The sequence below is a fragment of the Hemitrygon akajei genome, unplaced genomic scaffold (genome assembly GCF_048418815.1).
Source record: "Hemitrygon akajei unplaced genomic scaffold, sHemAka1.3 Scf000089, whole genome shotgun sequence".
Taxonomy (NCBI): Eukaryota; Metazoa; Chordata; class Chondrichthyes; order Myliobatiformes; family Dasyatidae; genus Hemitrygon; species Hemitrygon akajei.
In genome coordinates, this window is record NW_027331975.1 from 1799580 (window position 1) to 1871668 (window position 72089).

At 44.9% G+C, this 72089-nt stretch overlaps 1 protein-coding gene across 1 annotated transcript; it reads left to right on the plus strand.

Moving 5' to 3' along the window:
- Window positions 1-21901: 21901 nt before the first annotated feature.
- On the plus strand, window positions 21902-56543 carry LOC140722783 (NACHT, LRR and PYD domains-containing protein 3-like). The gene is made up of 11 exons (XM_073037452.1): window positions 21902-22062; window positions 36179-36284; window positions 36990-36993; window positions 42906-42971; window positions 43736-43755; window positions 49108-49712; window positions 50788-50874; window positions 51030-51200; window positions 55393-55563; window positions 55719-55886; window positions 56024-56543. Exons 1-11 carry the CDS (start codon window positions 21902-21904, stop codon window positions 56109-56111), a joined length of 1647 nt encoding a protein of 548 aa, XP_072893553.1. The 3' UTR covers window positions 56112-56543.
- Window positions 56544-72089: the final 15546 nt, after the last annotated feature.

Consider the following 72089-nt stretch of genomic DNA (forward strand, 5'->3'; position numbering starts at 1 on the left):
GAGGGATCAGTGGGCTGTCATGGTACAAAGTGTGTTGAAGGGGAAGGCTCAGCAGGCGTATTCTGCCCTGACCCTTCAACAGTCAGACAGTTATGCCACCGTGAAAGGTGCAGTTCTTAAGGTTTACGAGTTGCTTCCGGAGGTGTTTAGACAAAAGTTCAGAGATTGAGGAAGTCTTGGAATCAAGCCTATGTGGAGTTTGCCCATTAAATACGGGTGTACTTCGATCGTTGAACTACCTCAAAAAGGGCGAAAGAGAATATTGACAATTTAATAGAGTTGATATTGATCGCAGAATTTAAACCGATGGAATGCTGTCGGAGTGTTTAACCCTGGACTGGGTTGATAGCTTTACCGCGTGAAGACGGTACGCATTTGTGTAGTCACAATCGGTAAATTTAACAGGACTTCGGAGGACAACGGAACGATCGACGGCATCGGCCTACTTGGGAAACAAATCACTTCTCTCTCTCTCCTCAATTCTACTCAAGTTAACACCACGAACTGAGCTGACGTCATTCCTATACCATTTACCACCTAAGCTTGAAGAAGTTTGAGGTTTTATCTTTACACACTTAAAAATGCATAAACTCTGCTAACCTCTTTGATTTATCTGGTTTTATATTACTATATTACGTGGATACTAATAAATAGAGTTTTGTTTGTAGCAATACCAGACTCCAGGTGTGTTCCATTTATGCTGGTTCTTTTAACCTATTACGGGGTGCGTAATAAAACCGTTCCAACCCCTACATCACACCACATTTCTGTAAACCCCTTCGACCCCTACAGCACTCGGCATCTCTGCAAAACCTCCATCATCCACCCTGGTGCATTCAGACACAACAGACCCGAGAAAGATAGCGTCGTGTCAGATTGAATAGTTCATAAAACACCATTGGCCAGAAGACCTTACAGTCTGATCAAGGACTGGGGAAGCAGACAAACCAGCTCTCTCTGTTTCCCCCCATTTTGTGGATAATGAACTGATTCTTGTACTGGAATAATTTAATCAGAGAAACTGAATGTGGACACAGAAAGCTTCAGGTAGTGATCTGCTAAACCTGAGACCATTCTCAAACAAATCGCCATTTGTTATGTGAAGGGCGTGGACACCGAACTGATTCTTGACTCTGGGACAATCTAATCAGAGCAATAAACCTGAGACCATGCTCAGAGGAGCAGCTACTTGTTATGTAAAATGCCAGACATATCAAAGAAGCAATCTGTAGTCTCGTCAGACTCTGTCTGGGTTGCCTCATTTAACCGGTTTGGACCAGTCAGGGTGTAGATATACGAATACACAAGGCTAGGGTGGGCAGAGCCACGTAAAATATGTTGGTTGTAGCTCTGTACAATGATCAGTAACCAGGTGACCCAGGTAGGTAAGGTGACCTTGAGCCAATGGTTTGGACATCCAATGGTTCAATTGATGAGGAACAATATAAGATTCCGCAGCTTCAGATATGCAGGGGTGATAACTCTCCAGCGGCCAGAGACCAACCATTGCCGAAAAGTAGGACCAGACGGATACGTGGAGATCGGGAACCTGGGGATCGGAAGATGATGAGAGGCATTGATCGCGTGGATAGTCAGAGGCTTTTTCCCAGGGCTGAAATGGTTGCCACAAGAGGACACAGGTTGAAGGTGCTGGGGAGTCGCTACAGAGGAGATGTGGGGTAAGTTTTTTTTTACTCAGATAGTGGTGAGTGCGTGGAATGGGCTGAGGGCAACAGTGGTGGAGGCGGGTACGATTGGGTCTTTTTAAGAGACTTTTGGATAGGTACATGGAGCTTAGTAAAATAGAGGGCTATATGTAAGCTTAGTCATTTCTAAGGTAGGGACATGTTCGGCACAACATTGTGGGCCGAAGGCCCTGTATTGTGCTGCAGATTTTCTATGTTTTCTATGTTTCTATGGAATGCCTTGCCAGTGTAGACTCTTTTTTTCTCCCGGATAATACCTTTTCACTTCATTGACTGTTCATGGAGTGTCAGGGTTTACAGTTGGGTGCACACAGGAAGATAGTGTGTAACTCTACGTGCGTTTAGTAGAAATAATAACAGATACTTGTTGGTAAATACAGATTCTCTGTATCTCATTGATCATTGTTACAAGGGATGATTCTTGTCACAGTGGCGTCCATCATTAACATTGCCCACTAACAGGACGTGCCTTCTACACAGTGTTATCACCGGGAAGGAGATACAGAAGCCTGAAACCTCAGGTTCAGCGATTCAGGAACAGCTTCTCTCCCCGCTGCCACCTGTTTCTCAGTTTTGTTTTCTGTATATTTATTTATCCTGTATTTCATTGTACTGTTACGGTAAACTTAACAATTTCGCGACCTATGTCTGTGATATTAAATCTGGTTCTGATTCTTTAAATGTAGCTTTGAAACCTTTGATTCTGATTCTGATGCAGTGGGATTTGTCAGATCGAACTTACATTAGTTGAAAGCCTATCAGAAACTCGTGTACTGTGCTGTAATATTCTATGTTCTGTGCTCGATCGAGCGTACCGTATCTTGCTATAGTTAAGCAAGTCGATTAATTATTTAAAGCTATGACGCCTTATTTTTCCAAACTACTCTCAATGCGTCGGATAATAAAGAGCAGGAAATAAAAAAAATAGGCCATAAATATCAGTACCGACCGCTGCATGATCTCAATAGCTTTATAGACAATAGACAATAGGTGCAGAAGTAGACGATTCGGCCCTTCGAGCCTGCACCGCCATTCTGAGATCATGGCTGATCATCTACTATCAATACCCGGTTCCTGCCTTGTCCCCATTTCCCTTGATTCCCCTATCCATAAGATACCTATCTAGCTTATTCTTGAAAGCATCCAGAGAATTGGCCTCCACTGCCTTCTGAGGCAGTGCATTCCAGACCCCCACAACTCTCTGGGAGAAGAAGTTTTTCCGTAACTCTGTCCTAAATGACCCACCCCTTATTCTAACTCCATGACCTCTGGTACTGGACTCTCCCAGCATCTGGAACATATTTCCTGCCTCTATCTTGTCCAATCCCTTAATAATCTTATATGTTGCAATCAGATCCCCTCTCAATCTCCTTAATTCCAGCGTGTACAAGCCCAGTCTCTCTAACCTCTCTGCGTAAGACAGTCCAGACATCCCAGGAATGAACCTTGTGAAACTATGCTGCACGTCCTCTACAGCCAGGATGTCCATCCTTGTCCCTGGAGACCAAAACTGTACACAACACTCCAGGTGTGGTCTCACCAGGGCCCTGTACAAATGCAAAAGGATTTCCTTGCTCTTGTACTCAATTCCCTTTGTAATAAAGGCCAACATTCCATTAGCCTTCTTCACTGCCTGCTGCACTTGCTCATTCACCTTCAGTGACTGATGAACAGGGACTCCTAGATCTCTTTGTATTTCTCCCTTACCTATCTCTACACCATTCAGGTAATAATCTGCCTTCGCCATTGGCTACGTTGGGGAAATTAGAGTGTGGTAATAAATGGTTGTCTCTCTGATTGGGGACCTGTGACGCGTGGAGTGCCGCACGGATCATTGCTGTCAGCATTGATTGTTGTTTGTCATCTATATTAACGATGTGGATAATGATGTCGTTAACTGGATCAGCAAACTGCCGAGACAGCAGCATTACCTGTGTAGTTGACAGCGAGGAAGAGTACCAGAACATGGTACCTGAAACGAGATCTGGAGCAGCTGGAACAATGGGCTGAAAAAAAAGCGGATCGGATTTAACGCAGACAAGTGTCAGATGTTGCACTTTGGGCGGACCAGCCAGTGTTGGTCTGACACAATGAGAAATAGGGCACTGAGGAGTACGATAGAACAAACGAATCTGGGAATGCAGGTCCATAATACACTGAAATTGCGGCACAGTTATAAAGGGTCGTAAAAACAGCTTTTCGCACTTTGGTCTTCATCGAGCAAGGTGCTGAGTACAGGATTTGGGATGATATGTTGATGCTATTTACGACTTTACTGAGGCCTAATTTGGAAAAAAAAAAGATGCGTACGATTTTGATCAACCACCGGGACTGGACATGTTAAATTAGAAGGAAATATTACAGATGTTAGCACTTTATCCCCGAGCGGTTAGAAGACTGAAGGAGGATTTGATAGAGGTGTACAACAATATGAGGCGGATGGAGACTGTAAATGCAAGCGGGCTTTCTCCACTGATGCCGGGCAAGAATACAACTAGAGATCATGGGTGAATTGTGAAATGTGAAATGTTTAAGGGAAACATGAGGGGAAACTTCTTCACCCAGAGGGTGGTCAGAGTGTAGACAGTGGTGTCAACGCAAGTGCTAATTGAGATTCCGATTTCAACGTTAAAGAGATGATTGGATAAGTACACGGATGAGAGGGATATGTATGGCCACGGTCCGGGTGAGGTCGATGGCAGTAGGCAGTGTAAATAATTTCTCACTGGCCTGACGGGCTGAAGACCCTGTTTCTGTGCACTGCTTTCCTGTGGCTGTCTGACTGTACATCTGGGTTAGATCTTTACTGTCTCAGTGCACCAACCAATCTAGAAAGTCGTAGATACTGTTAGATCCCTTTGTCCTTGCACACACTGAAGCATGAAGACTGAGTTAATGGATGGTTATAGCAGGAGAAGAATGAAGTGCAGATGTGAGATGATAAGGGGAGTATCACACTGCAGGAATATACCTTTACTCATTCAGTAATGCGGTAAAGACAATAGTTCCGGGCTGGAGGTGTGTGTGACAGTGATCCCAGTACAGTGAACAAATCTGTTGCTTCAGCGGTGGTAACGGGGATCATTAGCCTCGATACTATACGACAAGGGGTTCATTTAATCCGAATCCTATCATTAATCAGAAATTGGACGTGGGAAACACTGGAAGTCGTTGGATGTTTCGAGTTGTGAAGACGTCATATTTTAATTGTGTTGAATATTAACACGTGGACGATACGTTACTTTCTGCGTCTCTTTGTCTTGGAGTCGGAAGGCTTCATTAAATGTTTTATTATTGCAATTACAGATGTTTGTTAACGGTTGAACAAATAAGATCATGCCATTTTCTGCCATATTTTTAAAATATGATTGCATTGCGGATTTAAGATATTGTAGGAGGTGTGGACATATGTGATTTCAATTGAAAGAGAAAGAAAAATACGACGGTCATGAATGGCTATATGGAAGTCATGCGTTTCTTTAGTATGTTTTGGGTGGGCGATTGAATTTATCACCTTTTTCATCATACGTGTTGCAGAAAATTTGTGTCTTCTTGCGATAAGTGATATCTAGGAACTGATGCGAAATTCGGAGGCTGCGAATCCTTCCGGAATTCTGTGAAGTGTTAGTGTATGTGAGCTTCAGCTCTCCATATCTCACTATCCTAAATGCTTCAGAATACGTCTTGAGGCGTTTTGCTTTGGAAGTTGTTTATTCTGTATTCTCCAATTGCCTGCGATGGTTTTGAAGGAAGACAAGTGTGAGACCGGGTGTTTGCGTTGCTCTCGCTGTGTTTTTCTTTTGTGACGTTTTGTAGCTTTCAGTTATTATTGATTTCAGGTGGAAACACGGGCTCCACACCGGCCATGTGGATTCAGGGTTAAAGGGATCGAAATTTGAGTGTTTCTATACCCGATACTACACCTGTATGACTACGCCTGTAAAAGGTGCATCCAGCTGCAGATCCTGAAAAAAACGAGTTAGGGAACTGGAGCTGGAGCTAGATGAACTTCGGGTGATTCATGAGGCAGAGGCAGAAATAAACAACAGTTACAGGAAGATAGTCACCACTAAAAGTCAGGAGGCAGGTAGCTGGGTGACTGTCAGGAGAGGGAAGGGGTATAGACAGAATGAGCAGAAAACCACCGTGGCCGTTCCCATCAACAATAAGAATACTGTTTTGGATACTGTTGGTGGGGATGACCTACCGGGAAAAAGATGCAGTGTTAGCGTCTCTGGCACCGAGACTGGACCCTCTGCTCAGAAGGTAAGGAGGGAAAAGAGGAGAGAGGTAGTGATAGGGGATTGGATAGTGAGGGTGACAGATAAGAGGTTCTGTGGAAGAGATCGAGAATTCCGGATGGCCCGTTGCCTCCCTGGAACCAAGGTCCGCATATCTCGGATCGAGTTCTCAGTATTCTCAAGAGGGAAGGGGAGCAGCCGGATGTCGTGGTCCTTGCACGTACCAATGACGTGAGTAGGAAGAGTGAGGAAGTCCTGAAAGGTGAGTTTAGGCAGTTAGGCGCCAAGTTAAAGGACAGGACCTCCAGGATAGCGATCTCAGGATTGCTTCCAGTGCCATGTGCGGGAGGGTTAGGAAGTAGTAAGATAGTGCAGAGCAACACGTGGCTGAAGAGCTGGTGCAGGAGGGAGGGCTTCAGAGTTATAGATAATTGGGTACTTTTCCAGGGATGGTGGGACCTGTTCCGGCGGGACGGCTTAAATCCGAACTGGAGGGGGACAGATATTCTTGCAGGTAGGTTTGCTAGAGAGGCTCCAGTCTATTTAAACTAGATACAATGGGGGCGGGGATCCAGACAGTAGGAACAGAGGCAGTGAAGAAGGAAAAAAAAGAAGATAGTAAAGTTGTTTGCATCATTAGTGACAAACAGAGAGCAAGAGGTGGATAATTTCTTAAATGCTTTTATTTTAATGCCAGGAGCATTGGAATAAAGGTGGATGAGCTTATTGCATGGAGTAATACCTGGAAATATGAAGTTGTAGTGAAACATGGTTGCAGGACGGGTGTGATTGGCAAATACATGTTCCTCTATTTCGTTGCTTCAGATGTGATAGAATCGGAGGGACAAGAGTGGGAGGTGCTACATTGCTTGTTAGAGAAAATATTACAGCGGTGCTCTGGCAGGATAGATTAGAGGGCTCGTCGAGGGAGACTATTTGGGTGCAATTGAGGAATGGGAAAAGTGTAGTCACACTTATAGGAGTGTATTATAGACCACCTAATGGGGAGTGAAAATTGGAGGAGCAAATTTGTAAGGAGACGGCAGATATTTGTAGTAAGCACAAGTTTGTGATTGTGGGAGATTTTAGGTTTCCGCACACAGGCTGAGAAACCCATACTGTTAAAGGGCTGGACGGTTTGAAGTTTGTAAAATGTGGGCAGTATAGGTTTTTCCAGCAATACATAAAGGTACCAACTAGAGAAGGGGCAGTGTGGCATCTCCTGTTAGGGTATGACATAGGTCAAGTGACGGAGGTATGTGCTGGGGTGCACTTCGAGTCCAGTGAGCACAATACCATTAGTTTCAATATAATTATGGAGAAGGATATGTCTGGACCCAGGGTTGAGATTTTTGATTGGAGAAAGGCTAACTTTGAGGAGATGCGAAAGGGTTTAGAAGGAGTGGATTGGGACAATTTTTTTAATGGGAAGGATGTAATGCAAAAATGGAGGTCATTTAAAGGTGAAAATTTGAGGATACAGAATCTTTATGTTCCTGTCAGGTTGAAAGGAAAGGCTAAAAGTTTGAGAGAGCCAATATCAAGGGATATTGGAAACTTGGTTCGGAAAAAGAGAGATATCTACAATATATACAGGCAGCATGGAGTAAATGAGGAGCTCGAGGAATATAAAGAATGTAAAAAGAATCTTAAGAAATAAATTAGAAAAGCTAAAAGAAGAACGAGGTTGCTTTGGCAAGTAAAGTGTAAATCAATCCAAAGAGTTTCTAGTTATATTAATAGCAAAAGGATAGTGAGGGATAAAATTGGTCCCTTAGAGAATCAGAGTGGACAGCTGTGTGTGGGGCCGAATTTGATGGGAGAGATTTTGAACAATTTATTTGCTTCAGTATTCACTGAGGTTATTGAAATGTGTAAGGTAAGGGAAACAAGTAGGGAAGTTATGGAAACTATGACGATTAAAGAGGAGGAATACTGGCGCTTTTAAGGAATATAAAAGTGGATAAATCTCCGGATTCTGACAGGATATTCCCTGGGACCTTGAGGGAGGTCAGTGTAGAAATAGCAGGGGCTCCGACAGAAATATTTCAGATGTCATTAGAAACGGGGATGGTGCCGGAGGATTGGCGCATTGGTCATGTCGGTCCACTGATATAAAGGATAAACCTAGCAATTATCGGCCTGTAAGTTTGACGTCAGTGGTGGGTAAATTAATGGGAAGTATTCTTAGAGATGGTATATATAATTATCTGGATAGACAGTGTCTGATTAGGAACAGTCAACATGGCTTTGTGCGTGAAGGTCATGTTTGACAAAACATTGAATATTTTGAAGAAGTTACCAGGAAAGTTGACGACGGTAATGCAGCGGTTGTTTTTTATATGGACTTCAGTAAGGCCTATGACAAAGTTCCACATGGAAGGTTAGGTCGGAAGTTTCAGTCGTTAGGTATTTCAGATTTGTCAGATTGGAGGCCGGCAACGAGTGGTGTGCCTCAAGGATCTGTACTGGGTCCAATGTTTCTTGTCATATACAGTAATGATCTAGATGTTGGGGTGATAAATTGGATTAGTAAGTACGCAGATTATACTAAGATATGTGGTGTTGTGGATAATGAAGTAGGTTTTCAAAGCTCTCAGAGAGATTTCGGCCAGTTAGAAGAGTGGGCTGAAAGATGGCAGATGGAATTTAATGCTGATATCTGTGAGGTGCTACATTTTGATAAGAATAATCAAAATAGGACATACATGGTAAATAGTAGGGCATTGAAGAATGCAGTAGAACAGAGTGATCCAGGAATAATGGTGCATGGTTCCCCGAAGGTGGAATCTCATGTGGTTAGTGTGGTGAAGAAAGCTTTTGGTATGCTAGCATTTATAAATCAGAGCATTGAGTACAGGAGTTGGGATGTAAGGCTAAAATTGTACACGGCTTTGGTAAGGCCAATTTGGAGAATTGAGTACAGTTCTGGTCATCGAATATAGCAAAGATGTCAACAAAATAGCAGGGGTGTCAAACTCATTTTAGGTCACAGGCCGGATTGAGCAAAATGCAGCTTCATGCGGGCCGGATCAGTCGGACGCCTGCGAACGCAGCTTTCGTTGCCTCCGTTTTTTCAGCCTGCTCTCATGTGTCTCAGTCTCTGCTATAACTACAAAGTGTTTCACTTTACAAATTCCGTTTCTTATGAAGAAGACTGCCGAATAAACACTAAAAACCCTGAAAACCTGGTACCTGAATAAACTCAGCATTAGCCATATCATACGCCATAGGCGCTTCGATTACTGGGGCCAGCTTTGATAGTAATTAGATATTATCTCGCGGGCCAAAGATAATTCCACCGTGGGCCGGATTTGGCCCGCGGGCCTTGAGTTTGACATATATGAAATAGAGCGAGTACAGAGAGGATTTACTCGAATGTTACCTGGGGGGTTTCAGCACCTTAAGTTACAGAGAAAGATTGAACAAGTTAGGTCTTCATTCTTTGGAGCGTAGAAGGTTGAAGGGGGACTTGCTGGAGGTATTTAAAAGTATGGTGGGATAGATAGAGTTGACGTGGATAGGTTTTTTCCATTGAGAGTAGGGGAGATTCAAACAACAGGACATGAGTTGAGAGTTAGGGGCCAAAAGTTGAGGGGTAACACGTGGGGGAACTTCTTTACTCAGAGAGTGGTAGCTGTGCGGAACGAGTTCCAGTAGAATTGGTAGAGGCTAGTTAGATATTGTCATTTAAACTAAAATTGGATAGATATATGGACAGGAAAGGAATGGAGTGTTATGGGCTGAGTGCAGGTCGGTGGTTCTAGGTGAGAGTAAGCGTTCGGCACGGACTAGAAGCGCCGAGATGGCCTGTTTCCGTGCTGTAAGTTTTATATTGTTATCTGGATATACGATAAAGCCACGATTCAGAGGAAAATTGACATTAGGATAAAATGTTGTGTACTTGAATTGGGAATTTGGAATTGGCATTTTGGAAGGTTGACTCTTTTAACGAGCTCCAAAAGCAGCTGCTGAACACTTTGAAATGCTGGTTTTAAGTTGTAGGGTTCCATTGGAAAACACGTTTTGAAATCATTGTAGCATCTGCCCTGTAATATGTAAATTGCAGGTCAGTTCAGAGAAAGTGGCGGTGTAGTCAATATCTCAGCGATTTGCTTACGTCGTCAGCCCGAATTCCATAAATTATCCAGCTGAGGCTCGGTGGTCAGATTAAATCGATTATTTCCCTCTATAACTACAGAGTCCAAATATAGTTATAAATTGTACCAAAATTTTGGCCCTCCCTGCGGAACACGGGTGCCCGCAGTCTTCCAGCCAAAATTCACTCTATCTACTACATCATCCAATTCGGAATCAACGCAGGCTGGTTTCTCTAGATCCCATGCCTCCTGACTTCCTGAGTGATTCTACTATTGGGAACGAATCAAACGCTTATCAAAATTAATACATCCACATCGACTGTTCTGATTCATCTGTTTGTTTTTCACTGTTACAAATAATTCAATCTGGTTCATTAAGGGCAATATGCCTCTCAAAAAGTCATGTTGACTCTCCGTAGCAGGACTACGTTTCTCCAAATGCACATAAATTACATCCACAATAGTCTTCTCCAATAGTTTACCACTACTGACATAATATTCACTGGTCTCTAATTCGAAAGAGTGTACCTATTATCTTTCGTCAACAGCGGGATTACATTTGCCGTCCCCAAATCTTCAAAGTCTACTTCCAGGGCCAGCGAAGACACAAATATCTTGTCAAAAAGTGCACTAATATCTTCGCTGGCCTTCCAGAATTATCTGGACTATATCCCTTCCGGTATCGGGGAATTATCTATCATCATGTTTTCCAAGTTTCCAGCGCATCTTTTTTCTGAGCCTCGGCATGTTCGACCATACCTGCCTTTTTACGCTGTGTTCACATTCATGAATGTATTCGGTGAGGAGCTTCACCGCCTCCTTGGCCCCAGACACAAGTTTTCCTCTGATCTGCCCACACTCTCTCCAGTCTACTCCTGTTCTTCACAGTGCAACTCGCCAAGGGTTCTCAAGTCCCTTTCTACCTCTTCTAAGTTCGTTGTTAAATTATTTCCTCTCTCAATTGTGACTCGCCACAACCCTACCCGATCTTTTCTTCCTAAACCTTAAGTATCTTTCTTTCTTCCTCCTTGCGAGCTGTCCCAACTTTCTTGTCAGCCAGGGTTACTTTACGCTATCATCCTTTCCCTGCATGAATGAGACAGACTCTTACTGTACCCAATGTCAGTGCTCCCTAAGCAATCCCCATATATCTGTTGTGTATTTCTCTGAGTGCATCATTTCCCAATGTCCGTTCCCAAGTTCCTGCAAGGTAGCACCATACATTGCAGACCCCAAATTCCATACTCTCTCGTCCTACCCCTGTGCAAGGTAAATATCGGGGTGTTCTGCCCTATCGTTCTGAAATCCTGACCCGCGGAGAGATCTGTCACCTGATCCGTTTCCTTTTCTAATATTAGATACCGTTTGGACAGTTCGCTAGTCCGCGTTTCTTCTTATAGTGACATGAATCCTTCCTGGACACAACTGAGGAATTATGCCATATGCCTGCTCATATGTTGTGTAATATATAATACATACATAATATTGTGTAAGTCTCAACTGCCCGTGTCAATAACATGGCGCATGTCAAAGATCCGTTTCCCGATCGGTTCCTCACTGTTCCCGTTGCGTTTTTTTTTGGTGTTAATTTGGTGGGCGGCAGTATAGAATACTCCAGATGGGTGCTCTCTCGCTTCATGTATCTGTGCTTGTCTCCCAGTCTATTAACAAACGAACGCTCCACGTTGTCCTCCCTTTCTGCAGCAGCGATACCATACCTGGTTTCCCATCGCACTCTCTTTACACTCCGTTACTCGGCTCTATACATTTTTCAACATCTGAAACCCGGAAAGTCCTGAAGCCATTCCTGCCCATTGTGACAGCCGAGTGTCTGTGATAGTTCGGAACATACTTGAACCAATGTAACAAACACTCCAGAAGCATTGAGCGTTTGTATTGCTACCTACCTGAACTGTATGAAGTCAGCAATTTTCCGCCAATTCTGCAATTTCCGGTTGACTAGCCATGTGATTGTATGAATTTAAGACATATTTGCCAAAGCTGTTCATTGTAAAACGGCTTTATTTGAAAACTTCGCTGAATTCTCATTAGACACGGGCGTTATCTACACAGATAGCCATTTAATGTAAACACATACTTCATTCCATTCCTCAGCTCTTCTCTGAATTTCCTCTGTGTCAGTGTATAGATACAAGTATTGGTGCACATGCTGAATACTTGCAACATGAACCCAAATTGCTGTAGGATGTATACCGGGGAACTTAAGTATCTGTCCTCGTAAAAATAGTTTTCCTTTTGCCATTTCAGGGAATGGGCTACAGAGGGCATCCAAAATAATATGAAATTAGCAGATATAGAAAACAACAAAATCATCGATTTTCTGCGTTTTTCCACCTCGGCATCTTTCTGATTGTCGATGCTATGCCGAAGCTTTCTGCGGACTCTATTTGCCGCAACGATATGCCTTACGGTTAACCCGTTAAACACCAGGATTAAGCCGATTGGTAACAATGGTGTTAAAATGCTCTGCAGTAATGTGTATGCTCTCCACACTGGTGAAGTAACGTATTCATATTTGGCGGTGCACCGCCACGGCGTGTTGTCAATGATGACGTAAGGTACAATGGCAAAGTAACCCGGGACACATTTCCCGCAGCTCACTATAACCACGGTCACGATAACCACCGTTGCTGTTCTCTCAGTGCAGTATCGCTCCCGTAGCTTTCGACAACATATTGCGATGAAACGATCGAAGGTAAAAATGACAGTGAACCAAACAGAACAGTCCGTCGTTACGACCCGAAACACAACTGTTAGAGCGCATACTGGAGTGATGAGCAGGGATCTGGAATAAATGTAGATATTATTGGTCTGGTCCACTAAAGCGAATACGATAACCACCATCAGATCCGCTGTTGCCATTCCAACCAGGTAACGGGTGATGCATTTGGAGAGTCCGCATTTTCCCCGAGATAATATCACAATCGCCGTTAAATTAACTGCAACAAATTGGGAAAAAAAAAGAAATATAATCAGAATAATTGAAGATATTGTTAGTCTGTTCCATAAAGCAACAACGATAACCACCATCTGATCCCTTGTTTCCAATCCAAACAGGTAACTACAAAAAATATGAAAACAAAATATGGTCAGCAGCAACTCTCTGAATGCACGCAGGTATGGTCTGTTTGGAAGTGGAAAGCGGGAAACCAGTGTGTCCGGTCTCAGTCGCTGCACTGCGGCTGGAGGACAATGACGGATGTGAGTGTCAGTGGATTTGCGACCTTCCCACAGTTTAGAGCGAGGCATCCGAGTTCCACGACTCACGTACCTGTGAGCACCCGATAGCCCCTGTTAACAACACCATTTCCATTATTAGAGGTGAAATAGCTGAAGGGATTGTTTGTAGCGGCGAGAAAGTGGAGTCAAGGAGATATGAAGCACGAGTTCTCATTTACTGACTTGCAGATGAACGGACCTACGTGTCGAAAATAGACGGGACCCTCATTTAAATAAGCTGCCACGTTGTTAGAAGTTCGAAGTGTCTGCACTGATAGAGACTCGGACCTAGAAAAGCGGAGACCAGCATGACTTCAGAAAGCCGAGCGAGGTGAAATTATGAAACAGTGACGATATTGGCACCAACTTAATTGACAAAAGAAGAAAACACTGCGATCGAGATATGGAAAATGGAAATAAAACCATTAGATGCCTGAATCCTCCATTCCGGAAACACGTTTCAGCCGACGGTAGCATCTGTGCTTAGTAACAGTGCGGATACCGCAGCAGAGTAACGACGGCACCATACATAAAGTAACCAGTTCCGGCATCTTACCGGGGACACCAACCGCTACAAGTGTAGGATAGAAAATGCCCGCGATGTAGTAAATCGTCGCATATCCCATATTCCGTCAGAAGCAGTGATCAGTTGTACGGAACGTTTCAGCTTCTCAGCTGGACTGGTGATCGGTTTAGCAGACTTTTATTGAGGAGAGAGCAATTCCACTGAGACAATTAGCGTGACTATCACGTCAGGGACATTAGTGACAACCAAATGCACAAACACTTACGTTAAACTATTTTTACTCACTCTGTCCCCGTGGCATGAATTTGACTCATCAAGGGATTTTGCAATCTATTTACTTTAAAACAAAATATGATGTGCCTTATTCCATGTTATTTTCCATGATACCTGGCTTCAGCATATAAATAACATATTTTTATATTATTGTTGCTTTAAAACAGGCATTCATATTGAAGTCGATTTATTTTGTAATATTTGACCGTGCACATTACCTTCTGAAATTGAGGGAAGGAGTTTGTTCTGGCAGGTGAACTGGAGAACACTTCTTTATTAAAGGGGAACATTCGTTCATTCTTTTCTTTCGTTTGTTCCAGTCATTCCGGGTGGTGCGAGTGATGGAAATCACGATGACAGCAGACATGTGTTACAATAAAATGCACTGCACTTATGTTCCTCCAAACACTGTAAAAGATCCACAGCGATATTCCAGAGACCCGTGATCAAAAAGTTAACGTGTCCTGGGAAATTAGCGAGGGCTGTGGGCAGTTTTAACAATGTTTTCCAGCGTACACATGGGGCGCAGGAACCTGACCTCTTCCAGTGAATGACCTGACCAAATCATAGCCGTGACCTGCGATGCAGTCTATTTAACTTTAAAGATATTCTCAAACCAGCTACAATTCTGCTAGTATTTCGCCATGCTTTCTCTGTTTGAACAAAAGTAACAAGTAAAATCTGTGAACATTCCGCAGGTACTCAGGCTATTATTTGCCACGAAATTGTCTGTTTTTCTCCAGATTTGCTTTCAGGTATATTGTCTTTCATACAAACATAGAAACATAGAATCGTACAGCACAATACAGGCTCTTCGGCCCACAAAGCTGTGCCGAACATGTCCCTACCTTAGAAATTTCTAGGATTACCCATAGCCCTCTACTTTTCTGAGCTCCATCTACTTATCCAAAAGTGTCTTAAAAGACCCTATCTTATCCGCCTCCACCATCGTTGCTAGCAGCCCATTCAATGCACTCACCACTCTTTGCGTAAAAAAAAATACCCCTGACATCTCATCTGTACCTAATCCCCACACCTTAATCCTGTGTCCTCTTGTGACAACCATTTCCGCCCTGGGAAAAAGCCTCTGCCTATCCACACGATCAATGGCTCCTATCATGTTATACACGTCTATCAGGTCACCTCTCATTCTCCGTCGCTCCAAGGAGAAAAGGCCAAGTTTACTCAACTGTTTTCATAAGACAATCGTCACCGTATGTATGTGCAGAACAGCGGAAGTGTTCAAGCTCACCTGTCAATCACACTTCCTTCTGCTCCTGCAGTGCACCGCTCCGTGCCGATTGTGGTTCTCGTACCGATGAGCGGCCCTCGGCTTATTGGAGAAAGTCTCATCACTCTGTTTCCATTGTGGAACTCGCAATAATGTGCGACCCTCGGTTGACTAAAGCAAGTAATACCTTTGCCTTCAAATGCATTCTCCCAAAGGGAATCACTTCGTACCTTTCGGGTTGAACTCCATCTGTGAATTCTCAGTGCTGCTCTGCGTCCTGTCACTGTCCTGTTGTAATCTGCGACAACCTTCTATACTGTCCATAATTGCACCAACCTCCACATCACTGCAAATACAAAAATCCACCCTTCCACCTCCTCATCCAAATCATTCATAGAAACACATAAGCCGGGAGTCTCAAACTGATCACTGCAGGACTCCACTGGTCACCAACATCCAGGGAGAAAACGCTCCATCCACAACTACAGTCTGCCTTCTGTGGGCATCAGTCCTGAATCCACCAGCTAACTCTCCCTGGATACCAAGCCTTCTGCCGCTATGAACGGTCCTACCACGGTTAACCGTATCAAATGCCTTATTAAAATCTATTTATACCAGATCAACTTCTCTACCTTTACCAATGCTCTTTGTCACATCCTCACAGAACTGAACCAGGCACGTGAGGCATGACCTGCCTCTCCCAAAACCATTCTGACTCTCCCAAATCAGGGTCTCCCAAAACTCGTAAATTCGGTTTCTAAGAATGTTCTCCAATAATTTGCCCATCACTGAAGTAGACTTCACTTGGGTTATAATTTACAAGGGTATCCTTACTCCCTTTCCTGAGCAAATGGATAATATTTCCATTTCCAATCCCCTGATACCACAAGTGCGGCAGTGATAGCGCAAAGATAATCGCCAAGGGCGCAGCAATCTCTTCCTCCGCTTCCCACAGTAACCTGGGGTTTCTCGCAACCTCACAAGAGGACTCATCTATCCCAATGTTCTTCAAAAGTTCCTGTACATTCTGTTTTCTAACCTCGTCCTGTTGTCGCACAGAAGCCCGTTTGACGCTTCCTCACAAACGCCAGGATCTCTCACTGGTGAAAATTGAAGTGAAGTCCTCATTAAGGACCTGTCCCACCTCCACCAGCTCCAGCTGTAAGTTTCATCTCTATCCCTGACCGGTCCTACTCTCACTCTAGTCATCCTCTTCTTCACACACATCCAGAATATCGAGGGGTTTTCATTAATCCCGCTGTAGGCCTTCTGTAGAGGTTTCAAGTTCTCCTCATTCCATTCTTCAGCTCGTCCCTGGCTGCCTTGTAATTCTACAGCCGTGTACGATCCTAGCTTTCTAAACCTGGTCAGCTTCTTTCTTCCTCTTGACTAGATGATCCACATCTCTGTCAAACATGGCTCCTTCATCTATCCAGAACCCTATGCAGGTGCTGTCTAAAATAACTTCTCATTTCTGTTGTACATTTTCCAGGGTGCATCCGTTCCCAGTTTCAGCTCTGAGATACCAACCTAAAACATCACAATTCCATTTAGGCAATTCATTAATTTGGAAACTTCGGGCCTGTAGGGAGTGGGCAGTGTGGTTAGTTCTGGGGCTGACATAGGTTCGTAGAGAGAGATCCCAGTAACGTGATTCGTTTGGGAACAGACACGATGGTGTGGGGACAGAGAAGGGCAGCGGGATTAGTTTAAGGACTGGCACAGGGCTATGGGGAATAAGCTGGGATTTAACGGGTCAGTGGCATTAGCTTGGGGTGACACGCGGCTGGGGAGACATAGCGAGATGGTGGCATTATTTTGGTACTGGCACAGGTCTCTGGGCTTAGTGTGTGTTCCCGTTTACGAAAGTTGGCTGCCAGTACAGAGTGAATCACAGTAAAATACGAATTTTACTGAATTTATCAAAAGTGTTAAGTTTTGTGTTGTTCCATAAATAGCTAAAATGACAAATCGGGCTCCCCCGCCCCATCCCTCCATCCAGTAGCTCCCTCTAACGGCCTAGCCCCGCATTCTCATGCTTTCACGCCAGCCTTCCTTTGACCTCCAGGCTACGGAATCTCCGAGCCCAGGAGCACCGCCAGACACACGACTGGCTGGACTTCTGATCACCCACCCACTGGACAGGCTCTCCCCCGTGGATCACGGAGTGAGGTAAATCTCCAATCTTCACTCATCTTTCTACAGTTTCTTCGGCCTCAGGACCTATCGACCCGAAACACTTCGCAAGCGAGGACCCTCGGTATACACACTAGGGATGTTCCCGCGCAGACTGGAAAGAGGGCTGGCTGTATCCCATCCGTGTCCAACCTCCCCCCCCCCCCCGGGGCACTCCACCTCTCGCCGGCAGGCAGGCACGGTCCTGATCGGGAAGGACAAGGGGCGCCAAAGAGGGCAGGAAGTCGATTTCAGTGGAGGGTCGCAGAGGCAGTGAGGGTCAGGTCGGAGAAGGGGAGGGAGGGCGTCATGCAGATGAGGGTAGTCGGGAGAGGAAGGGAGGGTCGTCGCGAAGGCGGGTTAGAGAAGCAGATCGAGAGATGGGGTGGAGAAGGGGATCAATGTGACAGGGAGGGATGGAGTTGTGATGTACCCAGTAACAGGTTAAATAACCAGCAAAAATGGACACACCTGGATTCTGAGTCTTCCATTATAAACTCTATTTTCTCAGTAACTACGTGAATAATGGAATATAAAACAAGATAAGGTAAACAGGTTAGCGAAGTATATGCATATATATAGGTGAGTAAATAAGCTTCCCCAGCTCAGGTGATTGGGTGATACAGTCTCACGGTGGGATGGTAAGTAATCAGTTCAGTTCTGGAATTTGGTTTGAGTAGAGTTGGAGAGAGAGAGTTAGAGTGTTGGTTTATCTTCCAATGCCGATGCCGATCCTCACGTCGTCCTTCTTGCTTCCGAAACTTATTTAAAGTCACCAACTTGTGGCCACAGAAAGGGGACCGTTTCCACGGTAACGCTATCAACCCAGGCCAGGGTTAAACACACCGATAGCGTTCCACCGGTCACTCCTTTGTCCACACTGTGAGCAAAAACCCCACCCTTGCCGTGGGCTCAAAAAACTCACCAGTCCTCGTTGAGTCTTGCGTATTGTGTATCCTGTGTGTCTCGTGTGTCTGATTAAACAGTCGACTGACCTTGCATATATCTCCAAGTGCTGAACACGTGCTGTCCATCGTATAGCAACGCCTTTCAGTTTCCAAGGCAACTCACAGGCTTTCTCTCTCTCCCTGTGCTGAATTAACACACACGATATTCGCTCCCCCACTCTCTTGTGAAAGGAACAGTCCACTTTAGAATAATCATTCAGATCTCGTCACACCTCTCTCCTTTTAGGAAGAAAAAAAACCGATGCAAAATTTTTGTCGTAACTAATGATTATACAGCTTAATGCAATACATGCGTAATTATCAGGTAACTTAAACTTAACATCTAGACAAATAATCCGCTATAACATTGCCAGTATCTTCTATGTGTTTTACTTCCATGTCATACTCTTACAAGATCAGACTCCAGTTAAGCGACCTTTGATTCTTCATTTTACCCAGAAACACTGATCGATTATGGTCCGTGTAAACCATATGTGGTTTCCGCGCAGGTCAGATGTAGACATTGAAATATTGCAATGCTAACATGTGTGCCAGGGACTCTTTTTCAACAGTGGAGTAATTTTCCTGATGCACATTAAATTTCTTTGAGAAATAAGCTCCCGGATGTTCAATTTCAACATCATCCTTTTGCAACAATACCGCCCCAGCAGCTTCACCACGAGCGTCCACCGCGATTGAAAACGGTTTACTGAAATCAGGTGCTTTGAGCACAGGGTGATAACACAGAATGGTTTTCAGGCGGTCAAATGTCTCCTGGCAAAGGTCATCCACACAAACCTTTCACTCTTCCCTAAGAGTTTAGTTAGGGGGAGAGCGATGTCTGTGAAGTTCTGACAAAACTTACGGTAACACCCAACGATTCCCAACAACCTTCATAACGCTTTCTTGCCAGTCGGAACGGGAACCTCAGCAACAGGCTGAACCTTGGCCTGCACAGGTACCAGCTGGCCCTGGTCTACTACATAGCCAAGATACATGACAGTGGCGTGGCTAAATACACTTTTAGCGAGGTTTACAGTGCGATTTGCCTTGGACAGCCTTTCAAGCAGTTTCTCTACTGCTGAGATATGCTCCTCCCAGGTGTCATTCCATAAAACCAAGTCATCAATATAAGCCCCAGTGTTCTCCAAACCCTGAATCACTGAATTCATCATCCTTTGGAACGTTCCTGGAGCATTTTTCATCCCAAAGGGTAAAACATTATACTCATACAATCCTGATGGTGTCACAAATGCAGATATTTCTTTAGCTCTTTCTGTTAAAGGAAAAAAAAACAGTAACCTTTCAACAGGTCAACCTTTGCAAGATATTTAGCCTTCCCCACTCTGTCAATACAGTCATCCACAGTTGGGATGGGATAAGAATCTGTCTTAGTTACTGCATTAACTTTCCTGTAATCAGTACAGAATCTCATACTCCCATCCGACTTAGGGACAATCACGCACGGTGACACCCGGTCTGAAGTGGATGGCCTAATAATGCCGGCTGTTAACATATATTCAATTTCTTGTTCAATCATTTTATTTTTGACTTGGTTCATTCTGTGAGGGTGCTGCTTAACGGGACCAACTTCATCTACTATTACGTCACGCACCACAGCCGTACACGGTCTTCGAATGTCAGGGAATAAATCCTTATACTTGTCTGCGTAAACCTCATGTGATTTCCGCGCAGGTCAGATGTAGACATTGAAATATTGCAATGCTAACATGAGTGCCAGGGACTCTTTTTCAGCAGTGGAGTAATTTTCCTGATGCACATTAAATTTCTTTGAGAAATAAGCTCCTGGATGTTCAATTTCATCATCATCCTTTTGCAACAATACCGCCCCAGCAGCTTCACCACGAGCGTCTACCGCGATTGGAAACGGTTTATTGAAATCAGGTGCTTTGAGCATAGGGTGATAACAGAAGATGGCTTTCAGGCGGTCAAATGTCTCTTGGCAAAGGTCATCCACACAAATCTGCGAAAACAAAATTCAACAGAGTTTCACATACTTCTTTAACAGACCTCCTGCAAGCGGGGTCAAAGGTCGCGAAACCAGTGCAAACTTCACGAGTTCTTTATTCAAAAATCCAGAAACATCACCTTTCTCAATATTCTCAATAAGATTTACCTCACCAGCTTTCAACTCATCACCAGCTTTTAGAACACCGTCTAACGCAAGTGACTGAGTATCCTCAATTTCCACTGGCACCAAGGTTAACCCTTTATTCACTGAACCAAGTCCATCTGACAGAAAATGATTGCATTCCATTTCAACCAAGTCAGACACCTCAGATCTTAACTGAATTTCAACACAAGATCCAACACCCTGGAAATGCACAGGTGCTTCAACAACCTGAACATAGGCAATCGGGAAAGCAGCCTCTTCTAGGCTTTCAATACCAGTCCCAGTTTCAAATTCCACGTTCACCATATTCTCCTAGCTACTCCCTGGAAAACTCCCATCTGGTGTACGCTCAACCTTCTGTGTTAAAAGAACCTCGTCTGCTAACCACAAGGTAGTGGCATTCTTTTCATCTCGGTATGCCCTTACGTCATCGGGAACACACTTCTTAGAGTCTTCAGTCGCAGTCAGCTCTTTCAAGCTGTCCAAACAATCAGTTACCCGTTCCGAGGTATACCAGCGATTGAAGTATATAAATTTCTACCTCTTGAACTGTCTCTGTCTTTCTGCTCCGTCCTTATGTTTAAACGCCCCCCTAGCCGCATGTATCCTCCTCTTTTCTGCTTCATCAGGCCGGAGCTGTTTAATTGCTTCTCATACTCACACTTCAGTGCTACTACCTGAAGCTCAACCTCAGCCTCAGTAAGTACTTTAACTTCAGCAAACATTTCCAACACCTCCTCTTCGAATTTTCCCTCGGCTATATAATGCTGTGCTATTAACAGCTGGATCTGAGCCTTCTTCATGCGAGTGGTCACTTTAGCCTTTTAACTTACGAGCAATTCCCAACAGTACGCCCCTCTTAGCATCATCCAACGCCTCAGGGCTTGGTTTGGCCACAAACGTATTAACTCCGAACTCCATTTCCGCTGTTTTCCACTCACGCAAATCGAAAGATAATTTTTCCAATCAAACCAACTAGTCAACCAAGACCCCAACAAGTTTTAGAATGGTTCCCACCAAATTTCCACATATCCTGGGCGAGCCCCCAAATTGTTACGTAGCCTGTAATGGATTAAAATGAACCAGCAGAAATGGATACACATGGAGCCTGTCTTCCGTTATAAAACCTAACACATTAGTAACTACGTGAATAAAGTAATATAAAACAAGATATAAGTGTAAATAAGGTTCCCAAGCTTCCCAGCTCAGGTGATTAGGTGATACAGTCGTACGGTGGGATAGCAAGTAATCAGTTCAGTTCTGGAAATTGATTTGAGCAGAGTTGGAGAGAGAGAGAGATAGGAAGTTAGTTTGTTTTCCCAATGACGATGCCGATGCTGATCCTCTACGTCGTCCTCCTGCTCCCGAAACTTAAAGTCACCGACTGTAACCACAAAAAGTCGATGCCGTCTTTTGTGGTGGAGTTATCAACCCAGACCAGGGATAAACACACCGATAGCTCCCCACCGGTTACCCCTTTGTCCACACTGTAAGCAAAACCCCACCCTTGTCGTGTGCACACAAACCTCACAAGTGTCCTCCTTGCCTCTGGCGACGTGTGTCTCTTGTGTGTCTGATTAAAAGGTCGACTGACCTTGCATATCTCTCCAAGTGCTGAACACAAGCTGTCCATTATATAGCTCCGCCTTTCAGTTTCCAAGGCAACTCACAGACTTTCTCACTCTCTCCCTGCGGCTGAATTAGCACACAAGTTGCTTGCTCCCCCTCTCTCTCGTAAAAGGAGCAGTCCACTTTAGAATAGTCCTTCAGATCTCGTCACAGTTGCTGCCGCAGTATCAGCATTAACGAGCTCGTGTACAAGTTTACCTAATAGAATAGCCACTGTCTGTATTCCCCATTTAGACAGTACTTCCCCGATCTCGAATATGAGCACGGATGAGATCTCGGCCTAATTATTGCATTTTCCCCTGTTTTCCAACAAAAAGTTGTCGCTGACATGGCAATGCACCAAACACTGTTATGGTGGTGCGGTGTTGGGGGTCATTGTCCCCTTTGAGCTCCACGGGTCGCGCGGCCGCGCGGTGACGTAAATGCTCCCGCGCGCGTGGAGTCTGTGGCTGCGCGGATGGAATTGCGAACACCTAGAAAACATTTCCGAAATGTGGAAGCTTTCCTTTGCTGTACTGTATTATATAATACCTTCTATTGATAAATGAAATCAAAAGTATGTGATATACTTAAATTTCAATCAAAATATTCATAGATGCATATTGCAAAAACAACACATTGGAAGTGCCGCACAGTCTTCAGGCCGTTTAAACATTTCCTGCTGCGAGCAATGGTTGGTCCGCGCCCCTGTAGACAAAAAAGATCGAGGGAACGATGGAGCCTGCACAACGTCACAGCCGATGCACATTAATCACGATTAACAAATAGATTTTAATAAGTTTCAGCACTAGCGGGAGGGAAAAAGGTTACTACCAAACGAGTTCTAAAAAGCTCCTCCTCTCCGCTTGGGCAAGGTGCAAAGCTAGGTTAACACCATCACCCCCAACCCCCACGTACAAGTCCCTTGAAGTCATGAGCAAAGATGGTGAATTGTCCTGTGAGCTGCTGGTGAATATCACAAGCGCTGGTTATACGACCACAGACCCAGGCATACATTCTCTGAGTAGTATTGATAATGGCTGGGGTCACCCGTCTTGTAAACACACGGTCCAGAAGAATGCAATGGAAAGCCACTTCTTCAGAAATAAAATAATGCGAAGAACAATCATGGTCCTGGAAAGACCATTTTCGCCCGTCACACAACACGGCACGTAACGACCGCGACAGCAACAGTACCGAACTTCCTTTTGCAGATGGGATATTAAGGCTAAATAGACTGGACAGAACTGTTCGTCCCGCAAGATCTGTGGCGTTATGGAAATATTAAAGAATAACACAGAATAAATTAATTTCTCCCTATTTGATAGAGAGATGATGCTCAAGTACTGAATAGCAGAGAATTAACGTGGAACAGCGACTAGTCAGAGCGTCCAATTGTAGTAATGACTGAAGATCTTCCTTTAACTTCCTTGAAAATTCACTGCGAATTCTTCCATAATCTCCTCAGATACCTTTTGCAGAAACCTGGAATGCAGTCCGGCTGGTTTAGTTTAGTTATATAACCTCGTACCTTTCAGCTTCCCAGTCAAACTCTTCTTCGTCAAAGGTTTCGAAGGTACATATAATGTCAGAGAAAGCATACGATATACATCCTGAAATGTTTTCTCTTCGCAACCATCCACGAAAACAGAGGAGTGTCTCAACGAATAAACGACAGTTAAATGTTAGAACCCCAAACCACCCCCGCTCCCCTCCCTCCCGCGTGTAAGCGGCAGCAAGCACGATTCTCCCACCCCCACTGGCAAAAAAACAGCTTCAGTACCCGTCACCGGGCACTCAAGCGTGCAGCAAAATCAACAGTAAAGACACAGACTTGCAAAACGGCAAAGACTACATTGTTCACCCGACATTCGACACACCACAGGCTCTCTCTCCCCAATAAGTGAGAAAGAGATGTCTCCATTTCACAGCGAGAGGGGAGACACAACAAACAACTCGCTGCTTTACGATGTTAAAAGTCGCTTGCGTCGCTTTTCTCAATCTCTGATCTCATGTCTCTGGGCACACAGCCAAAGCAATTACAAACAGCTGCCCCAGATACTTACAAATTCAGACATTTTCCTACTGATTTCCACAGTGATGACTATTACAAAATACTTAGTAAGTTCGTCCGCCATTTCTTTATTCGCCATTACTACCTCTCCAGCGGTCTTGACTCTATTTTACTCTTTTTATATCTGAAAGCAAAGGTATCCTCTTTTATATTCCGAGCTATCTTACCTGCAAATTTCTTATTATTCTCCGCTCATTATTACTCTTTAGGTAGTTGTTGCAGTTGTTTTTTTTTAAAGCTACCCAATATTTTTGTTTCCCACTATTTTTTGTTATACGGTAGGCACTGAATTTTGCTTTATTTTTGTTTTTTACTTTCATTGTCGGCCACCTTGCCTCATCATCCTTTTTCACCGTGGATCTTGGCACTTCTCCGAAGTCTGAGGTAAGATTGAAAAATTATAGGATTTTTGACAAGTGAACTTTGGAAATTTCGCTCTTAAGGGAATTAACGAATTCTTTCAGCAGATTGGATCAACTTTCTGAGCAGCGGAAACCCAATCCGTTTGAATATGTTGCTGGAAGCACTGTACGTTCCATGCGGTTTCGGGCAAAGGACAACATTCCCACCAGCCCGAACCCTCCTCAGGACTGCGCTTCTTACAGCAGCAGCCATCCCTTCCACACTCTGTGCTGCATTGTTCCCGGACCGAGGGATTGAGGATCGCTTCATTCAACACATATGCGCTGCTGTTTTCTTTATGTCAAACTGAGGTCGTAGTTCTAAGGACAATTACTACATTGATAACTGGTTTGTTTGTAATTTCTTTAGAGGAAATGCTTTTGAACTTCAACATGCTTTTGGCCGATTTCGTAGAAATCTTTGTGGATCCAGAACTGGTTTGCTCACGGAGGCAAAGAGTGGTTGTAGACGGGTCAGATTCTACTTGGAGCTCGGTGACCAGTGGTGTGCCACAGGGATCCGCTCTGGGACCCCTACTGTTCGTGACTTTTATAAATGACCTGGATGAGGAAGTGGAGGGATGGGTTAGTAGGTTTGCTGATGACACAAAGGTTGGAGGTGTTGTGGATAGTGTGGAGGGCTGTCAGAAGTTGCAGCGGGACATTGCTAGGATGCAGAACTGGGCTGAGAAGTAGCTGATGGAGTTCTACCCAGGTAAGTGTGAAATGGTTCATTTTGTTAGGTCAAATATGATGGAAGAACAGTGTATTAATGATGACTCTTCGCAGTGTGGAGGATCAGAGAGATCTTGGAGTTCGAGTCTATAAGAATCTCAAAGCAGCTGCGCAGATTGACTCTGTGGGTAAGAGGACGTACGGTGTATTGGTCTTCATCAATTGTGGAATTGAATTTAGGAGCCGAGAGGTAATGTTGCAGCTATAAAGGACCCTGGTAAGACCCCATTTGGAGTTCTGTGCTCAGTTCAGGTCGGCTGACTGCAGGAAGGATGTGGAAGCCATAGAAAGGGTGCAGAGGGGATATTCAAGGATGATGCCTGAATTGGGGAGCATGCCTTATGAGAATAGGTTGAGTGAACTCGACCTTTTCTCCTTGGAGCGGAGGAGGATGAGAGGTGACCTGATAGAGGAGTATAAGATGATGAGAGGCATTGATCGTGTGGATAGTCAGGGTTTTTTTTCCCAGGGCTGAAATGGTTGCCCCAAGAGGACACAGGTTTAAGGTGCTGAGGAGTAGGTACAGAGGAGATGTCAGGAGTAAGTGTTTTACTTAGTGGTGAGTGCGTGGAATGGGCTGCCGACAACGGTGTTGGAGGCCGATACGATAGGGTCTTTTAAGGGACCTTTGGATAGTTGCATACAGCTTAGAAAATTAGAGGGCTATATGTAAGCCTAGTAATTTCTAAGGTAAGGACAATTTCGGTGCAACTTAGTGGAGCGCCTGTATTGCTGTAAGCGTTCTATGTTTCTGTGTTTCTAAATAGAGTGCATTTTTTTTTCGTTGTTACTGGATGAATGTCGGATTTTTTTGCTGTATTCGTAGGTATTAGCTAAAAGTTCGGACGCGATGGTATTCGCTGCTATTTGGATCAATGCGGCTTTATTTAAATGAGCTTTTTTAGTTAAATGAGTTGAGCAGTTGCTGGCAATATACAAAATGACGAGACATCTTGACAGCAATGTGGATAATGTTTGCTGCTGTAAGGGGATCTCAAACTGGTGAGGATAGACGAGGTTATTTTTACGAGGTGGAACAGTGTGTTTTGGAATTCCCTTCCTCAAAGTCAAAAATAGAGAGAGATTTTTCGATGTGTTCAATTCCGCAGAACAGTCAGTTTCTTGACAGGCAAGGGAGTGACGTGTTGCAGGCTAAGCAGCCCTGGGCCGCTGAAATCATAGTTCAGTTGAGATCAGAGAATATTATAGAGTGGTGGAACAGAACTGAGAGTCCGAATGACCTGCTACTAATTTAATATGCCCGCAGCAACCTCCGCCAAATAAGAGACCCAGTGAATTTAATATTCAGAGTTTCTTCATCCGTCACTGATGATAAACGATTGATATACACGAAAAGTAAATGCGTTGTCAGGCAAATTCACTAGCGGGAAATGATCTAAATTTCATATGACGGCGCTGTGATCCTGCAATGTGTTTGCATTAAGTGAATAATAAACTGAAGGAGAAGGGCATCACAATCTTGTTGACGACTTTGACTGGTAGTTATCTCTGGCAGATCTCGGCACAGCCGCTCCCCAGTTGCCCATTACCCAAATGCTAAAACTGCGGTCAGCTGTAAATGATGTTTTTTAAATAGGCCAATTTAAAATCACTGCAATTCCATGCTACGGGGGCACAGTTAAATCTGGTGAAAGGGATGTCCACTGTTCAAAAGAGAACAATATTCCAAATGCATAATATTTCATCAGAGTTGAGAGCGTCCTCTCAACTCTGCAGAGACTGCTCTCTCTGCAATAAACCCGCAGCGATCTTTGCCCTGAGCTGTCGCTGGAGTTTATAATCTGACAACAAACTGCTCCCAAGGTGAATAATAATTCAAAGTGACATCACCAACCGAACGGATCCAGGATGCGGGTTATGATTCCTCTCTGGAGTGGTAAAATGTCGCGCACTGAAGTATCAATTCCAGTTCGGACCACAAGTTAGAAAGACTCATTCAAGGAAAGTGAGTCTTTTTGTGGTTTAACACAAGCGTTGTGGAAAAGGGTGTGTCGTTGCATGCTGAATAGACTGAAGTTCAGGTTTATGATCGTGTTATCAACTGAACATTGCTCAGGGTGTGTTCACTTAGTGTCCATAAAATGTAGATGCTCGGATTCCCTGAAACCCAGGAGTTCTGCAGCAGGTAGGAAGATAGACTGTATTTGGTAGTGTTATGGCGTTTTAATAAGCCCACTTGTCACGGCAGTATTTCTAATATTTCTACAATATCAATATTATCATTGAATTCGCGCGGCTTTACGGATCTGTGTGCTCGATTATTCTGTATGTGTTTTTTTTTTAGAGAAGACGAGGCACATCAGACAGTGATATTTATATCTACAAATATTGTCGTAATTCTCGATGACGGTAGATAAAAATAGCAAATTCTACACTCATTGGACACTTTACTAAGTACCTCCTTTACCTAATAATGCGGCCACTTAGTGCATGTCCGAGTACTTCTGCTGCTGTTGCCCGTCCGCTTCAATGCTGACCACTGCACTACAGTCCGCTTCAGTGCCGACCACTGACCACCGTCCGCTTCAGTGCTGACCACTGGCTACCGTCCTCTTCAATGCTGACCACTGACCACCGTCCGCTTCAATGCTGACCACTGGCTACCGTCCTCTTCAATGCTGACCACTGACCACCGTCCGCTTCAATGCTGACCACTGGCTACCGTCCTCTTCAATGCTGACCACTGCGCTACCGTCCGCTTCAATGCTGACCACTGACTACCGTCCACTTCAATGCTGACCACTGACCACCGTCCGCTTCAATGCTGACCACTGACTACCGTCCACTTCAATGCTGACCACTGACTACCGTCCGCTTCAATGCTGACCACTGCACTACAGTCCGCTTCAGTGCCGACCACTGACCACCGTCCGCTTCAGTGCTGACCACTGGCTACCGTCCTCTTCAATGCTGACCACTGACCACCGTCCGCTTCAATGCTGACCACTGGCTACCGTCCTCTTCAATGCTGACCACTGACCACCGTCCGCTTCAATGCTGACCACTGGCTACCGTCCTCTTCAATGCTGACCACTGCGCTACCGTCCGCTTCAATGCTGACCACTGACTACCGTCCACTTCAATGCTGACCACTGGCTACCGTCCTCTTCAATGCTGACCACTGACTACCGTCCACTTCAATGCTGACCACTGACCACCGTCCGCTTCAATGCTGACCACTGACTACCGTCCACTTCAATGCTGACCACTGACTACCGTCCGCTTCAATGCTGATCACTGGCTACCGTCCGCTTCAATGCTGACCACTGACTACCGTCCGCTTCAATGCTGACCACTGGCTACCGTCCGTTTCAATGCTGACCACTGGCTACCGTCCGCTTCAATGCTGATCACTGACTACCGTCCGCTTCAATGCTGACCACTGACTACCGTCCGCTTCAATTTTGACCACTGCTCTACCGTCCGCTTCAATGCTGACCACTACACTACCGTCCGCTTCAATGCTGACCACTGACTACCGTCCGCTTCAATACTGACCACTGACTACCGTCCGCTTCAATGCTGACCACTTCGCTACCGTCCGATTCAATACTGACCACTGCGCTACCGTCCGCTTCAATGCTGACCACTACACCCCGTTTATGAACCTTAGGTTGTTTTCGCTGAGTTAGTAGAATTAGAGTTAACATAATTTTATCCTCGGGTACTGGATGAACAGGCACATTTGACGTTTTCGCTGGTGTTAGATGAAGACGGAGACTTGATTGTATTCGCTGTTATTTAGATGAAGACGTGTTCAATGGAAAAGATTATCCCAAATGAATGACTTCTCATCAGAGTTCACAGCGCCCTTCCTTCCTTTTGCTGAAGAGGCTGAAATTCCGCTTTATGAGCGTGTTATCAACTGGACATTGCTCAGGGTGTGTTCACTTACTGTTGGGGACATAAAATTCAGATTCTCGGATTTACTGAAACCAGACTCAGGATTCCAGCACCAGGTAAGAACAGGGACTGTACTGGGCTGTGTTGAGGTATTTTAATAAGCCCACTTGTCACGGCAAGTATTCTAGCTTTTCTACCATATCAATACTATCATTTGCTGCTTTAGAGGAACCTGGAACACGTGAAGATCGATGAGGTTAATTTAATGAGTTGGAACTCTTTTCAAAGGAAAAGAGAAGCAGAGTTGTTGTTTTTTTCAATGTGTTTAATTGCACTGAACACGGATTCTTTACAGGCAAGTGAGTGAAGTGTTGCATACGGTCGCAGGGATGTCCCACTGAGATCACCGTCCATCTGTGATCATAGACAATGGCGGAACGGGACTGAGGGGGGCTAATGCCCTGTTACTAATTCAACATACTCTGATAAATAAGAAACCAAGTAGATTTATTGTGTTTTCTCATCACTCTCTGACGAGGAACAGTACATGTATTTGTAAAATATGGTCGAACCCTGTTGATGTAGGTGTAAAGTGAATAGGATGCCAAGCAAATTCGCCGCGGGAAATGGCCATAATTTCAGATGATTGATGCTGTGATGTGGTAACTTGTTTCCAGTAAGTGAGCAATAAGCTGAAGGGGGAGGGCGTTCTTATCTTGCTGGCGACTTTGACCACTTGCTATCTCTGGGAGATGGTTATCGCGGTACTGTCCATTACTGTAATGGTCCAACTGCGGACAGCTGTTGACCAATGGCTCTTTCCAAACAGACTGACCTTGAAGCCAGTTCTTGACAACTGGGTCACAGTTAAATCCGGACAAAGAGAATGTCCAGTGTTCAAAAGAAAATAAAATGCTCCACGTGCATAACACTTCATCAAAGTTCACGGCTCCCTTGCTTCTGCTGTCAATATGTCATAAACACACAGCGATCTTTGTCCTGAACTGTCGCTGGAGTTTGCAATCTGATAATAAACTGGTCCAAATGCGAACAATAAATCAAAGCGACGACGCCAACATAACCGGACCATGATGCAGGTTGTACTTCTTCTCTGGATCAGATGAAAATTTCTAAATAAACGCAATCATAGCTAGCAGTACTGAAGTAGTAATTCTGCCACGGACCAGATGTTAGAAAGTCTCACTCACGCAAAATGAGTCTTTGTGTGTTTCAACACAAGCGTGATGCGACAGGGTGTGCCTTTACATCCTGAATAGGGCAAATTTCATTTTAATGAGCGAGTTATCAACTGGACATTGCTCAGGGTGAGTTCACTTACTGTCAGAGCCATAAAATTCGGATGCTCGGATTGGCTGAAACCAGACGCAGGAGTCCAGCATCAGGTAAGGACAGAGCGATAAGGGGAAATGTTATGTTGTTTTATTAAGCCCACTGGTCGCGCTAATATTGTTAATGTTTCTATCAGTTCAATATTGTCCTCAGGATTGCGTGGATTAATGAATATGTGTATTTAATTTTGTTTGTGTATTTTTAAGCAAAGACTTTATATATCTGGCAGTGATATTTAGGATAAAAATTCCTGTAATAAATCTCACTGGCAGTTGATAAAAGTATGGAAGTCTACACTCAGGGGCACGTTTTTATGTACCTCCTGTACCTAATGATGTGACACTGAGTGAATGCTCGGGGTTCACTGCGGCTGCTCCCCGTCCAAATCCAAGGGCATGTGTTCAGTGACGCTCTCTTGCACACCGCTGTTGGAGTGCATGGTTATTTGAGTTCTTGCCGCCTTCCTGTCGGATTTAATCAGTCTGGCCAATCTCACTGAGCTCTCTCATTAACGAGGCCTTTAGAGCCGCCGCTCACTGGATGTTCCTTTGGTTTGTTTCCGGTCCATTCTCTGTAAACCGAGAGATTTATACGTGAAAATCCAAGTACCCGATCAGTTTCCGTAACACTCAGACCACCCGGTCTGGCACCAGCCATCACTCCACGGTCAACAGACACTTACATCACATTTATGTCCTATTCAGATGTTTGGCCTGAATAACAACTGAACCTGCTGACCATATCAAAATGTGTTTCTGCTTTGACTTGCAGGCAGATGATTAACAGATTCGCATTAATGAGCTGGTATACAGTTGTACCTAACAAAGGGGCCATTTCGTGCATTTCCCGTATAGACAAACCCTCACGCAACTCGAATATGAACACGGAAGAGATCTGAGCCTGATTATTGCCGATTTGCATGTTTGCAACAACAGGCTGTCGCTGGCAAGGCAGTGGACAGAACACTGTTATAAGGTGGGGGTAACTTTGAGAGAGAGACTCGTCACTGTTCCCTCTAAACTGTGTGTCTGCGTAACGAAGATGCTCCCACGAACGGAGCCTTTGTTGTAGCGCAGATGGAATTAAACAGTATCGGATAAACGTTTATGAAACCTGAATTTTTTTCTTTGTTGTGCTGCATTTTTATCCCATCCTTTAATTAGTAATTAAAATCAAACGAATGCTTTTTGTTAAATTATTGTTGTCGGCCTTCATTCTAAATATTCATAGGTGCACACTACAAAAAAAGACGCTTCTATGACGCTGCACTTTTTTCAGGCCGTGTGAACATTTCCGGCTCAGAGCAATGGTTGATCCACGCAGCTGCAAAAATAGTAATTAGTGGGAACATTGGAGACCGAACCACGTTAGATTCTATGCATATTAATCACGATTGAATATGGTACATTATCGTGCTTCCTCTTATAGACGAGATGTTAAGAGGAAGATAGACTGGTCAAAACTGTTTCACCGGGAGCCTCTCTGGGATCCAGGGAATAGTAATGAATAACGCAAGAAAAATTAATAATAATTTCGCCTTGTCCGAGGGAGCGTACTGTGAGGCAATGAGGCTCAAGTGCTCAACAATACAGAACTAATGTTGAGCAGCGAATAACTAGACGGTCCATTTACTTTAAATTTAAGAGCTTTTCGTTTTCGTTTCTCGAAAGATCACTATCAATGCCCTGATAATCACTTTTGCTACCTTTTCAGAACACTGGGTGTAGTAACTCCCCCATTATAGGGATGAGCAAGGATGAGATCTGGGTCAAATTGCGCAATTAAGCGTTCAGGGTATCACGCAGCATCTCCGACAATCCCTGTTCTGATACTGTGTCTCCCACAGTGTCTTTTAAACAGATAGAATCTGACGTACGAGTTTGCAGTACTTTATGAGGGGAAGGCAGGAATATGGCATTGGGGGGAAAAAAAAATCAGCCATGATTGAATGATGGAGCAGACTCGATGGACCGAATCACGTCATTCTGCTCTGATATCTTATCGTGAATGAATGATGAGTCCTTCGTATCCCGTATCAGGATTTGTGACGTGTGAGGGACTATTACAGATTTGTTCACTGAGATCCTTTTATTTGTCTTCAGCGTTTAAATTTCAGTGAGATTCGCTTTTGAAACACTGAGCAGAAATAGTTTGTTTTCTTTTGTATTGCTAATGCACTTTAGAAAGATAGAAACATGGAATAGTACAGTCGGCCCACAAAGTTGTGCCGACCCTCAAACCCTGCCTCCCATAAAACCCCCACCTTAAATTCCTCCATATACCTGTCTAGCAGTCTCTTAAACTTCACTAGTGTTTCTGCCTCCACCACTGACTCAGGCAGTGCATTCCATGCACCAACAACTCTCTGAGTAAAAAACCTTCCTCTAATATCCCCCTTGAACTTCCCTCCCCTTACCTTAAAGCCATGTCCTCTTGTACTGAGCCGTGGTGCCCTGGGGAAGAGGCGCCTGCTATCCAATCTATCTATTCCTCTTAATATTATTTATCTCTTTGGTTAAAGTTAGACCTGCGGTGAGAGATTTATTGGAAGAAAATCCCACAACTGGAAGCAAACCACGACTGAAAACCAGGGAAGAGCGACAAGTGAACCAGCCCGAGGACTGAGAGCAACGACTGGAGAGAACCCTTCTGACTGAGGGTTTCCATTGATTCAGTCGGGAGAGAGTTTGGCGAGTCTCATTTACTCGAACACTGGTCCGTTAGATAATACCTATCTGTACAATGGAAGGTACGAAATAGGTGGAATGGACTGAATGTGTTCAGAAGTACCTGTCATTCCTGTGCGTGACCCAGCACTAATCACTCCAGGTCTGGTAATGTGCTTTCAGAAGCCCAGCTCTTTAAAATCACTCTCATTCTGTCAGTGTTTGCTCCTTTGAAGGTCCTGCATCAGCTGAAGTAGCTTTTGGTCAGTTCTGATGTTTCCTTGTTACGTTATAATCATCTTAAAATGAGTTGACAATTTCCTCCCTTTATAAAAAGCCGCAAGTGCGTCTCGTGCAGTAATTGTAGAAATGTCGAATTATCATGAACTGCAGCAACATGTCATTGATTCTTCTGGCTATTGCAATCTGCAATGATATACTTACCCTCGAATATATCGTCGCGTAGGCCTCTGCTGAGAACAGACCTTTTTAAATGCAAAATGTCCCAACACTGCATTTTATTCAGTTCTCAGTAGCAAAGCGCAACCAATAGTTTTCATTTACATACCTTGGCCTCATCAACTACTTTTCTGCTAATTACATTTTCAGAACCTGTGAACCTGACATTAAGCAGAGGTAGAAATTCAAAGTTATTTTCCCATGGATGTTGTGCATGGGTCTTCAGCAAAGCCGTTGACAAGGTTTCACAGGGCAGCTTGGCCTCGGTGATTAGGTCCCATGCTGTCAAGAAAGAGCAAGTTGGATGTTTTCAAAATTAGCTTCAAGGTAGCAAGCAAAGAGTGCTGGTTGAAGGTTGAATGGAGGTGAGTAATTAGTGGTGTGCCGCAAGGCTACAAGTTGGGACCTTTGATATTCGGTATTTTATAGCAATGATCTGGATGCGGTTGCACAAGGCTTACATGACTGGTAAGTTCGAAGAATGCACAACATTAGTAGTTGCTGTTCGCAGAGAAGATTATCGTAGCTATAGGGGATCTAAATGGACAGTGGGTGGTAAAGAGATTGCTAAACCATCCAGAGCAGCAACGGATTCATGCAGATGTTGGGGATCATGTGGAGGAAACAGCCAGAGGAAGTGGATGAGGCAGGTGCAGTCGCATAATTCAAAAAGCAGCTGGGAAGTGTAGATGGAGTGAAAAGGCCAGAAGGGAAATGGGCCCATGACAGGAAATTGTGACCATCTCAGTGGGCACTGTGGTTGGCATTGTCTCGTTGGGCTGAACACTCTGAATTTGAACTCTATTGCTCTGTGAGTCTGTCAGTAGATGCGCCAGGTATCAGCGGACAGACATACAGACATGGTCTGGAAGTTATTATTAAGCGGGAATGTTTGGTCCCCAAGCCAACTGCCTCTCTGATGCAGAGGATGGAAATACTGTCATATCTGCAAAGTAACCCTGCTCTCTCTGAATCACTGTCTGCTTGTTCTGTAATTTAGAACATCACCAGCTGGTGGAGCTGTCCTGCACCAGGATCAAAGTGTAAACAAGACGACGACGATCAACAATCGTCAGTCAGAATCAGAATGGACAAAGGTATGATCACAGGGATCTTTGAATTAAACTTGTGTCGTGTTTGTACACAGTAGTTCAGATGAAGAAGCTGACACAGATGTTAACAGGGCATAGAAACGTTTCATCGAGCAGTGTCATTTATCCCACTGGTAAAGCCACCTTCAGTAATTGATCAAACTAACAGTTCTAGCCATTTCCAAATGACTCTTTCACCTATAAAAATATGATTGTGTTCAAATCTGTGATTCCAGGTGGAATAAAAAAGATGCTACAGCCTGGAAACGGGTCCTTCTGCCCATCTAATTCATGCTGATCTAAATGGCTGAGCTTGCCCCGTTTTCCTGAGCTTTTCCAAAATTTCCCTTGTAAAATTATTCTATCCTTTTTCCTTCCCGCATGCTCTCAATTTTGCAATTTTATTTGTGTTTGCGGCCTCCTCTGGATGCAGGTAATTTATATCCACCAGCCACCACGTGGAAAAATGCCCCTTTGGTCCCTTTTAAATCTCTGCCCTCAAGTCTCAGACTCCCCTATGCTCGGGAAAAAGACTGTGACCATCTATCCTATCTGCACCCCTGATTACTAAATATGTGTGTGTAAGGTCACGCTTCAAGCTCCCATGCTTCAGGGCAAACTGTCCCAGCCGAAACATATAACACAAAGAACAACACCCTAGTCCTGTACCGTAGTGGTCATTCTTCACTACACACTTTCCAGTTTAATCAGCTCCATCCTATAGATTAGCAACTGCAACTACATGCAAAACTCTCTAAACGAGACTTTGCCAATGACTTGCACAGTTGTTACATGACGATCATCAGGCGGGGTATAAGAAGGGAACCAGGGGAGCGGTCAGAATAGATCTCAAGGTAATGGTCAGCCTGTGACGCAGGGTACCGGACGCTGTGCGTTTCAAGGGAATGGTCAGTCTGTGACCAAAGGGACTGGATATTATGTGACAAAGCAATTGGGGAATGTGTGATCCAGCAGACTGGACCATGTGTAAACCTGTAGCTGGTCTGTGTGTGACACAGTCTACTGGACAGCAAGTGACTCAGGGAGATTTTAGCTTGTGGAAGATAATCCCGGTGATATTTCCCAGTATCACCGGAAACCGTTGCATTAACATCCCGTGGTCATCCGTGTGTTCAACTGCTGTGAATTCAGTGATCAGTATTACTGTGTCTATCCAGTTATTTCACTGGGAGTGAATATGTGCAGTCACCGGCTTATTGGGATGGTCACCTGGCAGGACGTACGGTTCACATTACTCAGCACAGTTCCACTCCAAATCCGGTCAGCCTGAGTCTCGGCTCCATTGCAGTCTGAATCAGTTTTGCTCATCTCTAAATCATACTCGTATAACCTGCAGTTCATCACTTATTTCAGTTGGAGAATTGAAACGAGCAGCGATAAGACTGAAGAGGACTTTACCAGGCGGATCATCGAGGGAAGATGATCTGGACACGGGAAGCAAGGTACCAAAGCAGGGTCAGATTGAGAGCAATGTCCGAATGGAATGCGGTCCGGCCGCAGAGGAGGATGAGCAAATTCAGCCCAGAGACAGAGACGTCAGATACACTGATCAGGACCCTGGAACCAGCACAAGTGAGGTGACCGCCTGTCAGCTCGGAAGCAAATTAAACATGGAATTGTCAAGTCCCCAACAAGGAGCGGGTGAGTGGAATATGAGGGTGATGGGTTCTCAGAATGTGGCAGGAAGGAGGGTAAAGTTGAAGCCTTTTTGGACGGTTGGTCAGATGAGAGGGGGAAAGTGTGGGTGTGGTACATGTGGTGTAGCGGCAGCTGTTACCCCACTGCAGGAAATGTACTACCTGCTCTGACGATTTCCAGGATGTGTATTGGAGGAAACGCAGCTATCCAGATGAGGAGAGTATTTCCAGGATGTGAATCAAGGGAAATGTATTCGCCAGGATGGAGAGAGTATCTCTGGGAAGTGAATATTACCGACAGTCCCAACATTGATTGCCCATCCAAAATTGTAATAGGTCAGTGGGTGGGATGGGGGATGGACTGGTTTGCATTAAATGTGGTCTTTCTATTAACCTAATGCCCAGGATATTGTGGGTTCGGTTTTAAGGCCAGTGTTGGAGATGGGGAATTAAACCGTTTCTGTGTCTGTGAGCAGGTTCAAGTCATGTTTTTTTTTTGTTTTTGTTCAGTTGGGTGAGAGCGGTGGAGACGAGCGATATCTGAGTTCAAGTCTACAGTTTCCTTTTTATATTCACAGAGTCAGAGTTCACAATCTCTGACCTCCTGGCACAGGGGGAAGAATATCCACTGTACCAACTGACAAAGTTCTACAGGGACAGACTCCAACAAGCAATTGAAGAAAAGTTTGAAAGACTCGGTTGGATGTTGACAGAGGAGGGACATTTCAGTAGAGAAGAAAATGAGGTGAGTGTAGTGTGTGTATTGTCACCGAACTGTATAGTGTATGGTGACCAAAATTAATCTCCTTCACGTTCTACGAGTTCTACATGGGAATGGAGACTTTGATCTCTGACTTGTCTCTCGCAGATCTGCTTTCAGCTGTTAAGGTGGGGAGCACTGGGAACTACAGGTTCAGTGTCACCTTTTCCTCTCACACTTGCTTTATTGATCAGTGTGAAACAAGAGCAGTGGCTGCATATCTGGACTTCCAACAGGCATTCAGTCTGAAATTCTTTTCAAATCTTGTCTGAACCGTCGGGCAGTTTCATCTCATCTCATTAGTCCAGGATGAATATCAAACTGTCAGATTGTAAATTGGGACAACCGGCTTCACTGCCGTACTTGACGGAGGGAAAACTGCTAACCACATCCGGTCTTGACTCCATGAGTTTCCAAACAATGTGTGGCTGACTTGTCATCGGCCTTGAAACAGGCCTTTTGGACCATCTATTCCATGCCGGTCTACTTAAACTACCTATTCCCGGGCCATGGCGCTTTATATCCTTATCATTAATGGAACTATCCAGACTTTTCTTAACCGCTTGTACTACTTGCGCTGCTAGCTAGTTTCACACACTTAGCACCCTCTGAGTGAACAAGTTTCACCTTTGTACCCCTTGAACATTTCACCATTCACCCTTTACTGATAAACTGTTGTTCTAGTACCTCTTTACCTCAGTACAAAATTCCTGCTTGCACTTATCCTATCTATATCCCATGTAATTGTGTACACTTCTATCAAATCTCCGCTCAATCTTTCATGTTCCAATGAATAAAGTCCTGACCCGTTGACTCTTTTCCTATAACTTAGATCTTCCAGTCCTGGCAACATCCTTGTAATGCTTTTCTGTACTCTTTCAAACTTATTTCCATCTGTCCCGTAGATAGTTGAGCGAAACTGCACATAATATTCAAATTAGGCCTCACCAACGTCTTACACACCATCGTAACCCATCTACTGTATACGATATTCTCATTTCTGAAGGTCAATGCTCAAAGAAAATTTCTTTCAGAGCCTATCAACATTTGCCGCCACTTCCAATGGCTTATGGACCTGTATTCCCAGAACACTTTGTTCTTCCGGTCGCTGTGTAAGATCTACCCTGCTTGGTCAATCCGAAGTGCTACATCTTGCACCTGTCTGCATTAAATTGCATCGGTCCCTTTTAAACCCATTCTCCGGTTGGTCTAGATCTCACTGTAAGCTCTTGTAGTCTTCCTCTTTGTCCACTGCACCTTCCCAATGTTGGAGTCATCAGCAAATTTGCTGATGCTGTTAGCCATAATTTCATCCAGATCAATGATATAGATGACAAACAACAACAGGCACAGCGCCGATCCCCGTGACACTGCACGAGCTACAGGCGCCAATCAGAAATGCAACAGTCTATAGTGACACTCCGGATTCTTCAAAAAAGTTATTGTCTATCCAGTTTACTACATTATCTAGGATGCTGAGCAACTGAATCTCCTTGACTAACCTACTATACTGGACCTTGTCAAATACCGTGCTAAAGTCCATGTAGACAATATTCACAACCTTCCCTTCATCGACTTTCCTGGTAACTTCCTCGAAATTCTTTAAGATTGGTTAGACGTGAAAGATCACGCACAAAGCTGATTATCTCATGACCACAAAAATCAATAGTTTGATCTAAACGGGAAAAAAGCACAAAACATAAAATAGATCTGCTGACTAGCTGATATCTCATGATCCCGAAAATCAACAGGTTGTCCTGAAAGGGAAGGGAAAAAACGAAAAAGAAATCTGCTAACTTGCTGAATATCTGACTAATGAGAGACAGGGACACACCATTTCAGGTCACTCTCCTTGGAGCTCGCAAACAGTGATTGTCTTGTCCTAGATCTGACCTATTCAGCCATGAGTGGTATTAGAAAATCAAGTGTGTTACACCCGTGAATGACTCTGTTCTCATTGGCGCTAAATGTAATTATTTAGACAGGCATTATCCAAAGGCAAGAGGAGTAATCTGTAAATATGTATACTCATCTATAAATTCATCATTTGAAGACTACTGCTTTACTGGTAAACCTTTAAATCTCTTTCAAAACTGTAACTCCTCAGACATGGTAGCAGTGAAACTGAGGGATTATTTTACAGTGCAGTGGACCATCAGGGAATTATGTTGATTTATTCCATATTTATTTTCCATTATTCATGTTATGAGAACCTTTTCAGTTCCCTACTGGTAACTGTTCTGGGAGACCAATCATTCTAACCCAGGACATCATTGCTCTTATTTCTCAGAGTAATGTCGTGAGCACATCCATCTTCAGTTACATCCTCGATTACCTTAATTCCATCATAGGTGTATGTTGCTTGAAGGCTAATCAAAGTTTAACTCATAATTCCTCAGTTAATCAGGAAGCTCATGCCTACATTCAGGAAATGATCACCATTTTACAGCATGAGTGCCGGGCAGTAACCATCTCCATCATGAGAGAGCCGCACTGACATTCCTTAATGTTCTGTTGTTTTTACACATCATAAGACCATAAGGCATAAGAACACAAATAGGCTATTAGGCCCATCGATTCTGTTCCGCCATTACATCATAGGTGATTTACTATCCCTCTCAACTCCATTCTCCTGCCTTCTCCCAGTGAACTTTGCTGACCTGATTAATCAAGAAGATACCAACCTCTGTTTTAAATATACCCAGTGACCTGGTCTCCGCAGCTGTCAGTGAAAATTGAGAGGATCTCCACATCCTCTCAATGCCTTTCGATATTCCATAGGTTACAATTAGATTTCCCCTCATCCTTCCACACTCCAGCCAGTACAGGTGCATCCAGGATCCATTCCCATCAAAATCTGGTTTAATATCACTGCTTCTGTTAGTTTTGATTCCTCTCTGGACTTTCCACAATGCTATCACATATTTTCTCTCATCAGGAAACTAAAACCGCTCACAATATGCAAGTGTGGTCTAGCTAGTGCTTGTTCTTATATTCTACTCCTCTCGAAATTAATGCTAACATTTGTTTTTGCCTTTCCTAACACCGACGCAAACTGCATGGAATCCTGCGCTAAGACTCCTGAGACTCTTTACAACTCTAAAAAATAGTGTACGACTTCATTATTTCTGCCAAAGTGTATAGCCATGTACCTCCCTATAGTATATTCCAATTGCCACTGATTTGTCTATTTTTTCATCAGCGTAAGTCCTCCCGCGAAATCCCTGCTTCCTCAACGCTTGTTCGCACTCCCCATATCTTCGTAATGCGCGCAATCTGGGCCATAAAACCTTAAAATCATTGACAGAACGGAAAAAGAAACTGTCCCAAAACCAACCACTGCAAAACACCTCCGGTCACCAACATCCAACAAGAAAAAAGTCCTATTTGTTCCCATTTTGTGCTTCTTGACAGTTAGACAAATTCTGTCTGGAGAATAACATGGATCCTCTATCCATGTTAGTGTATTTCTTGTCCTACTGTCGGCCCTTGTCTTGTTAAATGGCGTCATGTGGGGCACCTAGTCAAAGGTCCTCGGGAAGTCCAAGTGAACAAGTTGCACTGGCTCCGTTGTCGACCCAGCATGCTATTCTCTCAAAAAGTTCCAACAGTTCCGTCAGGCAAGATTCCATTCCATGGATTTTGGTCTTTTTTTTAATCATGTGCGTCCAAATACCCCGAAAACATCATCCATTATCACTGCTGGCATCTTCCCAAACGCTGATCAGACTAATTGGCCTCTAATTTAAAATGGTCGGTCCTCCGGAACCATTCCAAACTCTAGTGATATCTTGAGCGATTATTACTAATATCTCCACAATCTTTATCGGACTCCTCTTTCAGAAGCAATCGGGTGCGATTGGTCTGAACTTATCTATCTTCAGAACATGCAGTTTCCCGAGCGCCTTCTCAGTAATAATTACAAATACATTCACTTCTGCCGCTTGACATTCTCAAGTATCTGGCACGTTCTAGTGTTTTTTTTTTTACAGTGAATGCTGACGCAAAATACGTACTAATAAATTCCGCCATTTCCTTGTCCCCTGACAGTGCCTCTCTACTGTCATTTTCCAGTGCCCCAATATCCACTTTCCTCTATTTCACTCTTCATATATCATACGGACCTTTAGTTAAGCTATTTTACGTTATTCGCTATCCTACCTTCATATTTCATATTTTCTCTAATTACAGCATTTTCATTGCCTTCTGTTGGTTTGTAAAAACATCCCAGCTCTCCAGCTTTCTATTATATTTTGTAATATTCTGTGCCCTCTCCTTTGCTTTTGTGCTGCTTTGACTACCTCGTCAGCCACGGTTGATCATCCTCCCTTTAGAATAATTCTGCATGTTTGTGATCATTTGTCCTGCGCCTTCTGAATTGGCTCCGAGAAAAATCGGCCATCCCTGCTCTGCTATTGACCCTGTTAGTGTCATTTTCGAATTTACTTTTTTGCCCAGCTCCTCTCTCATACCTCTGTACTTCCTTTATTCCACTGAAACACTGATACATCTAACTTTACCTTCTCCCTCTCAAACTGCAGTGCGAGTTCCTTTATTTTATGATCACTGCCTCTTAACGGTTTATTTACCTTGAGCTTCCTGATCAAATCCTGTGCAATACACAACACAGAACTAGATCCGCCTTTCCTATAGTGGGCTCAATCATAAGCTTCTCTCAAAAGCCATCTCATAGGCATTCTACAATTTCCCTGACTCAGGATTCAGCACCGACCTGATTTTCCAAAGCTACCTGCATATTCAAATTGCCCCAGGATAATTTTATCATTCACATTCTTACATGCCTCTTCTCTCTCCCGTTGCAATTTGTAGCTCACATCCTGGCTACTGTAAACAGGCCTGTATATAATTTCCATCAGGGTCATTTTACCTATACAGTTTTTTAACATCTATATCGTCCAATCCGATATCACCTCTTTCTCAGGACGTTTCATTTTTAATGACAACGGAGTCAACGCAATACTTTCACCTACCTGCCTGTCCTTCGATTCAATATTTATACTTGGATTTAAGCTCCGGAATATGATCTTCTTTCAGCCACGATTCAGTGATGCCCACCATCCAGTTTTTGCTCTCTTGCTTTACCCTCTTTTCCGCTCATGTTGTCACATCTTATTGATGTAATGTTGCACATTGATGGACAAGTAAATTAATCAAGTTACAGGGTGTCAGTGAATCCTTATTCTTACACACTATTGATTTAGAATTTCCTTCAGTTACTGTTTCTCTGTTAATGACTGAACCCAGGGAGGATGAGGCAGCAGCCCAGTGACTGCATCTGTTCTGAAGCTACCGGGGCCATGAACAGATACTTTCCTGCACATTCCCCATGTCTGTCTGGCTGCTCCACAATAAATACACTGTTTCCCTTTTATAGAAAATCACTGAACTGACAGAGAAGGGAAACCGGACAGAGAGTTCCAGACTCTTCCTCAGTTTGGTGATGGGCAAAGGCTCCCGGGCCCGGAGGGCGATGTGGGAATCCTTTGTGACATGGAGGACTGAGTTACCCAAGTTGGACAGAATACTGAGGGAAATACAGGAACTCGGTATGTTAAAACCACGCATTGAACACAAGGGCACATTGAAATAAACAGTTTTAATTATTTTAGTTCTGTTTTCATGGACATTTTTTTTTATTTAAACAGGTCCCGATCCTCAGAAATACATGATCATCGCCCAAGGGTTATCTGAAATACCCCCTCAACTGAACGGTGAGTGATGAAATGCAAAGTTCAAACCAGATCTCAGTGACAGCGACTTGGTAGAACCTGGAAATCAAAATTCACCATTAATTCACTGATCTCTGTTCAGGTTACAATTCAGAGAATCTCTCGTTGCAGCCTGAATATTCTGCAATGTATTTTTCTACTAATCCAGCTGTTGGTTCTGCTGGAACCTTCACTCCAGGTCCTCCCGCTCTGGGACTGCCCACACACCCCAGGCAGGCTCCTGATACACTCTATGACCCAGTCCAGGTGACTTTCCTATCTTCGACCTTTCAAATACGGAACCACCTTCTCCCTCGTAATAGCAGCTGCACTCAAAACTGTTCATGGATGCCCTTTACATTTTGTAATTCTGCTAGTGACTTCCAAAGATGTCTGACATTTCCTTTTCACCCATTACTACATCTACAACATCATTTTTCAGCAGTCCAATGTTGACTCTCTCACTTTTTTTTACTCTTAAAAATATTTTGGTATCCTCTTTTATATTATTGACCATATCCCCGCATTTACTGCACATTTCATGTGTATATCTAGGAGAATCTATATCATATTTGCCTCAAACATGACCAAGGCAATAAATTACAGGCACCCACTACCATGTGAAAAACTCCCCACGTGCTGTAAATTTACCCCATCTCACCTTAAGCAAATGCCCTCTGGTACTAGACACCAGCCATATGTAAAAAAAACAAATTGCTGGCTGTGCACATAAACTCTTATCTCTTAATCTTACACACTTCTTTCAGATCTCTTTTCTACCAGCAGGGTAAACAACCCAAGTTTATCAAAGCTCTACTTGTAGCACATGCCACCGAATCCAGGCAACACCCTGATGAACCTGTTCTGCACCCTCTCCAATCCTTGCAAGAGCTGGACAATCAGAAGTGAATACAATACTCCAGATGCTCCCTAAAACCATAAGATCCAGGAGCAGAATTAAGCCAACCGGCTCAGTGAATTTGCTCTTCAATTCCTCTCTACCCCATTATCACAGTAAATGTTGACACTCTTCCTAATCAGGAACATATCAACCTGCATTTTAAATATACTCAACTGCTTGTTTTCCTCAGCTGTCAATGACAATAATTTCTCAGATTCACCACCCGCCAGCGAAAGAAATTTCTCCCAGTGTGGGTCCTCGCCAGCCAGGATGGGTACCAGTATTCTCAAGCATGATAATTTTCCCTATGAGCCTCCCATGTGGGATCTTGTCAAACACCCAAATAATATCCAAGCAGACAATATCCATGTGTAACTTCATCCATCACCTTTGTCCCTTCCTGGAAGAATTCAATCAAGTTAGCAAGACGCTACTTGCCCCGCCCAAAGCCTCGCTGCTGATCCCTAACACACCACAAACATTCCCCCTTTCATATTCCCATGGGGCAGAAGATATAAAAGGCTGAAGGTATGTACCACCAGCCTCAAGGACAGATTTAATTCTGCATTTCTAAGACTACTAAATGGTCACCTACTATGTTATTATTGGCTTCTTAATAATAAGACAATTTTATATATAAAAATGTAACATCGTGCATCTCGGAACTAATTACCGCTCACTTAGATGCCCACAAAAGACATACAGAAGAGTGGTAAGAATACAGCTTGGGTATGAACGGATTTAAGCAACAACTGTTAAAAGATTATGTAATTCTATAGCAATACCTGGGAAAGCAGAAAACTTTCAATATTATATAGCCTATCATTTGATTCTATCCCTCGCCTGTTTAAGATAATTTCCTAATATATGTAAGATGCACCCAATCTTTGTGAAATTTTTCATTTTCAATTTTCTTTTATTAATTTAAAAAATATAAGGATAGATACAAATCAGAGAAGTTATATGAAATGCATTTTAATAAAAGTACAAATAAAGAAAGGAATATACACTGTCAAAATCATGTATAGTATAATATTAAGTGAATATAAAAAAGGAACCGTAGCTCCACTTAACAATTCATAAAAAAGACACAAATTTCCATTATTGAGAAAGAAAAAAGAAACCACTAAACTAACCTAAAACAAACAAACAAAAAAAAGAGGATTGGGCAGTTCATTTTGAGGATATAATTACCAAAGAAAGGAAAAATCTTTCTGGTCAATTCTGAAACTTCGCAGAGAAGGAAAAAAGTTACCTAAAAAAGTACAAAAAGAAAATTAGAGCATATGGAAATATTGAATGAAAGGTCGCCAGGTATGCTCAAAGTTAATAGATGCATCAAGCGTCCGACTTCTAAATTTCTCCAAGCTTAAACATGACATAATGGAGGAGAGCCAAAAAAAAACAGAGTGGATGGATTGGGATCCTTCCAATACAACAAAATATCTCTCCTGGCCAATAAAGTTGAAAAAGCTTTCATACGTTGAGAGGAAGCAGGAACATTTCTTGCTTCCTTTGGAGTGATCCCAAAGATTGCCGCAAGTGAATTAGGTTGTAGGTCCAAACGTATGATTTTTGATAACGTTCAAAAAACTTTGTTCTCTCTAGTCATATCCATCTTTACTGTTTTTTTTTTCAAACTATCAATTCTGGATAAGGTCTTTTTAACATGGAAAATTAAGGGAATAAAAACTTTTTTAGATTTGTTTTTAAAGAATCGTTTAATGTCTTTTTCGCAGTTATTGGATAACTATGATATATCTAATGCACGATTTTTTAGATATTTACAAATTAGGAATTTTTTACACGATTTGTTACCGAATTATCTATTTGTTCATTTACCAAATATGATAGATGCTATTTTTCAGCTTAAACCACTTCAGAAAGGATTGATGGTTATTATATATAAACAGCCTTGTGTTCGCTCTGGAAAATGCCCCCTTTTATTTTGATAACAGTGGTTGTTCCTTTGTGGTTGTTAATAGGGCGATTATTGTATGCCAATGTTTCATTAGGTGTTGTAGAAATTTATATATTATAAATTATATTATAATTACTATTATGATAATATTACATTTACAAATTATGTCTAATGATAAGGTTAAATGTGCTTGGGAATTGGAACTTCAGGAGTCATTTTCAGCTGATTAATGGAATAAAATTTATCGTTTAGTTAACAATTCATCTATCTGCGCCCGTCACTCCTTGATTCAGTTCAAGGTAGTGCACAAGGCGCATATGTCAAAAGATAATCTAGCGCATATATTTTTTCTAATATAAATCCCACCTGTGATAAATGCAACGTGAGGTGGCTACCTTAACTACCTTAAAGTTTTGGTCTTCTATAAAGTTAAATAATTTTTGGACAGATGTCTTTGTGAAATTTCTACAACATCTGATGAAGAATTGGCGTACAATAATCACCCAATTAACAACCACAAAGGAACAATTACTGTTATCAGAATACAAACGGTTTGTATTTTGTAAATGGAGGCATTTTCCAGAGCGAATACAAGGCCCACTATGGTTTTGTCTAGTTTTAAATCCGCTTTCTAAGTTACCGAAACGGACAAAAATCACTGCATCAAATTAGAAAAACAAAGTAAACGAATGATACCTTGACACGGCTGTACAGGGATGATTGGAAATTAGCTGTTCTTGCATCAGTAAAACAAAAACAGTTAATTCAAATAATGGAACTAATTTCTAAAGAAACCATATATAGCATATATAGCTATGCATGTCTGTGTGATTCTATGAAATTAAATTAAATAATTTGTGTAGAAATAGAATAAAAAAGAGTTTAGTGAGTCACTATCGTTGGGTTCAATATCCATTCAGAAAATGGATGGCAGAGGAGAAGTTGTTCCAGAATCGTTGAATGTGCACGTTACTCCGATCCCGTACAGTAGTCCCCATGAACCAGACGGTGATGCAGCCAGTTACAATGCTCTGCAAGTCACACCTGTAGAAATATTCGAGTGATGTTGGAAACTCCTAATGAAATATAGCCACTGTTGTGCCTTCTCTGTAGCTGCATCGATATATTGGGTCCAGGTTAGATACTCGGAGATATTGACAGCCAGGAATCTGAAATTGCTCACTCTTTCCACATCAGATCCCTCTATGTGGACTGGTGTGTTGTGTCCCCTCATCTTGCCTTCTCTGAAATCCACAATTAGTTCTAACGATATATTTTCATCAACGCAAGGAGGATTCAGCACCCCATACAAGCATAAGCAATCCAGATAAAGGGTACACATCACTGAACGGAAATGAAAGCATAACCCATAAAAAGGAAGACACTATCATAAGAGAGGATGTTAACCAATGGAAGAGTGTCCTGGCTTGCGAATTTAGTCAGCTGGGACGCAACATCCATGGTCAACTCTGATCGGCGGAGGCAGCATAATACAGTGCCCTACACTCCACCTGCCAGACTGATCAGTAGCAGATGCCAAGAATTCACCACCCTCTCCACGCACACGATGTATACCAGTGAGACGCTTAAGGAATCACGGAGAATCCTTTCCATCTTTCCTCCGCTCCTCCATCACTGAGACTGAAAACTACCCTTTTACATTCTTGTCGTTCCAATGGGTTATCAATCCGAAACATCACTGTGATTCTCTCCACAGTTGCTGCCCGACTTGAGTACTTCCCGCATATTCTGTTACTGTTTTGATGCAAGAGCAGTGGACACCTGTGACTCCCCAATGTGTAGCTTTGCCAAAATGCAGTATCCTGCTCTCCATATTTCCACACCAGATCAACATTAACATTGCCTGTTAATGATGTAAACAATGCTTTAGATATAGTGAAATGTTGTTGTAACGGGAGTGCAGAAAGGATTGGAATAGAATATCAGGGTAATGCTCACCTTCACAAGTAATTAGTGTCAGAATATGAGGATTGGATATTTTCTGGGACAGTCATCACTGTCAACTCTGGTGCCTGTGAACAGAATCTTACTTTGTCCTAATATCCATGGAAGTATGAATTTAATTCATGTAATCTCAAACACTGAATGTTGAAATGCAGTTATAAAGTTCTTTGTCAGTAGAGTTATTTAATTTTTTGACAATGTTCTTTGTTTCCATGGAAGATGTTCAACAGAAACACAGGCAGACTCTGCGGGTACAAACTGCAACACTGAGAGTGAATACGATCCTGATGAGGGACAATGTGAAGATTTTCCAGCTGGTTGATCGATACGCTGAGCTCACGGTCATTTCTACTGTTCGAGATCGGACACTGGTGGAACATGAGCTGCTGGCAAGAGGCAGACAACATGAAGAACTGAGAGAGAGACATTCCCGCAGAAAGCTGGAAAAAATCCGGACTGATCAGTTGTTCCAGAGCAGCTCTTCCCGAAGTAAATCCAAATCTGGGATTTCGGCAGCAGTGGCCGGAGTCCCGGGGGTCGGGAAAACAACAATGGTACAAAAGATTGTTTATGACTGGGCCGCGGGGAAAATATACCAACAATTCCAGTTTGTCTTCAGTTTCAAATTCCGGGATTTAAATTTCATTAACTGCAGACTAAACCTGAGGGAACTGATTCTTGATCAGTATCCTTACTTTGGGAATACCCTGAGAGAGGTCTGGAAGAACCCAGAGGGATTGCTATTTATATTCGATAGTTTGGATGAATTCAATGACAAAATTGTTTTTACTGACAGTCGGACAGACATAGAACCTCCGTCCACATGCACAGATCCTGAATTCAAGTGCAAGGTGTCTGACATTGTGTACAGTTTAATCCAGGGCAAGCTGCTCCCAGGGTGTTCAGTGCTGGTGACCACCCGCCCCACTGCGTTACATTTATTGGAAAAGGCTGAGATCAGTGTGTGGGCTGAAATCTTGGGATTTGTTGGTGAGGAACGGAAGGAATATTTCATCAGGTATTTTGAAGATCAGACGGTGGCAGCTGCTGTTTTCAAACACGTGAAGGAGAACGAGATCCTGTATACGATGAGCTACAATCCCTCCTACTGTTGGATCCTCGCTCTGGTACTGGGCCCCTTCTTCACACAAAGAGTCAGGGGCCCGCAGCGAGTTCCCAAGACCATCACTCAACTGTATTCCTACTATATTTACAACATCCTGAAAAACCATGGCCGTGAGATTGAGAGCCCCCGTGATGTGTTACTCAGGGTTGGTCAGATGGCCTTCAGAGGAGTGTCTGAGAAGAAGATTGTGTTTACAGATGAAGATTTGATCAAGTACAATCTGCAGCCTTCCCAGTTCCTGTCCGGGTTCCTGATGGAGCTTTTGGAGAAAGAGAATTCTGCCCGGAGCGTGATGTACACATTCCCACACCTCACCATCCAAGAGTTTGTAGCTGCAGTCGCACAATTCATTAATCCAAATCCCGGGGATATCCTGAAATTCCTCACTGAAGCCCACAACACGACAGATGGGCGATTTGAGGTATTTCTCCGTTTTGTTGCTGGTCTCTCCTCCCCAATGACAGCTCGGGGCCTGGAGGAGATTTTGGGTCCATTTCCAAATGAAACAACCTGCCGGATGATTGACTGGGTGAAGGAGGCGGTTAAACGCCAGAGTGGAAACACAGAGAGTGAAGCTGGTAAAAGGAGCCTCCTGAACACATTGCATTACCTGTTTGAGTCTCAGAATCGTGGACTGGCTCAGGCCGCACTGGGATCAGTGGAATCACTTTCATTCCGTGAAAAGACACTGACCCCAATTGACTGCGCGGTCCTGTCTCATGTCATCGGACTCTGTGATACAATAAAACAACTCGACCTGGAGAACTGCCAGATTCAGTGTGAAGGAATCCAGCGGCTGGGACCTGTGCTGCACAAGTGCCAGGAGTTGAGGTAACTTGATTTATCTCTCACTCTGAACTGTGAAACTGTTCGATTGTGTTGTTTCAATGTAAAGGAATTTGGGTTGAACTGTAGTAAATCAGATTGTGAAGAATTGTGACAAATGATTTTGGGATCGGTCAGTAATTTCCCAAGGACGGGAGGGTTCTGTGGTTCTTTGTGAAGGGATTTTGGAGACTTCAGCAGATCAGTGAACAACGGCCATTGGTTTAATGGTAGTAAATCACAGGAATGCCGAGTTTCTTCCTGCCTGTGACACGTCCATTGACAATGTTCCTTCTCACTATTACTGACACCCAGACCGACACTGACTGCAGCAGGTGGGTCAGAGATTCACATCCACTTCCCGGTGAGAGACAAGAGACCGTCAGCAGACTGTCCCAGTGAGAAGGAGAGAAATACCATTGTGAGATTGTCCTCCCCGGCCCTTCCCCGTGTGTGACTTTCACCATGTCCACCTGTGTGACTGTGCTCACTACCAGATACACAGACCCCATGGGCGCTTCTCCTCTCCTGATAGTTGGCCACAGTTCAGACCCACCCCTCCCTTGCAATCTATTTCTGGATCATCTCATCTTATTGGATTATCTTTTCCCATCGGTATACTCGTCTGGGTCTTCTCATCCGCATTCCCTTCCTCCTATGGGATCTCTCATCCCCAGCCCCTTCCTCCTGCAGGATCTGTCTTCCTATCCCTTTTGCTTAGGTGGGATCTCTTCCACTGTCTTCCATCGACATTGCCTCATTCACAAATCTTCCTCACTCTGGGAGTTTCTCCCATCGTTCATCCCTGCACTTTCCGACCCTTTCACATCAGGTACACTTTTTTAGCCATCGGGGAATGAGACAGAATATGTGGGGTTTACAGGGTCACACCGATAGACTAAATTGCTGACATTCGGTTAATACACTGGAGCTGGGCAGTGAGGGACATTGACAGTGATGGGAACTCCGATCAGTGATTTACTGAAGGGTTTAATGTTTCCTGAATTATCCGAGTGAGAGTAATTCCGTCAGACACACGGTTTGAATCACTTTGTTCATCAATCTGTCTGTTTGTGTTTAGACTTCGGGAGAATGACGTGGGAGATTCAGGAGTGAAACTGGTGTGTGCGGCTCTGAGGAACCCGGAGTGTAAAATACAGAAACTGGTGTAAGTACCAGACTATGGGAGATTGTGTTTATAGTCAGTGGGTGTCTGACACTGAACATCAATGTGATCAGTAATTGTGTTACTGATAAACACTGGGGAATTGTACCGTCTCCTGTCTCTCCGTGTCCTTCACCCTCACTCTCTCTGATCTCCAGGCTGTGGGATGTCGGTCTCACATATTCTGGTGCCGAGGATCTCTCCTCCGCTCTCAGTACAAACCCATTACTGACAGAGCTGTACCTGGGTGGTAATAAACTGAGAGATTCAGGAGTGAAACTGGTGTCTGCGGCTCTGAGGAACCCGGAGTGTAAAATACAGAAACTGGGGTAAGTACTTGACTGTGGGAGATTGCGTTTACAGTCACTGGATGTCTGACACTGAACACTAATGTGATCAGTAGAAAGAAAGAAACAGAGAAAATATACAGCACAATATAGGCCCTTCGGCCCACAAATCTGTGCCGAAAACGTCCATACATTAGAACTACCTAGGCTTTACCCATAGGCCACTATTTTCTGAGCTCTATGTAGCCATCCAGGAGTCTCTTAAAAACCCTATAGGTTCCGCCTCCGCCGACGTTGATGACAGTCCATTCCACGCACTCACTACTCCCTGCGTAAAAGGAAAACTTACCGCCGACATCTCCTCTGTAGCTGCTTCCAAGCACCTTAGAAATATGCCATCCTGGGCTAGCCATTTCAGCCCTGGGGAAAATCCTCTGACTATCCACATGATCAATGCCTCTCATTACGTTGTACGCCTCTTTCAAGTCACCTCTCATCCTCCGTCACCCCAAGAGAAAAGGCCGGGTTTAATCAACCTATTTTCCTAAGGCATTTTCCCCAATCCAGGCAACTACCTTGTAAATCTCCTCTGCACCCTCTCCATGGCTTCCACGTCCTTCTAATAGTGAGGCGACCAGAACTGAGCACAGTACTCCAAGTAGGGTCTGACCAACGTCCTATATTGCTGCAACATTACCTCTTGGCTCCTAAATTCAATTCCACGATTGATGAAGGCCAATACACCATACGCCTTCTTACCACAGAGTCAACCTGCGTAGCAATTTTGAGTGTCCGATGGTCTCGGACCCCAAGATCACTCTGATCCACCACTCTGCCAAGAGTCTTACCATTAATACTATATTCTGCCATCACATTTGACATACCAAAGTGAAGTACCTCACACTTAACTGGGTTGAACTCCATCTGCCACTTTACAGCCCAGTTTTGCATTCTATCAATGTCCCGCTGTAACCTCTGACAGTCCTCCACAATTCCACAACACCCCCAAATTTGGTGTCATCAAGAAATTTACTAACCCATCCCTCCACTTCCTTATCCAAGTCATTTATAAAAATCACAAAGACTCGGGGTCCCAGAACAGATCCCTGAGGCACATTTCGGGTCACCGGCCTCCATACAGAATATGACCCGCCTACAACAACAATTTGCCTTCTGCGGGCAAGCCAGTTCTGGATCCACAAAGCAATCTTCCCTTGGATCCCATGTCTCGTAACTTTCTCAATAAGCCTCGCATGGGGTACCTTATCAAATGCCTTGCTGAAATCCATATACACTACATCTACTGCTCTACCTTCATCAATGTGTTTAGTCATATTCTCAAAAAAATCCATCAGGCTCGTAAGGCACGATCTGCCTTTGACAAAGCCAAGCTGACTATTCCTAATCATATTTTGCCTCTCCAGATGTTCATAAATCCTACCCCTCAGGATCTTCTCCATCAAATTACCAACCACTGAAGTAAGCCTCACTAGCGTATTATTTCCTGGGTGATCCCTACTCCCTTTCTTGAAAAAGGGAACAACATCCCCGACCCTCCAATCCTCCGTAACCTCTCCCGTCCTCACTCATGATGCAAAGATCATAGCCAGAGTCTCAGCAATCTCCTCCCCCGCTTCCCACAGTAGCCTGGGGTACGTCCCGCCATCTCCCGGTGACTTATCCAACTTGATGTTTTCCAAAAGCTCCAGCACATCCTCTTTCTTAATATCTACACTCTCAAGCTTTGCAGTCCACTGCAAGTCATCCCTACAATAACCAAGATCTTTTCCGTCACGAATACTGAAGTGAATGATTCATTAAATACTTCCTCTATTTCCTCCGGTTCCATACGCACTTTTCCATTGTCACACTTGTTTGGTCCTATCCTCTCATATCTTATCCTCTTGCTCTTCACATACTTGCAGAATACTTTGGGATTTTCCTTAATCCTGTCCACCAAGGCCTTCTCAAGGCCCCTTCTAGCTCTCCTGATTTCATTCTTAAGCTCCTTCCTGCTAGCCTTATAATCTTCCAGATTCATATCACTACCTCGTTTTTGAACCTTTTGTAAGCTCTTCTTTTCTTCTTGACTAGATTTACAACAGCCTTTGTGCACCACGGATCTTGTACACTACCATCCTTTCCATGTCTCATTGGAAAGTACCTACTCAGAACCTCATGCAAATATCCCCTGAACATTTTCTACATTTCTTCAGTACGTTTTCCTGAGAGCATCTGTTTCCAATTTATGCATACAAGTTCCAGCCTGATAGCCTCATAGTTCTCCTTACTCCAATTAAAGGTTTCCCTAACTTGCCTATTCCTATCCCTCTCTAATGCTATGGTAAAAGAGATAGAATTGTGATCACTATCTCCAAAATGCTCACCCACTGACAGAACTGACACCTGGGCAAGTTCAGTTCCCAATACCAGATCAACTACAGTCTCTCCTCTTGTAGGTTTATCTACATATTGTGTCAAGAAACCCTCCTAAACACACCTAACAAACTCCACCCCATCTGATTCCCTCACTCTAGGGAGATGCCAATCAATATTTGGGAAATTAAAATCTCACACTTCAACAACCCTGTTATTATTACTCCCTTCCAGAAACTGTCTCCCTATCTGCTCCTCGATGTCCCTGTTACTGTTGGGTGGTCTCTCCAAAACACCCAGTAGAGTTATCGAACCCTTCCTGTTACTAACTTCCACCCACAGATACTCCATGTCCTTCCTGAAACATCTAAAACCTGCCACTTGAAGTTACCATTCCTGCCCCTGCACCATCCAAGTTTCTGTAATGGCCACAACATCATATCTCCAAGTACTGATCCATTCTCCTAGGCTCATATGCTTTGTTCGTAATACGTTTTATTCATCATACTCCTTAAATTAAAATAGACACATCTCAAACCATCGGTCTGAGCGCGTCCCTTCTCTATCACCTGCCTATCCTCTTTTTCGCACTGTCTCCAAATTTTCTCTATTTGTGAGCCAACCTACCTTTCCTCCATCACATCACTTCGCCCCCACCCAGCACTTCTAGTTTAAATCCTCCCCAGTGGCCTCAGCAAACATCCCCGCCAGATATTGGTCGCCCAGGGATTCAAGTGCAACCCGTCCTTTTTGTGCAGTTCACACCTGCTCCAAAAGAGGTCCCAAAGATCCAGAAATCTGAATCCCTGCCTCCTGCTACAATCCCTCAGCCACACGTTTATCCTCCACCTCATCCTATTCCTATTCTCATTGCCACGTGGCACAGGCATTAATACCGAGATTAGCACCTTTGCGGTCCTGCCTCTCAACTTACTTCTGTACTCTTTCAGGACCTCTTCCATTTTCCTACTATGTCATTGGTACCAATATGTACCATGACCTCTGGCTGTTCTCCCTCCCACTGTAGGACATCTGAAACATCCCGTACCCTGGCACCTAGGAGGCAAACTACCATGTGCGTTTCTTTCCTGCATTCAAAGAATCTCCTTTCTGACCCCCAAACTATAGAGCCCCCTATCACTACTGCCTTCCTCTTCCTTTCCCTACCCTTCTGAGCCACAGGGCCAGACACTGTGCCAGAGGGACGGGCACAGTTGCTTCATCACCCCCGTAGGCAACCCCCCTCCAGCAGTACCCGAACAAGAGTACTTATTGTCAAGGGGTACAGCCACTGGGGTACTCACTATTACCTGCTTCTTGCCCTTCCCTCTCTTGACTGTGACCCATTTCTTCAGTCTCCCGTGACCCCGGTGTGACCACCTGCCTGTAACTCCTCTCTATCACCTCCTCCCTCTCCCTGACCAGACGAAGGTCATCGAGCTGCATCTCCAGTTCCCTAACTCGGTCCCTAAGGAGCTGCAGCTCGACACACCTGGTGCAGATGTTGCCGTCCAGGAGGCTGGGAGTCTCCAGGATCTCCCACATCTGACACAGAGCACAGAAAACCAGCCTCACACACATACTCTCTGTCTGTATTGTCAACAGATAACCTACCTCGCCTCGACCCTTTATCGCCGAAGCCCTGTTGAGCCAAAGCCTTCCTACTCTGTCGCCCGCTCCTCTGACGCTCGCTCTGTAAATCTGTCTTCCTTTTAAACTCTTCTCGCTGTTCTCACTGGCCGACTTGCGCAGTCGTGCTGAAGAAAATAATCATTAATTGTGTTACTGATAAACACTCGGGATGTGTACCGTATCCTGTCTCTCTGTGTCCTTCACCCTCACTCTCTCTCATCTACAGGCTGGACAATGTCGGTCTCACAGATTCTGGTGCCGAGGATCTCGCCTCCGCTCTCAGTACAAACCCATCTCTGACGGAGCTGGACCTGAGTTATAATAAACTGGGAGATTCAGGAGTGAAACTGGTGTCTGAGGCTCTGAGGACCCCGGAGTGTAAAATACAGGAACTGTGGTAAGTACCAGACTATGGGAGATTGTGTTTACAGTCACTGGATTTCTGACACTGAACATTAATGTGATCAGTAATTGTGTTACTGATAAACACTGGGGATTTGTACTGTCTCCTGTCTCTCTGTGTCCTTCACCCTCACTCTCTCTCATCTCCAGGCTGATGAATGTCGGTCTCACAGATTCTGGTGCCGAGGATCTCGCCTCCGCTCTCAGTACAAACCGATCACTGACGTGGCTGATCCTGGAATCAAACTCGCTGACAGACCGATCTGTCCCCGCTCTCCGCCGGCTCATACTGACCCTCCCGAGTCTGGAGTGGATCTGGTGAATGTTTGCATTAATGTTCAATGTGATAAAATATCAGCGGATCCGCGGGTTTTCTGGTGATATTTGTCTGTGAGTGTTTTTGAAACATTAACCCCAGTCCCCGGTTACTGACACTGTCGTGTCATCTGTTTCAGGCTTGTGGAGAATCTTTTCAGTGAGACCGGGAGGAAGGAACTAAGATCTCTGCAGGAACCCAGACCCGAACTGAGAGTGGATCTGTGAACATCTGAATGTGTGAACATCCCCGCCCGCGGGATGGGGATAATCTGGCCGATTCCCCGCCCTCCGCTTTAACTCCCCTTCCACTTTAACTCCCCGCTCACATTTAATGGCCGCGCGCCCGGGGTAATTCCCAACGGTTTTAACGGAACCGGCTCCAGTCTTGAGTTCATTGACATCGGAAGCGTTCTCGTAGTGACGTATTTCCGCCTGTTGTCCAGTGGCGCAGCTTCCTCCGAATATGCGGATTCGAGTCTTCCCACGTGACCGTGATCTCAATCAAATGCCATTCTTTCCCATTCATTCCCACCATCCGCACTCCCAAATGACACCACCCCTTCCCATTCACTCCAACTATCCACATTCCTAACGGGACGCACCGCTACCCATTCGTTTGCGTCGTCCAAACTTCCAATAGACCCCACCCCTTCCCATTCACTCCCACTGTTTGCCTGCCAGTGGGCCCCGCCCCTTCCCATTTACCCCCACCGTCTGCACCCCTTCCCAATCACTCCTGTCGTCCGATCTCCCAGTGGGATCTGACCCTTCCCATTCACTCACACCATCTATCTCCCAATGGAACTCCTTTCAGTTCATTGCCAAAGAGAATGGGATCTTGGAAATTGGCGGGGACGCTTGATTTCTGTATTTGACAGAACTCGGAGCGGGGTTAACGAAATCTGATGGGAACGCCGGTGGATTTATTAGTTACACGGAAAGTCGAGGGTAGTGTGGATGTTGACGGCTTTGTAACACTGACGATGCTCATCTCTTGGCGGAGACGGTGGATACGATCGGACGGAAGGACCTTCGGCGCGCCTTCCTGAAGATGGGGGGAGGGGTGGGTGCGTGCGGGAGAGGTTTATGGTTTCCATGTCCCAACGCCGGGAGATTCATTGCACCCGGTTCCCGGTGTCCACATAACACACAGGAAGTTATGCAGGGTACGGTTCCCGGTCTCCTTATCGAGGGGAGGGTGGTCGAGTGTGTCTGTCCTGCGAGGGGCTCCTGTTTGAAAATGGTGAATAGGGAGGGAGCGACAGAAGGATTTAGAATGGTCACTAGGAACGGAGTGAAAGGTTGACTGAATATGGTCTCCGGTGAGAAAGTGATGGGCTGAGTGAGAATGGACGCCAGGGAGGGGTCGATGGGCCGAATTAAGATGGCCGTGGTCACCTTGTTTCTGATGGCCGACAGGGAGGGAGTGATACACTGACAAGAGAGTGGGACAGAGAGGCAGAGTTAAAATGAACCGACAGGGTGGGGATTTTGCACTGACTGAAAATTATCACGGGGGGGTGGCGGGGAAAGTTATGTGCTGATTAAATATTGGATTCTGGATTAAAACCAGAAAATAAAATTAATACCACGGAGAGAGTGACGCGCCAAAATAACATTGTCTATAGGGAAGAGGTGACGCGCTCTTTGAAAATGGTTTCCAGGGAGGAAGGGAGGGATGCACTGAGAGAAAATGGACGCCAGGAGGTGACAAATCAGAGGGAGTGGCGGCCAGATCTGAAATAGTCTCTGAAACCTTTGTTACAATGGCCGACAGGGAGAGAGTAATGGACAGTCAACAGAGCGGGAGAGACGCACCGGGTAAAGTGGCCGAAATGCAGTCAGTGGCACATTGAGAAGAGAGAGGGGGTAATGGGGCAATGTAAAATGACCTATTGCTCTGACATAAAATGGCCGCTGCTTCGCTTAAACTGTCTGACGGGGCAGTATAGGGTTAGTGATAACTTGTTTAAAGTGGGTGCCGGGAAGGGAGGGGGTGAGACTGCGATTGAAAACGGCCGTCAGCATCGTTAATTTTGTTGGGAAAAAGGGAGAGATGTGGTGACTGAGGAGACCCCGTTCGGCCGGGTTGAAACGGGACCAAGGAGGGAGAGATGTGGTGACTGAAGGAGACCCCGTTCGGCCGGGTTGAAATGGGACCAAGGAGGGAGCGACGCCTCGGTTAAAGTGAGCGGCAGAGAAGGAGTGAAGGACACGTTGACTTCAATTAATCCCACCCTGCAAAATCTCATTTCAGGGAAGCAGACACCATCAATTTGCGGGAGACTCCCGGAACTCCTGGGAGAGGTGGGATGTCTGCAATAGAGTAGCTCCTTAGCAGCCAGCCAGCTAGTTTAAATAGCGTTAGCTATGCTAATGAACGAATGACACCCGTTAAACTCACCTCAACAGTGATGTAACCCACCAGGGGCAATAGAAAAGTCACTGTTGCAGACAGTGCAGCGAGCAACACTGCCATTATTTTGACCCCTAATTAGGCAGGGGTAAACTTCAGTGTAGTTTGGGGTGAAGTACGTTTTGTATTTTCTGTTTTTGCAGTACTCTGCCATGGCTCTCTCTCTCTCTCTCTCTCTCTCTCTCTCTCTCTCTCTCTCTCTCTCTCTCTCTCTCTCTCTCTCTCTCTCTCTCTCTCTCTCTCTCTCTCTCTCTCTCTCTCTCTCTCTTTCCCTCTCTCTCTCGTTCCCAAAAAAAACGATTTCCGTGATATTTTATATAAATTCCGGCGTCAGGGAGCCGCTATCAATATGCGGGAGCCTCCCGGAACTTCCGGGAGAGGTGGGATGTCCGACGCTTCTCTGGAAATGGCCGCTGGGGAGAGAGTGACGGCTTTGGTAGAAGTGAGCACAAGAGAGGGAGGGACGCGCTGATTTAAAATGGCGAATCCTTGGTTAATGTGGCCGCCAGGGATGGAGTGAGATACTGACTTACAATGGCCACTGTCACACTCAGAATCGATGGCGAAGGAACATGCGGTGCCCCTGGATACAATCCCGGGATCGAGTGTGTTATTGATTGTAATATCAGCATTTTAATTTGTGTTTTATATCGCCTTGTGCATTGTATATATGTTTTAAGTCCAACAATTTCGTCATTGAATAAGCTAATGTATATATCAGATATTCACTCATACACATATACATGTTGGTTTTGGGGAGGAGGTGAGGGATTTAGGAGGAAAAGGAGTGATGGGACGAGGAGTGGACTGATGAGACAGTGAACGTGTCGAAGTCACTGACTCCATAGGGGACGGCAAGGGGAGGGGCGGAAGTTCCTGTCACAAACTGGCGGCCGAAATGGAAAAGATAAAGACGGGGTGAGGAGGAGTGAAACGCCAGAAACGGAGCAGGAGTGATGTGATCGGGAGGAAGGGGAATGATGGGGCGGGGAGGGACCGGAAGAGATGGGATGCGGAGGGAGGGGGGAGTGGTGTGACGGGGAAGGAGGGGAAGTGATGGGACGGGGAGGGAGGGAGAATAATGGGACAGGGTGGGGAGGAACAGGATGGGAAGTGTGGGGGAGTGACTTACTCAATAGAGGAGGAAGAGTTGGTGGTGACATTTCCTTCGTAAATAAGACGGACGGCAAGAAAGGGGAGGGGTGTGCTTACACTGTCACGAAATGGCTGTCGGCAGAAGGTTAAATGGAGAGTTGGGAGAGCAAGGAGGGAGAGAAAGGAGAGGAGAGATGAGGAGTTGAGATTGAATAAACTGGAAGTGTGTGGAAGGTGAGGAAATGGATGTGCGCCATTCTACGATGCTGGGAGAGCGGTTGTCAATGGTAAACATCACAAAATGGCCGCCAGCCAGGGTAAGATGGGCGGTGATAGAGGGAAGAGCGAGGGGACAGAGAGCGGAGTGTTTCAGGAGTGACGGGAGCCGAGGGTGGGAGAGGGCGGCTAGTAACAAGGGAGCAGGAACTCGGGGATTCCCACGGGGGAGGAATGTGACTAGCACCGTTAACTCCTTCCCCCTCCGTCTCCAAAATCCCGCCTTGATGTTTCTTTCGGGCCGAGCCTCAGGTCGCTCGACTGTCCCATGGAGTAGGGGGACGTGTCATCACTGGGGCCCGTCAATGGCAGGAGTGGGCGGCAGCTTGCTGGACAAGATGGAGGCGAGGATTGTCGGTGCGGGCTGTTTGGCGTGGATCATCACCATCTTTTGCAGGGTGGGGGAGAGGGAGGGATCAGATTGAGGAGGGGAGGGGAGAAAGAGAAGGGGAGGAGAGGAGACGACCCACTCCCTCAGCCTCTCTCTCCCTCAATCCCCTCTCTCCCTCCCTGTCCCCTCTTCTCTCTCCATCTCATCCTCCACTTCTCTCTCCCCACCATATCCTCCTCTCTCCATCCCTCCCCACGCTTTTATTCCTTTTCTGCCCCATCTCTCTGAACTGTCTAGTCCATCAGCAATAACAGGAACGATTCTCTAATTCCCTATAAAGTATGAAATTATAAGTATTATCTCGGATAAATTCAAGATTGGAAAAGACAGTGACCTGCGAGTTTGCATTTGAACAATCGTTGTCAGGCGAAAAATACAGATGTTGTCAATAAATTATTCCTTTTTAGGGTAGTAGGCAATCACATGTGCGGTACCGCACAGAATGGAGCCCGTCTGTCACGATATAGACTGGATTGATCATGTCGATAAGGTCGGGACCGGGCATTTTATTTTTTTTTTTTCTGAAGTTCTGGGCGAGATGAAATTGGGCGATGTGGAGAATTATGAGGACGCCGGGATTATCCAGTGCAATTTAATGGATCTCGATGTGTGCGAAAATCCATGGCAATTTAAAAAAAACGTGGATAAATGTAATGAATGGGGAAAATTAAAAGAGAAATGCTTCCAAAATAGCGATTTTCATAATTTATTGGAAATTTCTCGTGTGCCAATTCTCCGGTCGCCTGGAACACTGTTCACTGTTCACGTGTAAATAGGGCAACCAGTTCAAGTCAGAAATGGTTCAGTTGATATTCTCAGCAAGTAATTTTTATCCCCGTCAGAGTCAAGTGTTCCTACTCCAACTTCGTCTCGATATTATGAGGCAAGAATTGGAGTGTCGCGTGCAGCCTGTGCTCCTTGCTTAAGAAATACCTACTCGCAATAGTGGAATGTTCACCATCTTGGTTTCTGACGTGGCTGTACTGTGACGGGGATTGGATTACGTGGACTGGACGCTCCGTCGCGAAGCTGCTTCATTCAAACAATGACCTGTGCATTCATTCACACTGAGCAAGATGAATGATTTGCAAATATTGCAGATAATCTCAGTCTGAGTTTACATGGTCGGCACAACATTGTGGACCGAAGGGCCTGTAATGCGCTGTAGACTTCTATGATTCTATGATTGACAGTCTGGGTGCAGGGAATATGTATCCTGTCCCGTGCTGTCGAGTCCTAGGAGGCAAAATTTCGGAAGAATGAATACACTGTACACGACGGATATCAGCCGAAATTACTTAATGCTCGTGCGTGGTGAATCATTGGAATCCGACAGCAGTGAATCTGAGGTTAACAGTAACTCAGCCTTACCCTTGATGGGTAGTGGAGGGCGATTAGGTTGGGGGTGCCTGATTGCAAATCATAATGTTTATGTCATTCCGTTCTCTTTCTCCAGTGAATTTAGTGGCGATAGTCAACCTGTCCCGGGGAAAGTGCGGCCTCTCCTTCTGCACCACGCGGTACCTGGTGGCCATGGCAGCGGCGGATCTACTGGTCATTATCACTGAGGTCGTTTGGTATCAACTCAATTATCATTATTTTCCCGTTTGTTTCCTGAACGTCACCTCTGTGTGCACTGTTCCCCGTGTCCTGTCCCGCATTGCCGTGAACTGTTCCGTCTGGTTCACCGTCACTTTCACCTTCGATCGGTTTGTTGCCATTTACTGTCAGAAACTGAAAACAAAGTACTGCACGGGGAGAACAGCGGCCGTGGTTCTAGCGCCATCTAGCGGTCTGTTCCGTCTGAAAAACGGCCCACTCTACTTCACTTACAGAGAGATCATTAACAATGTACCATGATTCTGTTATCCTAAGCCAAGTTACTACACTGAACCGGCGTGGGTGGCGTATGACTGGTGTGACATCGTTTTAACTCCGTTCCTCCCATTCGGCGTAATTCTGCTGCTCAACGCTCAGACAGTCAGGCACATTTTAGTGGCCAGTCGGGTCCGTAGGGGCTGAGGGGTGAGCAAGGTGGGAAACAGCAGTGACCCGGAGATGGAGAGCCGGAAGAGGGTCTGTGGTTTTCCTCCTCACCCTCTCCGGCAGCTTCATCCTCCTGTGGCTGACGAATGTTGCAGAATTTATCTCCAACTATCATCACCGGGATAGGAACACAGGGGAATGACTCGGAAATTATTTCCGCCTGTGCCGGGTATTTGCTAAGGAATTTCAGCTGCTGCACGAACACATTCATTTACGCCGCCACTCAGTCCAGATTCGGAGAGCAGGTGAAAAGCGCCGTGAGATATCCGTTCATTTCAGTACTCCAGTTCATTAACAGAGCAACCCCCAAACGAAGCTCAAACCTGCTCACAGTCAGCCCCGCTGCTCCCGACTTCTACCCTCTCTTCCATAAGGTCAGTAAGTATTGGTCAAGCGAACTGGAGAAGAACAAAGGACGCCCCCATGAACGACGCCCGGCCGATCCGAACACGAAGGCCTCAGTGAATAAGGACACGGAGAGGAAAATTGCAAAATACAAGAACACAGAACAATTATTGCGCGACACGTTAATTCCTCCGGGTTCGTCCGCCTATAAGGTTTAGTTGGAAATAGGGGACAAAAGGGACTCCGCTACCTTTTCTAGTGATTTACGTGTTGGATCAACCCCATGGCGTCTTGTTCGGTTTGGTAAAAATCGGATATCGGAAGGGAGAATCTGAGAACGGACGTGGGGATCCTAACTGGGAACTGACTTACATGTTTTACTGAACGGGAGGAGGTGGAAAAGCGGCAACAGCGCCCGAAGGTAAAGGCCAAGAAATGGGGGAATAATAGTTCAATGGCAGATTCTAGCGTCAGTCCGAAGCCCCATTGGGTGGTTTATAGCCTCAGCCGGCGCCTCCGCCTCCCTAGGACTCCCCATGAATGATATCGAGATTATAGAAATGGCAGCAGGGTTGCAACAATAAAGACCCCGGAACGGGCAGCCAGCCCAGGGTGTGACGGCACCAGATGTTCGCTCGCCTGGTACCGAACCCTGCCCCTTTGCCCGGTTCTCCCGGAGCCCGCGGGCGGGAACGGACGCTCTGTTCACGGAGGGTCGAGTTTCCACCAGACGGGGGAGAGGGACCTTTCAAATCCCCCGGATAATAGTGGACGATATCCTTATTTAAAAAACCAGGACCCCGGCTGACGTACGCAGTCCGATCAGCGACGCCCCGGATCCACTAAGAAAACCTGTAGCTTTTCATAATTACGAAATGGGTTGTTTAAGATCACGGGAGAAAGGGGGCAGTTCACACAGAAAGGTGAATGGAAGGTAGGAGTTCGGCCAAGGCCCCGGGACGGGAGGCAGGACGGATGTCGGAAATGTGGGCGAAAGCGGCATTAGGCCAGAGAGAGCCGAGGCGGAGCGGAGAGAAGGGTTAGGAGAGGGCAATTGGAAAGAATCACCCACGAAGCCCCGGGAAGTGAGACATTTCACTCTGCATAACCCCTTCAGGTCCCAGTAGGGAGGCCACGAGGGGAAGACGGTACAACCGGCTCTGATCGGGCTCCATGAGAAGCCGCAGGAGGATCCATCCCAGATGTAGAAATAACTGAGAAACGAGTCCGTGTCCTGCTCGATTCCGGCGCCACTATACCGTCTGTAAACCCCTCTGTGGCACTGCCTGAGAGTACTGCCACGGAGTACGGAGACCGTGCGGATAACCGGACTCCCCATGACCGACCCATTTTCCCAGCCCGTGGAGATCAGTGTAGAAGGTAGAGGATTGAAGGGATTGAAGAAACGTTAGTCATAGCCAATAACTCACCCGTTAATCTACTCTGACGCAAGGCTTTGTGCAAACTAAAGTCGTAATTCATTGCACTCCCCTGGGATGGTACCGTCTTCCCTCGAATACCCTGCAATCCTGACCCGTTCTATCATGATCGAAAGGGGCGTGGAAGTGACGAGAGCGCGAATAAAACGTAGGATGAGAGTGATAATTGGTAGAACGTGGTGATGGTGGGATGCGTGAGCCGAATGGTGCTGAGTCTCTCTGGGCTTCTAAACGAGTTTAACTCTCCCGGCTGTCGCGGTCTCCGCTGACAACAGTTTTGTAGTGTCTGGGTGAGAATACAGCAATGGTCTGTGAAAATAGGGTATATATTTAGTTGACTGATGGAGGTGAGCGGATATTTCTTTCTTTCTTACTTTATTAATCTTTTTGTTGATTTGAAAAGAGCATGTATACAAACAAGAGGAGAATTATTTCAAATATCCAAATCAATAACAATACAAACAGAAAGTGAAATAAACATTATGAAAATCATGCATAGTATTTAGCTAATATCTAGTATGTAATAAAAAAAGAAATCAGCTAATCCTGCCCTTATCAGTTCATAAAGAGAGAAAAAATCTTTAAATTTAAAACAGAAGAAAAAAACCACTGCACTATATGAAAGAAGGGGAAAAAAGGACTGGGCAGTTCATTCTGAGGATACGACCAAAAAAGGAGGAAAGTCTTTCTGATCAAATTTAACACTTCGAAAATAAATAATTGGATGAGAATAATTGGAATAAATAATCAAATGAAAATGATGTGAGCGGATATTTCGCTGCGCCGATGAACTGCTCTCTGAACTTGGACTGGGTTACCCCATAAATAAACGTGTTTGTGCAGCAACTTAATATCATCAGCATGTATCCGGAATGTTGAAGTATGTATTCCGATTCGTTGTAATTATTCGGATTCAGCCTGGCAATTGTGTAATAAAGGAATTCTGCAACATTCACCGACCACAGGATGATGAGGCTTCCGGAGATGGTGAGAAGTAAGATCACAGACCTCCTCCTGCTCTCCATCTCCGGGTCACTGCGGTTCTCCGCTTTGCTCTGACCCCTCAGCCCCTTACGGACGCGACTAGTCACTAAAATGTGTCTGACTGTCAGACTGTTGAACAGTAGTATTAACACGAACGGGAGTAATGCCACCAGAACGGTAGAAAGCCAGTCATATCCCACCCACCGGGGATCCGTATAGTAGCCTGGCTTTGCAATACAGTCCCAGGGTATATTGTCAACCACTTTCACTGGGTGATATATAAAGAAGTAGGGCACGTTTTCAAAACAGAGCAGAACGCCGGTTGTTGTCAGAACCGCAGCCGCAGTTTTCCCGGTGCAATACTTCGCTTTTCGCTTCTGACAACAGATGGCGACAAACCGATCAAATGTAAACATGACGGTGAACCAGACAGAACAGTCACTGGCTGCCTCTCCCAGGGCACCGATCACACTGCACACGGGGGTGATGTCCAGGAAAGTCCCGGGGAAGTAATAATAACTGACCCGCCAGAATATAACGTTAAAGATGATGGTCAGTAGATCCGCCGTTGCTATGGCCACCAGGTAGCGCGTGGTGCAGCTGGAGAGGCCGCACTTGCCCCGGGATAGGATCACAATAGCCACTAAGTTCACTGGGAAACAGCAAAAAGAATGATAATTACTCTCTCGCTGCTCGCTGTGTCGCAGGAAAGAAATAAGCTGGTAATTGACAACAGTCAGACTTTGCAGACAACTAATTTATGAAGATTTAAAGCGTGTGGAGCGGGAGTGGAAGATGTCTCGCACAAGTACATGCTGGGTGAAAGGGTACAGTACTCGCTACTGGAAGAGGGTCATGGTTTGTCAACTAATCGCCGAGGGCGCTTTGGAGAAATCAATGTAAACCCGCAGTTACAGCGCACATTGCACACTATCCGGTCAGAGAGTTTCTGCTTGCGTTTTTTTTAAAGATCTTGTCGGACCCGCTGAATTTTCAGCTATTTTGCACGTGAGTGCTTAATCTACCAAATTTCCAAATGGAAGGCAATATAGGTAGTTCAAGACATCTGTCTCTTTTAGTTTTGTTTCTAGATGGCTGCAGGATGATTCTGAATGGTTCGATGTTTATTGTTCCAGAGCGGAGTATCGTATGCATACGTACACAACGCTGCAAGAACTCAGCATCCATGAGAAAAGAGCAGCCAACGCTTCGGGCCGAGACCCTTCATCAGGAATGGGGGGGGGGGAAGAGAGGGCCGAAGCCCAGTAATAGAGATAGGGGAGGGGGTAGGGCCTAGAGGCGACAAGTGGAAAACCAATCAGAGGAAAGATAAAGGGGGGAGAGGGAGGGGATAAGCATGAAAGAGCTGTAGAGATAAAAAAGCAGAAAGTTGAAAGGGGAGAGAGGCAGAGAGGGACCTGGGAGAGGGGAAGGGGGAGGGGGAGGGGAGGGAATTACCGGAAATTGGAGAATTCAAGGTTCATACCAGCAGGCTGGAGGCTACCCAGACAATAAATGAGGTGTTGCTCCTCCAACCTGAGTTTGGCCTCAACATGGCAGTAGAGGAGGTCATGATATCGGATGCACATTGCCCCGTCTGACCGCCAATTGACCCTGCTGGGTTGGCTCTGTAATGTCGCTTCACTTCACGGGGGAACAAATCCTGGTGCACGCAAACGCACACAGAACCTTATTTTAATTTTAGAAACGCCCGATGTTTCGGAGAATAACTCGGAAGTGATGTAATCCGATCAAAAGCAAGAGAAAACCCACAGATGCTGGAAATCCGAGCAACGCACACAAAATGCTGGAGGAACTCAGCAGGCCGGGCAGCGTCAATGGAACAGGGTACAGTCGACAGTTCCGGCTGAGATGCTTCAGCAGGACGTCTTTGCTGAGGGGGCTCGGCCCGTAACGTCGTCTGTACACGTTTTCATTGTGAGTGTATCACAAGAGATGTCTACTTCTCCCCGCTGAATCTCACCGAAGATCCGCTTCGTGCATTCCCTTCAAACTTGCAGCGATTTCTGAAAACACTGCGCAATAATTTAAATTCGAGTTTAAAGCATGTTGTTCTATTGATACGGAATAACACTATTAGTCCGTAAAGGTGCAGAAGCTCGGGGTTATCGGAGTTTAATTCAACAGCCTGCCATGAATCATATCTCCGATCTTCTACTCTGCATCTATTTCAACCGCCGGTTGATCTTCAGTCGAGGGCACGGATTAAACAGCACGGAGAATTCTGAACGAACACAGAGTTCTGTCACAATGTCTGCACCGCACTCACTGAAGCACCGGCATCACAACGCTGTCGGTAACTGAACGAGTTCACAGACCGCGCACACAGAACCGCAATTGGTAGTTTGCCTGTGATCTTACCAGGAACGCCGATAACGGCGATGATTATGAATCATATCTTTCTTAAAGCGGGAAAATACTTCAAGCATTTTGTGTGAGATTCACCCTGTCTTCCAGCTGCCCGCGATCTCGCTGAAGAAACTCTGAGCTGATGAATCTCCACGGTCATTCATTTATACTCGCTCCAGCACACTGAATATTCAATACTACACAAGGCTGACGTGTCTTCCAACAGCTGGGGTAAAAATAAAAATGACGTAATTCAAGTAAAATCCCAATTGTGAAGAGTTTGCAAAATCTCAAAGACAAAGAAATGACGGTTCTAGCAATCAGTGAATGTTGTTACGAAATACTCTTAGGGTCAGCTCCCGTTTTCATGATTGTCATTGTTGATCATGCGATGTCCATTCCTTGGCTCCATAGACTTGGTCGTCATTGAGCAATTGTGAACCGTTATCGGGCTGCTCTGTTCACTGAGGAAATCGTCCCGGTTATGGATCTTGCAATTGAATCTGATGACGCCGATACTGAACACATGCAAACCGTGAATAAAATTAATTGTAGCACACACAAACTGCTGGAAGAACTCAGCAGATCAGGCAGCATCTATGGACAAGAATCAACAGTCGATGTTTCTGGCCTACCCGTCTTCTTCAAATTAATTAACGCTTCGTCGAGCACCTCATGTCCACCAACATCAAGCGAAATTTCCCGGTGGCCAAACATTTCGATTCCTATCCCCATCCCGAGCCGACATGTCGGTCCATGGCCTCCTCTTGCGCCATCATGAGGCCACCCACATGCTGGAGGGGCAACCTCCAGTTTAATGGCATAAACATTGATATCTCCATATTCTGGTATTCCCCCTTCCTTTTCCCTCTTCTTTATTTCACCACACTGGGCTCTTACACTTCTCCTGACTTGCCTATCATCTCTTGTTGGTGCCCGACCTGTTTCCCTTTCTTCCATGATCAACTCTCCTCTCCTATCGGATACTTTCTTCTCCAGACCTTTTGCCGTTTCCAAATATCTCCAGTCACATAATTCGCCACCCCTCTCCCCCACCTACGCACCTGGCTTCGCCTGTCACTTTCATGCTTTTCCGCATTCCCATCACTCAACCTTTTCACTCCGGCATCTTCTCCGTCCGTTTGAAAAGTCGCAGCCCGAAACGTCAGCAGTTTATTCTTTTCCATAGATGTGCCTGAACTGGTGAGGTCCTCCGGCATTTTGTTTGTGCATCAAACTGATGTAGTCCCTCACACAGTGAACCAGCACCCATCAATTTCGCGCTAGCGTGAAGCCAGGCATTTCAATCGACCCTCCATTTGGTTCAAATGTTTAAACCTTCTACATTTATTGCACTTGTACGAAAAATGATAGTTGTTTTACAGATACACAAAATTGATAGCGCTGTTGACAGTGAGGTAGAAAGTCGCATTTACTTGTTTGGACGATCTGAACTGACCTTTCACGGCAAATATAACACGACATTGTATACTCCGTTTCATTTTGTCCTCCGTTGTGCACATCCATTGAATGGTCTGAATCGAATGACGCACATAAACAACCTTTCACGTGTCCAACTGCTCCGTGCGGTTTTAAGTCAATCGGTCGTCAGATATGGTATGGAATTGATCAGCTTGTCAGATGGTCCTCGAAGGGCAAACAGGGGTGAATATTGATGTACATATTGATTCCGCTCCATGGATGAGCAGAGCTGGAATATTCACTATGAGTGAGAGGTTCTGGAGAGTGCTGATGCACGGACGGACAAGGAAATGGACGGTCAGAATTCACTGAAGGCAGAAGTGGAAGATTTAGCGTAAGTTCACGTAAGGTGTTGACTTTCTTTGTGAACCGCTATTGACCCAGTCCCGAGGGTGAGTGTTAACTAGTTGCTCTTTCTACGGAGTCTGGTTCACTGGACGAGTTCTCCGAGTCTATGTTTCAGTCTTGGACCTTGAACATGGACTCAGGTCCAGCAGATCATCATCAAAAGAAACAATAAACAACTCATTGCGTCCGCTTTTATTTGCCCTAATTAAGCCAGCCTGGAGGAGGAACTTCCATTCCTGCGAGCACATGGCAAGAACAACGAACTTCCCTTCGTCTAGTCTCGTTCCTGGTTACCGATTTACAGACTGTCTGTCTTTCTGTCTGTCTGTCTATCTATCTATCTATCTATCTATCTATCTATCTATCTATCTATCTATCTATCTATCTATCTATCTATCTATCTCTCTGTCTATTGGACTGTCAGGCTGTCTGTCCTCTACCTGCCTGCTTGTCTGTTTGCCTGTCTAACTGTTCAGCTGCGGCTCTGCCAGATATTGCCACTTTGATCGAGAGGGTTTCACAAGGAGAGGGACAATGCGAAGCCGTTATGAAGATGGAAATGCTCCTTTTCTCAATCTTACCGGATCAAGGTTTACATGATGGATACGCTGTGACATGAGAATGACGTCGTTTTACCATTCCATGGTCAGTCTATGGGCGTTTACCAAGTCCGACTGAATTTCATGACCCATGAGCCACCCAATCTCTCACTTGGTGCCCGAGTTTTCACTACATTGATGATATATGGTTTGGTGGAGACAGACAGCAAAGCCTAAGTGAAGGTCCACGTGAACAGGCTGGCTGAGGAAATGAAGCACAGTGAGTGGACAATGAACTCAAATGGAAATACCTGTTCTCAGCTATAATGTGGAGACTGGAGGTACAACGGAATAATGTAAAAAATAATGATTCAGGAGAGGGCGAAGACTAACATCGAGTACCCTGCAGTCCACAACCAGGGAAGAGCTCCACTGTCGTTGTCCTGACTGAACAGCGGCTGGCATCCGAGTTTCGAAACTGCAGTTCCCAGGAGCGTCGGTAGATGCCGCTGTCCCTTTCCAGCTCAGACTGACAATCATTTCTGCCACATTCCTTCACGGAAAGTCATGCGGCAAGTGATGGCGCATAACAACTCATCAGTCAAACCCAGGGACCCTAGGCAACGGCGATGTTCTTTTCCTGAAAATAACAGATGGGTGGACCTGTCTGTGATATTACTGGCTTTGAGATTGAGAGGAGAATTTGGAAGGACGGACTAAGAACAAAAATGTTAACAGCAAGAGACTTTACTGGCGCGGTGTCTGCTGAAAGAGCGGTGCTGTGTGGAATGAAAACAAAACTGAGACAAGGCGAGCAAGAACAGTGTGGGTGGGAATGCAACTAACTGAAAGTAGAGGGTGGGGGTGGGAGTTCCAAAGAGAGTGATAGAGTCATTAATGACACAATTTGTTGGTGACACGTTTCCCTGTGCACAACTGGAATAAACTGGCGTCAGGAAAAAGAAATGAACGGAAAGTTTGTGGAATGCAGAAAGAAAAGAGTGTCGGAATGCGCTGAAGAAACATAAAGTAAAAATGGAACTGTTTATTGTCAGGCAGATCTATTACAAGAACGCCTGAAATTCAGTAATTAAACAGTTTCTTTATTTTGCATGAAAAATACTTCAAAAATTGTGAATATGCGGCAGACCTGACTGTCAGTGTGAGCATCAGGCCGCTAGTCGGCTGAAGGGATTCGTTCCGAAAGGAGAAGCCAATTTCCTCAAGAAGCAAAATAATCGAGATTTAATTGTCTGCTGACACAGCCTGAAGGAAATCATGGAAAATGGAAGATGACCCAGGCCGGAATTAGCAGCGGGATAAAGTGACAGGGTCTGGGGGCTGAGTAGCTGCCGAATGAGCTCCCCGTTTTCCAGTGACAAGCATATGACATTCCGTATTGCTGCTAATTTGTGCAGCAATTATTGGTCTGCGGTAAACAAGAATAAAACCGAGAGAGATCAGAGGACAGAGGTTTAAAATTGACATGGGGGCAGTTCCTTCATATAAAGGCCGGGACATGTTTTGACTGAACTGTCAGAAGTGGCGATTAAGGTGGAAATATCGGCAACACTTAGAAAGCCATCTCGATACTTGCCAGGATTTCAGAGGTTCAGAGGGATACTGGCTAAGTGAGGGAAAATGGGACTAGCTTGCTGGGCTTGGAGCAACTGAGGCGATGGGTCGGTTTCCGTAACCTATGACTCTAAAACTCAATTTTCATCCGACCGATTCCTTAGCCCGAGTTTAAATGGTGAGTTTATTTCTGAAAACCGTTTTACTCCTCGTAACATGAGGCCAGCAACCCGAATGGCATTAAAATCAAATTCATGGTGCCGCACTTGACTTGTTTACTGGAGATAAAATCAGTGGCCAAGAGTCAAAGTTACCCCTCAGCCCCTTCATATTGAGCTGTTGCTTCAGTCTTGAGGAAAGACAAAATATCACTCCATAGGCCTGGGTCACAATACCTCTGAGCTCTTCCCAAGTAGTTTCCAGCATCCCAGTTGTGTTAACATTCTTCAGCCTCTCGGTCCTTTACGCCTGGTTCGAGCATTTGGAAAATAAACTCCCCCGCCTGCTAACAAAATTGTGCTCAGGTCAGCGACGACCAGCAAGAGTCCACTATAAACCGCCGTGTGAAATAGAGAAGGTCGCTCATTTGTGCAAAATCTGTATCCGTGAATTAGCAAAGGGGACCGTCACATCGGACAAAAGTGGGTTGGACAGTAAATTTCAGCGTGGAAAACAATGTCCACTTTGTTACAAATAGTATTCATGAAAACTCTGTTCAGCTAAATGTGTTAAAACCCATGTGAGTTTCATTCGCTGGAAATGAATTTACACGTGATTGTAATCCACAGAACAATATGTCCGTCCACTCAGTTACTGCAGTTTGCAAGAGATATTCTGCTGGGGTGGTGGGGGTGGGTGGGTAAGTTACAGAATTCTTCATCATTCTACTGAATAAAG

Bases quoted from the DNA above. Each gene is read 5' to 3' on its own strand.
- LOC140722783 (XM_073037452.1), top strand. From the start codon at position 21,902: ATGCCGATGCTGATCCTCTACGTCGTCCTCCTGCTCCCGAAACTTAAA. The intron at 49,713-50,787 runs GTAACTTGATTT...GTTTGTGTTTAG, and splicing joins CACAAGTGCCAGGAGTTGAG to ACTTCGGGAGAATGACGTGG. The intron at 51,201-55,392 runs GTAAGTACTTGA...TCTCATCTACAG, and splicing joins TGTAAAATACAGAAACTGGG to GCTGGACAATGTCGGTCTCA.